Source organism: Alexandromys fortis, unplaced genomic scaffold (assembly GCF_014885135.2).
Source record: "Alexandromys fortis isolate MF-2015 unplaced genomic scaffold, M_Fortis_MF-2015_v1.1 scaffold_2_26212498_36691700, whole genome shotgun sequence".
NCBI classification, from domain to species: Eukaryota; Metazoa; Chordata; class Mammalia; order Rodentia; family Cricetidae; genus Alexandromys; species Alexandromys fortis.
This window is the reverse complement of record NW_026067931.1, coordinates 4,997,841-5,068,963: the sequence shown is the minus strand read 5'-3', so window position 1 is coordinate 5,068,963 and position 71,123 is coordinate 4,997,841. Positions and strand designations below refer to the sequence as shown.

The following is a 71,123-nucleotide window of genomic DNA, read 5'->3' as shown; positions in this document are numbered from 1 at the left end:
TCAAAAGCCAAAGATTCAATTAGTAAGTATTTATCTAGCTTCTGGATTTGGTATCATTCTATGATTCTATGGTATCATTCTATATTCTATTGACTATGAAGTCAATCTTTGTAAAAATCAGTGAAGGTTTCTTTTGGTCCCTTTATAACTTTAGTAAGTGACTCAATTCTCTTTCTGACTTGTTCAACTCTGTCCCAAGCATTCAAAGCTGGTGCATGGCATAGAGCCAAGATGTGGTTATCATATATAAACTGTCTTTGTACAGCAGCATAATCACCCTCTCCAAGAAGTTGGTCTTGGGAAATTCCAATGCCTTTAGCCCTACTTTGGTTTTTTTTTTTTAATATTTATTTATTATGTATACGATGTTCTGTCTGTGTGATGCCTGCAGGCCAGAAGAGGGCACCAGACCTCATTACAGATGGTTGTGAGCCATCATGTGGTTGCTGGGAATTGAACTCAGGACCTTCAGAAGAGCAGGCAATGCTCTTAACCGCTGAGCCATCTCTCCAGCCCCAGCCCTACTTTGTTGTTCAAAGGTCCATGCCTTATCTTTCCACCAGGTCCTTTATTGTAATTGCAGACCAGGTTCCAATAATGCTGGAACCAAACCTTTCTAGTCTTGTGGGATAATTCTGTTACTAGTTGACCATGAATTTAACATTTGCTTCACAAAAGGCAAATGCATATCATATGAGACTATCAATTCCTTAAGTCTTCTCAAATCTAACATTTTTCACAGGAATCCAGTCTATTCTTACATAGCCTTGGTGATACCTGTCATTTGGTGGTTGTTCCTGTATGGTGACTGGATAAATTAGGGTTGGACTTTTTGGTAACTTTGGGCTGTTCCTTTATAATTTTATAGTGTAATAGTGTGGTTGGTTCTCCCTTAAATTCCTCTGTCTTTGTCTGAATATCTTTATTATCTATTTTAATAAGTTTTTCTAAGACTTGTAACTTATCAGTCAAAATTGCATTATTTTCTTTAGTAAATAGTTGTAGGGCTTGCATATTATCAGTCAATTTCTAATATTTGGCATTGATATCAACCAACTTTTTTAGGACCAAAACAAGAATTACCAAACTGATAATGATTATAATTGACATTATGTAAATCACAGCTAAGTTAATTATCCCCTCATTTAACTGTTCCGATTTTAAACCATCCATTGTGGAATCATACAGAGACCTAACTCCCTCCATTGTAATATTGTTTTCTATTTTTTTTAATATTTATTTGTTTGTTTGTTTGTTTATTTACTATGTATACAATATTCTGTCAGTGTGTATGCCTGCAGGCCAGAAGAGGGCACCAGACCCCATTACAGATGGTTGTGAGCCACCATGTGGTTGCCGGGAATTGAACTCAGGACCTTTGGAAGAGCAGGCAATGCTCTTAACCTCTGAGCCATCTCTCCAGCCCCCTGTTTTCTATTTTTAATGTGGGGAAAAAAACTCTTGCCTCCCCCTTTTAAAAAGTCCTAGCTGTCTCAGCCTATCTGTTGACAATGACGGTGAAGTGTGAGGCTAGCTGTCGTGTAGCACTTTTGGGTGGAGAACACAGGTGGTGCCTAGCCTGGCTGAGGACAGCTGTCACTGCTCACGTGTTAGAAACCGAGGTGGGGGTCCGGGAGAAGCCCACAACCCATGGAGGAAAGGAATCAAAGAGCCAGACATCTGCTGAATGGTGGACCTGGGGAACCTGTGAAAGCCGCAGGAAGTGAAAGCACTGAGCTGCCTGAAGGCAGAGCTGGCCAGGAGGAGGGGCTAACTCTGGCAGTGTCTGGAGTCCAGATGCCTGTGGAGTTTGGGGCTTGTGGCGATTGCTGTAGAGAGGCTGCAATAGGGCAATCCCAGACTCAGAGGGCTTGGGGAAGAAAAGGAAACGCCAGCTGGCAGCAGTGGGTGCAGCTCAGGTGGATGCCAGTGGCTGCAAAGCCAAGGGCAAGTGGCTAGCTCGCGAATTCATGCCTCAAAAAGTTGGACGCCAGATGAAGCCTAAATCTAATTAATCTTTATCAATAAAAAAAATCGGGAGTCAGATATCAGGGTAAAATCCGGAAAGATCAGAGAAGCAGGGGAGCAGCCACAGTCGCTTTCCACCTCTCTGGTTCCTCCATCCTGAAGAGGCTGGAACCCTCTCCCAGCCCCACCTTACTACTTCCTGTCTCCTCTCTGTCCATAGTCATCCAAACCTCTATGGTCAGCTAGTGGCTAGCTCGGCCTTCTGACTCCAAGCAAGCTTTATTTTGTCAGAACACAATCAAATCATCACACAGCTAACTGTCTTGCAAGGCAGTCTGGTATTGACAATGTCCTGTGGCTATTAGTGATCACACTTATGCAGATTTACAATGAGCAGAGTAAACGGGGCAAAAAGATACAGAATGTACAGTTTTAAATAAAAAAAAAAAATAACACCAGGAAATGTAACACTGGAGTCAAATCCTGTGCTGAAGTAGATGAGAAATGTAAAGAAAAGCCCAGAGCTTCAGGGAGTGCAGGTGCCCTCAGGGCGATCCATCACTTTGGGAATCAACTTCTGTCCTAGGTAGGGTTACTACTGTGTGCTGGAGCGCCGTCTTTTAAAAGACAGCTTTCAAAAGAAATCATTTATTAGGGCAGGTATCGTGGTGGCAAGCAGATAGACATGATGCTGGAGAAGTAGCTGGAAGCTTCCATCTGACCCATCTGGTATGTTGAACAGATGGAGGCAGGAAGACTATGGAACCAGTCCAAGAGAGAAGTGTGTTGTAGCCAGAAAAGCTGGAAGAAATGGAAATACAAAGAGCCATCTAATAATCCCTTTGACGTTGGCATGGACAAGTGGGATTTGAGTTTGCCCTGCTGGTTTTCAGTCTTGCTTTGGCTCAGCATTTCCTCATATGCCACCTTTTAGAATGATAATTTATATTCTATGTTGGGAGTATATAATCTGCCTTTTGATTTTATAGGGGCTTCTATAAAATATAAGAGATTGCTTTGAGTCTCAGAAGAGATTTTGGACTTATAAACACTGTTGAGACTAGGAAGGACTATGGGGACTTTTGAAATTGAACTAAATACATTTTTGCGTTATGATATGGCAAGAGCCTATAGGGGCTAGGGAGTGGTTTGAATGAGAATGGCCCCCAAAGGCTCATATGTTTGAATGTTTGGTTCCCACCTGGTGGACTATTTCAGAAGGATTAGGAGGTGTGACTGTACTGGTCAGTTTACCCAAGCTAGAGTCATCAGAGAGGGAGGAGCCTCAGTTGAGGAAATGCCTGAATGAGATCCAGCTGTAAGGCATTTTCTCAATCAGTGATCAATGGGGAGGACATAACCCACTATGAGTGGTGCCCTCCCTGGGCTGGTGGTTCTGGGTACTGTAAGAAAGAAGACGGAACAAGTCACGTAAGCAAGCCAGTAAGCAGCACTCCTTCATGTCCCCCGTATCAGGCTCTGCCTGCAGGATCAGCCCTGTTTTTGAGTTCCTGTCCCTACTTCCTTTGGTGATGACAGCAATGTGGAAGTGTAAGCTGAATAAACCCTTTCCACCCCAACTTTCTGGAGTTGTGTCACTATAGGTGAGCTTTAAGGTTTCAAAAGTCCAAGCCAAAGCCAGGCGATGGTGGCACACACCTTTAATCCCAGCACTTGGGAGACAGAGGCAGGAGGATCTCTGTGAGTCTGAGTCTGCAAAAGTTAGTTCCAGGACAGGCTCCAAAGCTACAGAGAAATCCTGTCTCAAAAAACAAAACAAGAAAAACAAACAAAAAAGTCCAAGTCAGGCCCAGTCTCCCCCTAGCCCCACAGACACATACACTCTGCCTACAACTTTTAGATCAGATGTGAGCTCACAGCAGCTACTACTGCAGCGCCCTGCCTGCCACCACACACTCTGCCATAAGCAAGCCCCCAATTAAATCTTTTTTTTTTTTTTAACAAATTGCCTTGGCCAGGTGTGGTGGCACACATCTTTAATCCCAACACTTGGGATGCAGAGGCCGGTGGATCTCTGTTAAATTTGAGGCCAGCCTGGTCTATAAAGTGAGTTCCAGGACAGTTAAGACTGTTACACAGAGAGAAACCCTGTCTTAAAAATGAAAAAAAAAAAAGGTTGCCTTAACTGGACAGTGTTATCAAACGCCTTTAATCCCAGCACTTGGGAGACAGAGGCAGTTGGTTTTCCAAATTCAAGGCCAGCCTGGTCTACAGAATAAGTCCCAGGACAGCCAGGGTTACAGAAAGTAGCCCTTTTTCATAAAAACCACCCCTGCCCCCCATGCCAGAAATAAAAAGCTGCCTTGGTCATGGTGGTTTGTCACAACAGTAGTAGCCCTCACTAAGACCAAGACCAACAGGAAAGGTGGGTGGGGCCATCCCCTGGGCTTGGCTTTCAGGCTCTATAGAAAGGAAACTGAGCACACGCATTTTTCCATTGCTTTCTGCATCTGCCGACACGATTTTCCCACCATCATGGATTGTGTCTTGAACTGTGAGCCAAAACAAATCCTAGCTCTTAAAAAAAAAAATCCAATTTAAGAGGCTAGAGAGATGGTTATCAGCACTGAAATGCTCTTCTTGGGAGCTTAGGTTCAATTCCCAGCACACACGTGGTGACCCACAACCATATATAACTCCAGTTCCAAGGATTTGATGCCCTATTCTGGCCTCCCTGGGGCACCTGGCACACATGCAAATGCACAGACATACATGCAGGCAAAGCACCCATACATATAATAAAAATTTTAAATAAAAAAAATTTAAGCCACATTTCATTCAAACTGAACACTGTCCTCATCAGCATTAGGGACTGATGAACCAGCCTGCCTCCATCTTGGGCTTAAAAGCCATTTTATAGTAAAGACAAACTAAGTTTATTCCTGTTTATGATTAATCCTCTGTTTCTCAAGGATTGGATTCTGCCCCTCCTGTAACCTTAGCTACAAATGGTTCTGCACTGCCTGTTGCAGGAAATGACAACCATGCTTTTGTTTCGAGAGGTTATATGACCACCTATGACAAACCTGTGGTTACGACACCCTTGTTACGACTACCTTGCAACCATTTGTTTTTTTTCAGGAGGTCATTATGACTAACTCGTTATGCTTATGTTCTGTAACCCCACCTATTACCTGTCAAATCACCCATTTGGAAGCCCCTACCTCCGAGCTATAAAATCCTTCTCTGCTTCATATCCAATGCTCGTCTCTTGAACCTCGACTTTGGCGGGAGACAGCCTGTGTACATGAATAAAAAAAGCTTGCTTTAATTAATTTGGCCATGAGGATTCGGGTCAATGAGCTTTCTCCTTGGATCTTTGGGATTAACAGTATTTTACTGAAAAACCAAGTCAAATATAAGTGGAAAATTTAAGCATGTTCAGGATTGTATTAACTTTTTCCTAAGTGTTACAGAATGCTGTTGTCTGGGCATGACATGGCCATTGCCAGGTGGAAATCAGAGCAGGCATGGTAACTTCAGAGGACCCTCATAAGACTGGGCTCACTAACACTCCCTGGAGAAAGGGGAGGAAGCTCATGAGACAGCCCATAGGACACAGAAACAGTTGCTAGGGGCAGCTTTTCTTCCCCAGCCTGTAAGCTGCTTCTGTAAGCCTACTTCTCCTCATCAGCTCGCCAACCTAGACTGGGATGGACTGTTGTTAGCAACCTTTCTGGGGTGACTACAAGTTTGCTCAAGTTTCCCCAAGAAAAGTCGTGCACCCTTGAGGTAATGGTCCCTTGACAAAAGGATCTGTGAGGGTAAAGACAACACAGAAGTACAGGGAGTTTCTCGGCTCCCTGCTCCCACCCCTGCGGTGCTGGGATTGAGGAAGCCAAGGCTTTACATGTGCCACTATTGAAGAGGACAGCGTATACACACGCACGGGCCAGGATAACTTCAAACTCCTCAAGCTTCCAACAGTCTCCCAGGCTTTTATAATCGCTTTATTACAGAGGAACATCAGAGTGAAGTTTGGAAATAAATAAATGTTGCTATGGTTAAATAGACAAAATATATCCAGAGAGTATAATATACATTAATTTGCGTTACTTCTCCAAGTATCACCAATGTACAAATTATTTTGTGAAGTTTTTCTCACATAAAGGATTTAAAATGCAAAGACTATAGAACTCTATACTGGAAATTAATAGAAGCAACATAGCTCCAAATACTGAAAATGTAAGACAGGTTTCTTAGGTATTCCAGGCATACATATTAGCTGTAAGGGCTGACAGTGTGTTTCAGCAATGTGGTTCAACAAAGCTAATCTGTAAACATATCTCCTATGACAATCAGATGCAAACCATTCTATTACAAATCTGCCAAACCCTCTGAAATGTAAACCTCAATGACATGGTAAAAGAAATTCTAAGTAATAACAACTACAAAAGCAGTAACTGTCAACAAAGTTATTTGGTTTTTAAGATGTAGAGTAGCATAATGGAAAAGTCAAATGCCTCACCTAGAAGCTGTTTTTATGAAGACCTTTTTCTTTGTATGTGTATGTGTGTGTATATGTGTGTGTGATGGATCTCAGTGTTTCCCAGGCTGGTCTCAAGTTCCTGCCTCGGCCCTGCCTCGGCTTCCCAAGTCCTAGGATGGCAGGCATGTACGTGTACTACATGTCTGGTTTGAAGGTATAGTTTTGAACTTAAAGTTTTTGCATACATTTATGTGTGTGTGTGTGTGTGTGTGTGTGCGTGCACACACAGGCCATTGCACAGTGTGGAAGTCAGAGATACTTTGCAGGAGCCAGTTCTCTTCCACTTCTGAGTGGGTTCAGGAACTGAACTCAAGTTGCCCAGCTTGCACTCGGGTGGCCAGGTGTGGATGGTGAGTGGATTTACTCACCGAGCCATCTCATTGGCTAGCATTTCTTAATATAATGTACTATGTGTTTAATTCTTTTCTTTTAAAAAGACTTTGTATATAATTAGGATATTGAACTAGAGCTCTAAAAAGAAAAATGCAGATGAAAATAGCTATATAGAAATAATGGTATAAATGTGAATTTATACAAAATGTACTGTACTTCAACTACGTAAGGCTTAATATGAGTATTTGTGGATTCTGAGTGTTCCACACCATAGTTTTTAGAGTATTCGCAAACCATTCAAAATCTAGTACTTCTAAAATGGTTTCCCCTTTTTAAAAAGCATCTGTTTATTTATTTCTAGACAGGGTCTCGTGTAGCCCAGTCCATGGTGGATTGACCCTCCGACCTCATCTCCCAAGCGTGGGATTGCAGGCATGTGCCACCATACCCAGCTTTGTTTTCGTATTTTCAGCAAACATGGATATCATTTCATGCCAACTGGTCTATGCTGCTGCATTCAAAAACAATGAACGGTTCTTTATCTTTTAAACATCTTTTAACTATCTTTTGAACCGCTGCAGAATCTATATAGATTTTTTTTCTTTTGAGATTTCAGAATGCTGTAATTTGAACTATGCCTACCAAGAATTGGCCCAAGTTTAAACAGAAGTCACAAGAAAGACACAGGTGTCAAACGGTTTAAGTCTGGCCTATGCAATTACATATAATCACAATTACTTTTTATGTGAAAAGTGTTTTAGAGTAAAAAATACTTTTGTAAAGAATATTATTGATAGTATTTCATATCTAAGTAGAATTTTTATACTGGTTCCATCTAGCCTCTTTCCTTTGGGAAGTACCCCCTTGCTACAACATGAACCAAGTACAGCCTACGCAGTGGTGGCCATGGTGACTTGTGGGTGAGCCCTTAAATTGAGATCAAATACTTATTAGTCAAAGCTAGGGCAATTGTATTCCTTCCACATGGCCAAGGTAACTAACACCAGTTCCCATTTCTATAAGCCTTGAGGAATTTTAGCCACAACGAGGTCTAATAACTCATAGCAGAGTGCGGTGGCTCTTCGGGAAGCGGCTGTTCACCAACTGTTTTTATGGTGGTAACCCCGCGATCTGGAGTGCGACGGAAAGTGAGAATGCTTTGCTGTCTGTGTCTTGGTTCCAGAGCTGGTGTACCCTCTGGGAGACTTGCATGGGGATCTCGCGATGGAATCACAGTGCCGTCCATGTGGTCTGGCTTTTGCTCCTGAGCCAGTCTGCTTTGGGGGTGAGCGTGACTCTGATTTTTCTATTGACTTGGACCTTTTCGGTAAGGACTTGGATCTTGACCGGCCTCTAGATCCAGAATTCCTCCTCGGTGTTCTCGACTGCCTTGCTGAGGTAGACTGCCTTGGTAGTGATTTGGAGCGGGATTTAGACTGACTGTAGGAAGATCGCCTGTGTCGAGACCTGAAAGCACGTGTAATATTAGAGCGTGTACTTTACACAAGGCAACAGTCTGAGAGACAGCACTTTCTGACGGGCTTCATAGTGCTATGGTTCGAATAGGAAATACACCCCACGGGGCTGTCAGGATGACTCAGGGGTTAAACGCATTTGCTGTTCTTCCAGAGGATCTGGATTTGAGTCCTAGCACTCATGTGGTCAGTCACACACAACTGCTGTAAACTGCAGTTCCGGGGGATCTGGCACCTTCTGAACTCTCAAAGCGTTGCATAAACGTGAGGCACAGACATACATGCAAGTAAAAGACCCATATGGATAAAAAGAAAAAGAAATAATAAATCCTCCCCAGACTCAAGTATTAGGGGCCTGATTGCCAGGCAGTAGACTTTGGGTGTGTGACTAGATTCTGAGGGATCTGACCTAATCAGTGGGTTGGTCCCTGATGGACTCACAGTGTATGGAGTTATCAGGAGGTGTGAGGTAGGAGGGGAGACGCCTTTCCACTAAATCACTGTGGACAGCCAATTGAAAAGCCTGCTTACTTTCTTTTCTCCTCTCTCTCTCTCTCTCTCTCTCTCTCTCTCTCTCTCTCTCTCTCTCTCTCTCTCTCTCTCTCTCTCTCTCCCTTTTGAAACAGGGTTTCTCTGTGTAGCCCTGGCTGTCCAAGAACTTGCTTTGTAGACCAGACTGGTTGTAAACTCAGGGATCCATTTGCCTTGGCCTCCCAAGTGCTGGTATTAAAGGCGTGTTGTGCTACTGCCTGGCAACAGCTGTTTCTTATCACCTGTTCTATTCCCGGCTTACTGTTTGCCACGAATTGAGCAACCTGCACAATAAGGTCACTGGGTACAATAGTGTGCCTCACATCAGGCCCACGGCAATGGATCTAGCCTCCCATGGGCTGGACCCTCTGAAACTCTGAGCAAGATAAATCTTTCCTTCTTAAGTACTTCTTTGGAGTGTTTGTCGTCATGATGGGAAGTCTGATTTATACATTATGTTCATTATGTTTTAATAGATTAATGACAAGACACTTTTTTTTGGCAGCACTTGGCCTACAACCTGGGGCCTTGTGTTTGCTAGGCAAATACTCTACCACCAAACTACACCTCTAGCCTAAAAGAAATAATTCTAATTTTATCATTCATGCTTTTGACTCAAACATACATAACAAGTCTGTAATATCTGTTATACTAGAATAGATGCTCAAAACATTTTTACCTTGTGACACTATATCATATGCCTTAGTTCTAAAAAAAAAAAAAAAAAAAAGTCCTATATTATCCTGTTCAACCTCCCAAGTGCTGGAATTACAGACATGCACCCAACACCCTGCTGGGTTAAACAACTGTTAACAGGCATAAAAATTGGAAGAAAAAAACCTTATAAATAAGGAAAGAAAGAAAACAATTATTAAAAGTTTACAAATAATGCTTGTAAAAGCAAAAACTGCTGTACGAGTTAGCATGATAGGAAATGCCTATTGTGACAGCATTCCAAGAGACTGAGGCAGAAGGATCTCAAGTTCCAGACCAGCCTTGGCTGCACAGCAATGCTCTCTATCAAAAGCAAAGCAAAACCATCCTCTGAAAGCATTAGAGAATAATCAACATAAGCAAAAGTTGAGTCACAAGCCTCAGAGTTCAAAGCTACTGAACTGGCTGGGACTTAAGGGACAAAAAACTTGGATTATATAGCATCTTTAAACAGTTAGGAGGCACTGGTGCACATCTGTGAACCCAGCAATGGGGGATGTAATGGGGTAGAGAGAGGTGGACTTCAGTTCACTGGACAGTCAGTCTAGCCTGAAGCATGAGCTTCAGGTTAAGTGATAGACCCTGTTACCAAAAACCAAGGTAGAGAGTGATCAAGAAAGACACCTGAGCCAGGTAGTGGTGGCGTATCACTTTAATCCCAGCACGTGGGAGGCAGAGGTAGGGGGATCTCTGTGAGTTCAAGGCCAGCCTGGTCTATAGAGCAAGTTCCAGAACAGGTTCCAAAGCAACACAGAGAAACCCTGTCTCAAAAGCTAAAAAGATAAATAAATAAATAAATAAATAAATAAATAAATAAATAAATAAATAGACACTTGGGAATAAGCCTCTAACATGCATGCATACGCACATGCACACAGTGCACACACATCCATAAACATGTACCTGTAATACAAACAACCAAAACAACAATAACAAGACCCTGCCTAAAGCTAAAAGTCTACAAATCAGGGGGTGCTGGGAATACAGCCCCAGAGCCAGTGTAGAGGTCCAGCAGAGCACCTGCGAGCATCTGCCAGGTCCTGAGTTCAAGCCCACAGCCCAGGAAAACAAACAGAACCCAGATGTGATCGGGAAGAGCATGTCTTTCTACAGAAATTTGTTTGTCCATATTAAACAAAATCATCATCTAAGTACCTCCCTCCCCCACCCGCCCTAGTAATTCTTTAAAATATTTCCTAGAAAAAGGGAAAAATGAAGCTGTGTGCTGTTGCTCTCAGTGCTCACTCTTTCAGGCTGTCTGAGCGCCTCCGGTCTCTGCCCCACGATGAACTTCGACTTCGAGACCTCCTCTGGCTGGGGCTTCTGGATCTCCTGTGGTCACTCGGGGAGCACAGGTGGCGTTCCTTCGACTTCATTTGCCCGGGTGCTAGAACATGAAGAACAAGGTTCCTAACAGTTTACCCCTGAAAACCACAGTCCCTGCCGCTCGTTTTCTGAAGACCTTTAAGTGACACGCTACTGTTGCTGACACTCGGAAACAGTAACAGCTTGGCTCTGTCATGGAGAGCTAAGGGTCCTTTACACTTACTTTTGCGATCACCTTGGGCAAACTGTATCTCGATTTGCCGGCCACAGACCCACTTCCTATTGAGGTTATAGAGTGCATCTTCAGCATCTCGAACATCTTCAAACATGAGCAGCTGTTAAGGACACTTTGGACATCAGACGGTAAACGAAACTGTTTCTGGGTATTATTTACATGTGAAATTCAATCGACAAGAAAACCAAGTTCTGGCTCCAATATGAATAACCAGAAAAGCTGTTCTGTTTTATTATGAAAACAGATGCGCTCTTGTGATTTAGAAGCATGAATACAAGAACAGAATAGCAGATACAATTAGCAGCATAATTTGAAATGTGAGGAAAGAAATTAATCTCAAATTAGCTGACATTATAAAATCAAGAAATAAAATAAACTGTTTAGGGCTTAACCCCCTTTTCGGAGAAAGGATTTATCAGGTTTTCACTGAAAATATCAGCACGCAGAAGCTTTTATTCTGCAAGTAAAAGTCCTCTATCGCTAAAAGTCTAGTTATGAAATGTAAGAGAAATGACTCATTATAAACAGAACTGCAATAACAAAAGCAAGCTAAGACAAAAGATGACCTTGGCCCTTTGAGGGTGGTGCCCACCTCTGAACCTACAACTTTCAACAGTCCCCTATGTGCTACTAGTTAGGTGTAAGTATAAAGTAACAGGAAACCGTTGAGGTCTCAAAGAAACCTGGCACAAATGGCTACATGAAGCGCCCATTACCATACCAAAGGGGACGCTGGCCACCAGTCTCTCCCATCGCTTATGGTTGGAGTCTGGCTAACAAGCTGGTCCAGACTGGGGGAAGGGGCGTGGAGAGGGGGGTAAGGCGATGGGGGACTGGGGGTGGAGGCACTGTCCAGCTACTGCGGACTGTTGTAGAGTTTCTGAGATAAAGAAAAAAACACATTTAATAAGACAATGTTGATCTCCTAACGTCCATCCCTAAACACTATGCGGATAAGCACATTATGAAGCGCGTCTGCATGCGCACGTACAGTAGAGGATATTGAACGTAGGCGAACCCGCGGGGGCGGCGAGTGTAGAAGTCGAGTGGGATGTAAACGTCCACTATGGGGCCGTACCGACCAAACTCCCGGCGTAGGTCCTCGGGCCTGGAGCGGTACAGAAACAAGGCAAGTAAATATAAATAGGCTGAATAACACTTGGCCTACAGAAATCCAACTGAAACTTTCGAAACAAAGTGTATCGTCCGGCCCAGCTCACTGGGTAAAGGCTGAGTAGCTCAGCCTAAAGATCGGAGTTCAAAACCTTAAGCCCACATGGTGGAAAAAGAATCATTATCTGCAAGTTGCCTTTTACTCTTTAAGCACGGAGAGAGAAGAGGAGGAATAGAACACAGAGAGAGGCCCACACACCAATAAAAGTAAAAAAAAAAAAAAAACAAAAACAAAAAGGAAAATGAAAGTATATTGTCTAAACTTCAATATTTACAGCTGTCTCTTATAACAGTTACCCACATTTCTTTCTCTTTGTGGGTGAGGGAACCAAGCCTTGCTATATGGACCAGGCTGGCCTTGAACTAACAGTCCTTCTGCCTTAGTTCCCCAAGTGCTAGGACTGCAGGTTGCACCATCAAGCCTAGTTTCACCCAAGGCTTTAAAAGGAAAAAAAAAAAAAACTCCTCTGAGTCCTTTCTTTCTTGGAGACCCTAATCCAGGAAGTCTGGATGAGGGACCTGGGAGTCTGTATTTTTACAAACATTTCGTGTGGTTGTTAAACTTAATTTCAAAAGGCCTGGCCCAGCACATCCACTCTTGAAAGTTACTCCCATCACAAGACTTGATGTTCATTTAAGAATGCATTCTTGTCTCACTATAACTTCATGTTTATTTGAATTTTGTTTTCAGAAAGCAAGAAATTAGAATCTAAAGCAGTCTCAGAATTATTTCTTGGACTTTAACAACAACAACAAAAAAATGTGTGTTCTTCCCATATACAATAAAGCAAAGTTAACTACTTTATTCTTATAGCTAATGATATTTTGAACCTTCTTATGTCTTCTACCATTATAGGCACAGGGCTTACTTAAGAAAAAGCAGAGAGAGACAGAGAGACACTGAGACAGTGAGAGAGAGAGAGAGAGAGAGAGAGAGAGAGAGAGAGAGAGAGAGAAGTAGAGTGGACATGACCTGTAGTGAAGAGGCAAGCAGGCCTGCTTTTTGTCCTGCCCAGCTCCCGCATGGCTAGCTTTACACCCAAAATAACAACACACAAACTGTATTCTTTTAAACACTGCCTGGCCCATTATATCTAGCCTCTTCTTGGCTCTCATATCTTGATTAACCCATTTCTATTAATGTATGTAGCACCACAAGGTGGTGGCTTACCGGGAAGATTCTAACCTATGTCCATCTTGGGCCGGAGCTTCCTCACGACTGCCTCACTGCCTTCTACCCAGCATCCTGTTCTGTCTACTCCACCTATCTAAGCTGCTGTCCTACCAAAGGGCCAAGGCAGTTTCTTTATTAACCAATGAAAGTAATACAAAGACAGAAGACCCTCCCACATCAGTGACCAGCAGGATGGACATGACCAGGACTATCTGTGAGAGAGGGGAATAGCAGGGGATAGGGGGTAGAGAAAAGGGCGAGAGGAGCAGAGTCTAGAGGGAACATAATAAGAATAGCAGGGTTATAAGGAAAGTGAGCAGCTTTGGAGGAGGGAAACCTGTGAGCTGGAGGGGATCTGTGGATGGGGAACTCCTCCTATCATCCATGCTGAGCTCATTTCTGGATATTTGGACTGCTTTTTGGAGTTTGGAGAATTGGCATTTCCTTTGAACCTTGACAACAGCATTATTTCTCTTTGTGGAGCCACAGTTTAACTGGAGGCACATGTCTAGTTGTGCTAGCTGACAGTTACACACACAAGAAGCTGTTTGTCTGAATATGACTTAATTCCCACAACTCTGGCTGTTTACAGACAGATTAGTCTGTCTGTAATGTCATTGAGCTAGTAAGTGATGGAGATGGAATCACACGCCTGTCTGTCATCAATCACTGTCACACACAGCCTGAGAGAGCTCACAGAGGCTCAGCCTTAAGTTCTAAGCATGCATGGTCCTGAAGAAAGAAGAGAGCTTTAAAAAAAAAAAAAAAAAAAAAAAAACAATGCAGAGAGGGAGACTCCAAGGTGACTGCACAGCTTCTGGTCCCAGTGAATGGAAGGAGTTGTTATCAGTAACAGTGATGGAATATCAGTAACAGCGGTGGAATCTGGGGATCAAACTCAGGTTGTCAGGATTGCACATGGAGTGCCTTTTCCTGAAAACGAGAACCCAGAAATTAAGTCCATCCACCTATAAACACCTGAGTTTTGACAAAGAGGCCAAAAATACACACTGAAGAAAAGACAACACCTTCAACAAACGGTGCCGGTTAAGCTAGATTGAATGAAAATGAATGGAAGTTACTGAGTGGAAGAATGAAACTAGACCCATATCTCTTACCCTGTGCAAAACTCAACTCAAAATGGACCAAGGGTCTCAACAGAAGACCTGATACCCTGAATTGATGGAGGAGAGAATTGTAATATAATAGCTCTTATAGGAACAAGAAGGAATTTTCTGAAAAGGGATCCACATAGCAGGCATTAGTACCAATAACTGACAAATGGGACCTCATTACACAAAGCAACTTCTGTACAGCAAAGGACACCATCATTCCAGTGAAGAGGCAGCCTACAGAATGGGAAAAAGATTTGTCAACTATATATAATATACAAAGGAATAAAAAAAAGACCTTAAACACCAAGGAAACAAATAACACAATTAAAAAATGGGGTACAGAACTAAACAGGGATTAGTCAAAAGATGAAACACAAATGGCTGAGAAACATCTTAAGGAATGTTCAACATCCCTAGCCATCAGGAAACTGCAAATTAAAATAGCTTTGAGATTTCATATTACACCAGTCAAAATGGCCAAGCTTAAAAAAAAAATGACCCCAGATGCTGGAGAAGAGTCACCAGAAAGGGAGCTCTTAGTCACTGCAGATTGGAATGCAAACTAGTGCAGCCGCTATGGAGATCAGCCTGTGATTCCCCTGGAAGCTGAGAATCGACCTATGTCAAGATCTAGCTGTAGCACTCTGGGCATACACCCAAAGGACTCCATCTTACCGTGGAGACACTTGCGAATTCACAGAGAATGAAGACACAGCACGCACAGAGCCTGGCACTGGTCTGCATGAGTCTGGGGTCCAAGAACCGAGGAGACGTGGACACAGGTCCCCATTCCTAACCCAAAGCAATCTCCAATTTGATGATCACTTGCAAATGAAAATTCCATTTCCTCCAAAGGAGTCTCACTGGGGAAACAAACTACTCTCATTGGTCGGCTGCATGCCCAGGAGTAGATGCCAGCAGAAAATGAACTCGGCAGCATCTCTGGATGTCCCTTGTCTCATAATGTCATGTCACATCTCTTCATTTAAAACAATTTATTATTTACATTTTCTTTGTATATTTTCCTCTCTTTTACCCTACACGTCCTTTGCATATCTATTATGACTTCCGTTTTAGTACTTTCTGGGATTACTGAGTATGCAGATGTGTGGGCCTCTGCTCCTCGTGCCTTCTCTTGGCCTCATAGAGAAACTCTGTCTCTAAAATCTGAAATAAAATGTAAACATACACACAGTGTACCGGCTTGCAGTATGTCAGCCTGAACAAGCTAGAGAGGCGGAAGCCTCAACCGAGAAAATGCCTCCATAAGATCAAGCTGTGGGAAGACTGTAGGGCATTTTCTTAATTAGTGATTGATGTGGGAGGGCCCAGTCCATTGTGGGTGGTGCCACTCCTGGGCTTGTAGTCCTGGGTTCTATAAGAAGGTTGAGGGAGCCCTGTGGAGCAGGTCAGTAAGCAGCAACCTCCTCATGATCAGTTTCTATCCTAGGTTCCTGCCCTGTTTGGGCTCCTGCCTTGGCGTCCTTTGATGATGCATTGTGTGACGTGGACGCATAAACTAAATAAGCCCTTTTCTTCCTCAGTTGCTTTGGTCATGGTGTTTCATCCCAGCAGTGTTAACCCCAATTAAGGCATTCGGGATGGCAAAAGCTAAATAAGATGACATATGTGAAGCTTTTAAAAGTGACATTTACTCTCTGCATGTGTGTATGTGTTGGGCACAGATGCCACAGTGTTCATGTGGAGGTCGAACAATAGCACGAAGCAGTCAGCTCTCCTGCCTTGTTTGCCCTGGGGACTGAACGCGGGCGGGCTGTCAGGCTTGGCCACAGGTATTTGATCCTACTGGGCCATCTCTGACTTATTCTAAGTTTTTCACCTGGCACTTGTCACACAGTGGGTATTTAACAAAAACGAGAAACTATTATTCTCTTGATACAAAACAATCTCAGTTTTGATTACCTCCCCAGTGTCGGGCTAAAAAGTGATGAAAGAACAGAAAATAGAATTAGTAACTCTCAATTATCAGTTTCAGCACTCGGGGGAGGGTTACCTGGATCCAAGGTTCGTAGTCACATGAAGACATGGGTTTTTTTTTTTTTTTTTTTTTTTTTTTTTACTTTGTGGTGCTGGGGACAGAACCCAAGGCCTCACGAATGTAAGGCAAGCAATCTGCTGAACTGCACCTCCAGGCCAGATGTGTTTTATTCAGAATGCACAATGTTGAAGCATTATAGAAATATGAAATGTCCACTATTTTAGAGCTTCTAAATCTACAGAGATGAGACTCCACATTATTCAACTGAATGCATCTTTAGCGTGGTGTGTGTGCATGTGGCTTATGTGAGGTCGGAGGACAACTCGAGGGGGTTGTTCTCTTCTTCCACTATGTAGCCCCCAGGGCTAGAACTCAGATCCTCAGGCTTGGAGGCAGGCATCTCTACTCATGGAGGCATCTTGCTAGCCCCTTATACAACTTAATAATAGTGATGTTTTAAAAGCTAGTTCAATATACACAAAAATCCAGGTTCCTAACTTCTCTTTTTTTTAAGATTTATTTATTATGTATACAGTATTCTCAGTATTCTGTCTGCATGTATGCCTGGAGAGATGGCTCAGTTGTTAAGAGCACTGCCTGCTCTTCCAAAGGTCCTGAGTTCAATTCCCAGTAACCACATGGTGGCTCACAACCATCTGTAATGGGATCTGGTGCCCTCTTCTAACTTCTCTTGATAGTAAGATGAGGCAGGGCAAATTGGGGGTGGTAGCGGCATATGCTTGTAATCACAGCTAGGGCAGAGGTTGACGCAGGAAGAGGGAAAGCCCAAATCCTGGTTGCTGAAGCGATGTCCCAGTAACTATAGCTCAGTAGGGAGCCCAGCATGCACACAGCCCTGGGTTAGAGTCTCTAGAATTGGGGGGGGGGGAGGTAGCAACATGACCTCCCCGTTAGATGGTGCATACTCATTTGCTGCGGTCCAACCATTCTACTATGCCTTGTAAACTGGCAGCCTCAGTCACCTGCATAGCTCTTGGGGCTGTCTGAATTGGAAATATCTGGGGTTTCTTTTTTAAACATGCCACGAAGACCTGGCGCTAATTGTCCAAGTTGTCTAAGTATGAGATTTTTTTAAGCCTACCCAAATATTAAATTCTGCTTCTCTATGTAACAATGTATTGATAAACAGGGTAAGAAAAGAACCATAAAACACAGGCATCTTAAAATTCTATTAATGAACAGTCTATAGTTGTGGCACATATATTTATAGTGATCAAATTTGAAGCACTTAATATCCCTAAATATTATCAGCTTAGTGGTGGTGCACACCGGTGATCCTAGTACTTGGGAGGGAGGTGGAGGCAGAAGGATGAGAAGTTCAAGGTCATTTTAGCCTATGTAGGGAATTTGAGGCCACCCTGGACTAGATGGAGACCCTCTCTTAACAAATCAAAACTTATGTCATGATTACTCCAGAAACCAACATGTGAAGAAATGCATAGTTTTGTGCCTGTTTGGGTCCAGGCACAAAGGTTAAAACCTTTGAACTTCAACTTTTCCTTAAGTGGACAAGATGGTAGAACTAGAAAGAGGGATTAAGTGATTCCAGTGAAATTAAGGTGTCTTTTAATGTCACCTCTCCCATTTCCTCCTACTCCTATTAAAGGAAAAAGTGCTCTATGAAAAAGGGCATTTCTTAAGCTCTATGTTTGACAATCCTCTAGACAGAATTTTCAATGAGGGCTGCAGGAGACAGACTCCCAGGATTGAAACTGACAACTTAACCAAGATGAAGGGCTAAGACTGTCTCCAGCACTCAAAGAAAAACAAGAAAAATATACATCAGATAATCGACTAGTCATACGTGTGTCTGTGTGTGTGTCTGTGTGTGTGTCTGTGTGCGCGTGTGTGTTGGCTTTTCGAGACAGGGTTTCTCTGTGTAAAAGCTTTGGCTGTCCTGGAGCTCGCTTTGTAGACCAGGCTGGCCTCGTATATTAAATTTGGGCCGTCAGCACTGCCTGAACAGCGCAGAGAAAATTGCAAGGCCTAAGGTGCGCATCCTGAGATGAGACAGCCCCAGTTACTCCGGAAGGTTAGTGGGCGGCGTCTGCAGGACGCAGTGACAACAGGGCCTGAGCAAGCACTGCCACCACAGCCTGCACCTCGGCCAGCATCCTGTCATCATGACAGCACCCCAACACCTGGTCAGCACCCCAACACCCGTACACCCCGTAGTTCGGTACACCGACACCTGTCCATGACTCCAACACCCGGCCAGCACGCCAACACCCAACTGGTACCCCGACACCCGGATGGCACCCCGACAGCCTGCAGCCGGGCACCGAGGCACCCGGCCGGCATGCGACAGCCCACCACCCAGCCCGCACCCAGACACTCCTCCGCCCCGACCCGTACTCCCGCGGGGTCCCGTCTTGGCTCACCTAGTGGCGTCGGCGACGTTCCTGACGAACAGGGAGGTGTTGGGGGGCCTGGTGTAGCGAGACATGCCGCTCGCGGCCCCGCTCCCAGCCGCCCGCCGCGCCCCCTCCCGGGCCGGCCGCGCAGCCGCAGACGCGGGCTGGGGGCGCGGGGCCTGAGCGGCCGCGCCAGCATCAACCTGGACACTGTCTCGGCCGCTCGGGAACAGACCCGATATCCACCGATCCAGACCGGGAGACATGCCTCACCCAAGCAGTCCCAGAAAAGATCCCAGATAGGACTTCGAAAGAGTCATGAGTAAGGGACAGGGCCCCTATTACGAGCATGCAAGCGTAGCCTCAGCGTTTCCCTGAAGAGATCAACTCCATCCTCAACGGAGAAGGAATGTACACACACGAGTAGGGAAGAACAGCTACAGTACTACGGCTTTAAGTGTGAAGGCCCGCAGCAATCAACTGGGGTAGCATCAAAGAAACCCAGACAGCAGATTTTTTGTTTGCTTGGCATATTTTTGTAACAACGTTTCAGGCCTAGGATCCCTTATGTATTGTGGCTACACACCAGGCTCCAGCTGGACTTACTAAGGAGAAAGTTGAGAGTACTTGGTATTGCTTAGCTGGGCCGCTGTAACAAATGCAACAAATTTGGTGACTTAATGAAATTTATCCTCTTAGGACTGGGGCGGGGGGGGGGGGCGGGAGAGGTGCGGGTCACTCAGTTGGAGTCTTTGCCTAGCACGCAGGAGGCACGCTGTTCCAGTACCTCATAAAACCCGAATGATGGTGGCACCTGTAATCCCAGGGCTGCTGGGGAGGGGATGGTAGAGGGATCCTCTGCGACAGAAGGAGTTTGAGGCCAGCCTGGTCTAAGTGAGATGTGTCCTCACTGATATTGCTTAGATCTACTCTTTCCATTTCCAAACATGTTTGAAGCCTCTAAGCATCTTTTTCAGAACAACAGCATTCCCTTTGAGTGCCTGAGGCAGGAACAGTTTCAAGAGTAGACGACTCAATAATATTACACCAAGGTGGGGTAGGGGTAGGGGCTGGAGAGAAGTTCAGCAGTTAAGAGTGCTTGCTGCTTTTGCTGTGGTCCTGGGTTCGGTTCCCAGCATCCACATGGTCACTTAAAATTCCCTTAACTCCAGTATTAGGGTACTCAACACCATCTTCTAGCCCCTGTGGGGGCACAAAACACACATGCAATGCACATACATACATAAATACATAGATGTAGGCAAAACACTTATGCACATAAAAAAAAAGTAATTTGAAAAACGGAATGCTGTACTAAGATTGCCCAGTGTCCTAACCAGTTGTGTTGAGTAACTGATAAAACTGAGCTCTATTGTTCTTTTGATGTTTCCCAAGGGCCCAGACTAAAAACCCTCCCAGCCCTAGATTTAAAAATAAAACAAAACAACAAACAAACAAAGCCCCCACATTTACCCAGAGAAAAGTGTCCCTTTGCTGACCCGTGTCTTCAAGCATCAGATGACACGTCACAGAGTAGCAGAGGCTCATCCAGGAGTGGACTCGGTCCAGTGACTGGGAGAACAGCTCAGGAGAGAGGCAGGCTTGCTGTGCAACCATGACGTCCTGGGTTAGAATTCCCAGCACCCATGTGATAAAATCCTGAGCATAGCCACGCACCTGTGACCCCAGCCTTGTGAGGTCAGAAGCTCACTGGGCAGCAAGCCCTGCAGAACTGAAGAAGTCCAAATCTTCATGTTTAGTAAGAGACTCCATCTTCAGAGAAGAGAGAGAGAGGCAGAGTAGAAGACACCTTGTAACCTCCTCTGGCCTCTGCACAGGCACACGGCACACACATCCGTGACTCCTCCCACTAAAATAGAAACGTTTTAAATTAGGAGAATAAAGAGTTAGTCTAGAGTGACAATGTGACTACAGACATGTGCCCTGTGAAGGACATAAGAGTCCGTGGACCTCTTTGCCATCCTCACCTTCAAGCCTCATGAAGACAGGACTTATATTTTTAAATATTTTAAGAATCATGTAGATTCTATAATTGTTTTTCCTTTTCCCACTTGGAGACAGGGTCTCATTATGTAACATTGGCTGGTTTGGTACTCACTGATGTAGCTCCAGCTAGGCTTGAATTTACAGCAATCCTCCTGTATCAGTCTCTATAGTACTGGAACTACATGCATGCACCCCCATACCTTTCTATTTCACTTAGAAAAAAAAAGTTAAATAGTTGTGATTGAGCCAGGAGTGGTGGCACACACCTTTAATGCCAGCACTTGGGAGGCAGAGGCAGGTGGATCTCTGTCAGTTTGAGGTCAGCTTGGTCTACAGAGTGAATTCCAGGACAGCCAGGGCTGTTACATAGAGAAACTCTGTCTCGAGAAAAACAAATAAAACAAAACAAAAACAAACAAACTCAAAACTTGTCATTGAAATCAACACAGAGCTGGGGGCAGAGCTCAGGGTGGCAGGGCACTTATCTAGCGTGCATGAGGCCTTGGGTTTGGGTACCAGCACTGTAAAAAACATGAGGAAGAGGAAGGAGGAGGAGGAGAAGGAGAATATTATAGCTCTACAAAGAGTATTGTAAAAAGAAAAAGTCAGAACCCTTTTTCAACTGTTAAAGCTTGCTTTAACGAACAAATTCTTAATTTTTTCTTTTGAGACAGGGTTTCTCTGTGTAGTCCTGACTGTCTTTGAGCTAACTCTGTAGACCAGGCTGGCCTTGAATTCAGAGATCTGCCTGCCTCTGCCTCCAGAGTACTAGGATTAAAGACATGTGCCACCACTGCCAGGCTGGACAAACTCTTAAATCTTTGTGTATGTTACCTGTATGAAAGCAGATGGTGTCTGGTGAGAAGGCTCAGTAGACAAAGGCACTTGCTACCAAGCCTGACAACTTGAGTTAGAGTCCAAGGAGCTACATAGTGGAAGGAGAGAGCAGACTCCAACTGCTGTTCTCTTACCTTCACATCCACACACACGAATCAATAAACTGTAATTACAGTATTAAAAACAGAAAACAGAGGCACATAGGAAACTATAGCTGATGTTTGGGAATTGTATGACTTGTCTCTGATAAAATAGCTAAAACCAGTGGTCACCATTTAGAATCTAGGATGTAGCTAAGGCCTTTCCGCTCATTCTCAGTTTGCCCCCCTCTGCTGTCTCTCCAGGGAACCTTCTCCTAAATAGTGCACGAGAACACAACTTTCTGGCTTCTTTCTGTTGCTGTCATTGTTGAGACAAGGTCTCAATCTACAGCCCATGCTGTCCTGGAACTCACTATATAATACAGCCTGACTTTACCATGGTAATCCCCTACCTCCGCCTCCAAGTACTAGGATTGATTATAGTCCATAAGTCATCGTGTGTTGTGTGACATTTCTGCGGTATGTGAACAAATGCGTACTCATAACAGACAGCACGGAAGTTCAGTTTGAACAGATGAGTTTTATTAGGGGTGGCCTGCAGGAATATGGGTAAGGGGTTACTTACGGGAATGACTCAAAGACAGTTGCAGCACCAAGGTCTGTTCTGGAATCTATAGCAGCTCAGAAAAGCTGGTAACCAGCTCACTGAGCAACCGACAAGCAACTAAACAAATTGAAAAGTATCTTCTAGGCAGCTCAGCTGGTCTGAATCTCTTCCAGGAGCTTAGCTTGTCCGAAAGTGTCTCTAAGCAGTCTTTGCATGCTATAGACGCTTGAGGAGGGAGGGTCTTTTTGTATCAGATCAGTTTCAGGGACTTTCTGAATGAAGCCTTTGAGTTGTCCACTTCCTGAAATTAAGGAACTTGTCCAGTCCAGGCCCCGTACTCTGAGACTGTCCCGTCTCAGCCCGTGTCACCGCACACAGCAGACTGGTGTAGCTTAAGCAGATTAATTATTTAGCGTTGGTTTTGAGTGTTATAGTGGGGAACTATAACTAACTGAGAAATAAGTTCTGCTTAGGCCTGTGTGTGCGCCTCCAAGCGTGTGTGGTAATTTGAAGGATTAATGCCGCAGTTCCCCAGCAGGTGGCGGTAACTCTCCTCCAGTGAGAGCTGCCACAGGCTCCCTCAACAGTGAAGGGGGAGGTGATGGGAGGCTTGGTTTTTTTGCTTGCTGATTTTGTCTTGTGTGCTATAGTTGTTTGGTGCATACTGGGGATCAAGCCTGGGCTTTATGACTGCCAGTCAAATGCTCTACCACAGACCACGCCCCCCAGCTGATAGGAAATTTATATAGGATGGATTATAAATACCCCCCCCCCGCATTATCTCACACTGTTTAGAAAACACCATTCATATAGCCCAGATGGAGAACATGATTGCCTCCTATTATGAAGTTTATATTTATGCTGCGTGTAGGAAATATGTAAAATCTCATTCTATGACAACCTAAGTAGAAGGGGTAAGTTAATCTCTTTCAGAAGTCAGCGAGCATGTTCCCTAACGTGTATGAATCTAGATCTTGAATGTGTTGGATATACGGGTGTTTCTTCATTTGCTAATTTTTTATGGTTGATTTACTGTATTCAAAGTGACTATATTACTATATATATATAATTAATATACTTATATTACTATATTCTTACCTTTCCTTCCAGTTTTCTGCTTTGTTCATCTTCAGTTGCCCGCCTGCTTATCAAGGCCTGCTCTAGAAGCCACATCACTCAGCCAGAGACTATGTCACTCAGCCTCCCTTGCTGAGGTGTCAGCGTGACTGTGTTCTGATCAAATACATGTAAACAGAGATGTTCTACAGAGACACCTGGAATAGCACCTGAAAGGGAGTTTGTTCAGCTTTTGCCCGATTGCCTGGAATTTGCACGGATAGCTAGAACACTGTGACTATCTCCCACTTGATTGCCTGGAGTTTGCAGGGGCAGCTGAAACACTGTGAGTATCTCAGACTCAATTGTCTGGAGTTTGCATGGACAGTTGAAACACTGTGACTGTCTCAGACTCGATTGCCTGATGTTTGCATGGACAGCTGAAACACAGTTACTATCTCAGACTCAATTGTCTGGAGTTTGCAGGGATAGCTGGTACGTTGTATCTCACACTCGATTGCCTGGAGTTTGCAGGGATAACCGAAACACTGTGACTATCTCAGACTCAATTGTCTGGAGTTTGCAGGGATAGCTGGAACACCATGAGTATCTCAGACTCAAAAGGATTTCTTGAGGAAGAACTCACATACTGATGGCAGCAGAATAGAAGTATATTGCTTAGTCCCTGAAGACAGTGAACTTGTAGCTAAGACTAGACATCTTTTATGTGAAATACTCTTGCTAAATTATCTTTTATTTTGAGGGCTTTTTTTTTTTTTGTAAATGATGCTTTTTTATTTTTGAGACAAGGTCCCACTATGTAGAGACTACCCTAGATTTCACTGTGTAGAGAAGGCTGGCCTTAAAAGAACAGAGATTTTCCTGTTTCTGCCTTCTAGGATCTGAAGTTAGAGATGCATGCCGCTATACCTCGCCATAGATAGGTGCTAGGTGTATGCAGAGAAGAGAGGCTCATTTGATTTTGTGGACTCCTGTGTTTCCTATGATTTGTGTTTGAATCTGTATTGGCCAAGTGTCCAAAGTCTGCCAGAGCTTTCTTCTTTGCATACAGGGCTTCTGACGACCACCCTGAGCTTTGTAATGGTGGGCAAGGCAGATTCTCCCACATCCCCAGGACTCCTCAGTTTATATCTCCTGAGGTAGCTAATGAATGGTATATCTTGAGGGCTCCTCCCAAGTGTGTTGGGAATGTGGGGAAAAGCCACGGTCCTGAGATCTGAATAGGTCAACTTGGCTTCATAATTTCAAAACCCACCAAGTATCAATCACCCTGCTGGAGGAATACAGCTGTGGATGCCAAGCACTCTGTTGGAACCTCAGTATTTGTCAATTGTGTATCAGTGAGTTTCATGGAAGAAAGGTGATAATGGAAGTTGATCTATCCACATCTCAGGCTCAGAGTTATCAAACTCCACATTTGTAGTGATATTTTGTTTGTGAACTAACAAATAAAGCTTGCCTGAAGTCATAGAGCCAGGCAGTGGTGGCACACACCTTTAATTTCGGCACTCAGGAGACAGACTGATCTTTGTGAGTTCAAGGCCAGCCTGGGCTACACGAGATAGAATCTGTCTAAAAAAGAAACAGAGCTCACACAAAGGTGACCCCAGCACTGTGGATCCCATGCCTGTAATCCCAGCATTAGGGAGGTGGAGACAGGAGTGATATGGCTGGGTGGAGAGAGGAATCTAAGGCAAGAGGAGACAGGAGCTCAGATGCAGTACGAGGTTTTATAGAGACAGATGCAGTCTGAACATCCGTAGAGATAGGATCACCCCTTTGGTCTGAGCATTGGTAGAGGTAAGAACTCTGTAGTGAGATTTCATTTGTATTTTAATAAATAAAACTTGCCTGGAGATCAGAATACAAAACAGCCATACTAGTTAGCCATATAGGCCAGGCGGTGGTGGCACACACCTTTAATCCCAGCAGCCATACTAGTCAGTCACAGAGGCAAGGAGGTGGTGGTGCACGCCTTTAGTCCCAGCACTAGAGAGGAATATAAGGCGGGATGAGACGGGAGCTTGCTCCTTTTCAGTCTAACTTCATAGAGGAAAGAGCTCTCTAGTGGCTGGCTGCTTTGCTTTTCAGATCATCAGGTTGAACCCCAAGATCTCTCTCTGGGTTTTTATTATTGTGCTACAGAACTCTCTAGTGATTGGCTGCTCCATTTCTCTGATCTTTCAGCATGAACCCCTATATCTGACTCCAGGTTTTTACTGTTAATACCAATTACAATTCAAGCTACACACATTAATTTCATTTGATGCGTTCTGCTCATAGGCCCTGAGGTTAGGGTTACCTTTCCCTGTATCATCGCTGCCTGAGCCATAACCATTCCTTGCTTGTACTTTTTCGCCTGTGAGCATTCAGCCCTTGTGCCCTCCACAGCCTCCTTCCGGGCTGTCTGTCACCGTGGACCTGAGGCAGGTTGAATCTAGGCTGTCAGGCTGGTGACCATTCCTTGTGCCCCAACCCTTCGGGAGAGTTCAGTTTTAAATAATAGATTTCATGTCAGAGGGGCACCAGCCACGGCCCTCTGAGGTCTGGGAACTCCTTCCAGGGATGATCCATCCCACCCGGAGAAGTCACGGTCTCAGCAAGCCCAACAGCTGGATTTGAGGCTAGTGAGAGCCGCAGGCTTGTCCTACAGCTGGGACTGACAGTCTCTTTCCACCACGGCCACTCGGAGAAGGCCTCTGCTCCCCTCCTGTCCTGGAGAGCCACATTGGGGTTGCACTCAGCTCAGCTTTGTCATGGCGGGTACATTGCTTCTGCACTTGTCACTCCTTGTGTGGGTTTCTTGAATCTTTTCATCTCCCCTCTTTTTGGAAGAGCGCCTTTCTGGTTCTAATACTGGCACTTCTCTGCTGGATCACGTGGAGGAAGCCTGCCATCTCACCTGGAAGTCTTGAAATAGTATCTTTTAAAAATAGAAATAAAACAAAGACATTGAGAGAGAAAACAAAGCTGAGTATGCCGCTTAGGAGTGCTTGCCAAGTATGCACGAGGCCCCGGGGTTCGGTTCCTTGTAATACAAAAAAAAGTGGAGCGGGGTGGGGCTAGGGTTGGGAAAGCAAAAGAGTTAAAATGTGGATGGGAAGGAACTTCCCAAATCTAGAGTATACTTACTTTTTCTTGCCCCTATACACTTTTTCATATCCCTATACATAACCCCCCTAAGTTCAAATTAAAGAAATAAAGGAACCTAAATCATTTGAGGAGATACTGGCTGTGTCCGGTCAGGATAGCATCCCAAACTCCTGTTGCTACATTAATAGAGAACATACAAGTTAAAAGCATGTTTTGAAAATGCAGGCTTAGGAGGATTGGGAAGCATTTCGGCAATGTAGTCTGTCTACTGTGTATGTGTGCCTCCCCTACTCCTTGCAACATGTTTTGTTGTCTGTCTGTCTGTCTGTCTGTCTGTCTGTCAGTCATCTATCTACCTATATTTATATCTATCATCTACCTATATCTATTTATCATCTATCTATGTCTATTTATCTATCTCTTTATCATTTATCTAATCTCTTTTTATTCTTTTACTTTGCCACTCTAAATACTTGAACTCCCTCATTCAACACCAAATCTATGCCTCTCCCAGAGCACTCTCTAGACTGTATATTGCGTGCCAGTTTCCTAGGAGATTGGAATATTCCATCTCCCAGAGAAGCGCTGTAAGATAAAAAGTGAAAAACTCAAAATAGCTCCAGGAAGTCCCTGAAACAGACTAGATTCACTAGGCCCTTCCCTCCCAAGAATAAATGATAAAGACTGCTGAGAGTTACTCTCAAAGGAGCTGCTTAGATAAGCCCAGCAGTATTGCTGATGTTACTTTAACTATGTGAACCTGTGTTACACTTGTTTCCTCTGCCTTTGTTAACAATGTAAAAATGTGTCGTGTTTGTTTGTTCTGCATTTGTTTAATTATGTCAAGTTGTGTTGCATTTGTTTCGCCTTGCCTGCCTAAGGTATTTGATGGATCTAATAAAAAGCTGAGTGGCCAATAGCCAGGCAGGAGAGGGATAGACAGGGCAGGCTGGCAGGCAGCGAGAGTAAGTAGGAAGAGAGAAATCTAGGCTCGAGAGAAGAGAAGAAGGAAAAGAATGAGGGAGAAATAGAGGGCCAGAAGCCAAGCTGCTGCCAGCCAGCAAACAGAGTAGGATGTACAGAAAGGTAAAAAGCCCTGAGGCAAAAGATGGATGAAGAGAAACAGGTTAAGGTATAAGAGCTAGTGGGACAAGCATAAGTTAAGACGGAGCATTCGTAACTAATAAGACGTCTCTGTGTCATGATTTGGGAACTGCTTGGTGGTCCAAAGGGCCTGGTAAACAGTGGCCTGCAAGAAGCGAGAATCCCGAGCTACTTGGAAAGGACACTTCCCAGCCCACTGAGCTGCCTGCAGGCTGCGCAGTGAGCTCTCGGTTTCCTGCTTTTGTGAGCTGTCACCCATGCTGGAGTGGGCTTTGGTGATGCTGATGTCTTCAAGTCATTCTTGTTCCTGAAAGTAACCCCTCGCTCATATCTCTGGAAGTACCCCCAGTAGAACTCATCGGCTCACCTGTGCTTTGGTTGTATCCATACTTTGGTCTGTCGTGGGCTCGTATCCGGGGTACGGTGCATGTCCCCAGGAAAAGTCTGCCACACAACTCTGTACAACACAGAGACATAAAGCGAAAGGCACCATGTAAGACCTTTGGAAACACTGCAACTGTATTTTCCTAATAGGTTTTGCTAGAAATTTCAGATTTGCACTCAGCTTCATCTTCTGTAATGCCTGTAATAGCTGGATGTTTCTAGACCACAGACAGCTTAATTTATTAATAACTCTTCTTTTTGGAAGAAATGTTTTTTATAAACATTTAAATATAAACATTAAACATTTACATTTAAATGTTAAAATGTGCACCACCCAAATGAGTGGGAAGCGTGAGAGCGAACGTTAGTGCCAGAAATGATTAACCAGGGTACGCCCACATCCAGCTACACGCATTGGGGATGGGGAGACTGGTACAGGGAGTAAAGTACTTGCCGTGGACATGCAAACACCTGTGTTCGCATCCCTGGAAACTATATGAAGACATACATGGTAGCATGTGTCTGTGTCCCAGGCCTGCTACCACAAGCTGCTAGTCGAGGCAGGACTGTCCTCCGTAGTCCATGGGTCAGCTAGCCTGGCAGAGGCTTCAATGAACAGTGAGTGACCCCGTCTTAAGTAAAGTGCAAAGCAAGGTCAGTTAATTGCCGGAGGGTTTCTTCTACTTTGCACATATGTACTGTAACATAAACACACCGTAAACCATTGTAAGAATTTTTTTTAAAGCCCTGTATGTTGCTTGAGAGATCAAAGCAGAGAGCTGTCACAGGTCTTTCAGGGGCTGCTCCCAGCTGGGTTTTATATTGTGTCAATGGAATGAGGAGCAGTGTAGTGATATTTGCATTTGTGTTTTAATAAATAAGCTTGCCTGAAGATCGGAGAGCTAGTCTTACATACCAAGCAGTGGTGACACACACCTTCAATCCCAGTAGTCATGCTAGTTTGCCATAGAAACCGTGTGGTAGTGGTACATGCCTAAAGAGAGGACTATAAGATGGGAGGAGACAGCTCTCACACACAGTCTCATTCTGATATTCCTGGAGGCAGGATCACCATTTCAGACTGAGGTAGAGGTAAGAGCCAGTGACTGGTTGTTTTGCTTTTCTGACCTTCAGGTTGAACCCCAAAATCTGTCTCTGGGATTTTATTAATTGAGCTGCAGAGCAGTTGGCATTTTCCACTCATGACCCTTAGCAGAGAAATATCCTAAGTGCTTGTGTATTGGTCAGGGGGTTCAGCACAAAAGAGAGGCCTGTCTCTAAATGGCCCTTTACTGTCTTCGTTTCCAAGAATGGCTGTGGCAAGCAGAGCAGCTAATCTCACTTGGCAGGAGAGAAGGAAGCCCACGGGAGCTTGAGGTCACTGAGCACTGGGACAGCCAGGACTTTGAAATAGCTGCCTTCCTTTTGTGGGTCATTTGAGAAAACCTGGACAGAATTGAAAACAAGGAGTAACAGACTCTGCTGGCTAGGTTTACATCAACCTGACGCACACTAGAGTTATCTGAAAGGAGGGAACCTCAGGTGAGAAAATGCCTACATATGCTCCAGTTATAACACGTTTTCTTAATTAGTGATTGATGGGGGAGGGCTCAGCCCATTGTGTGTGATGCCATCCTTGGGCTAGCAGTCCTGCGTTCTATAAGAGCAGGCTGAGCAAGCCACGGTGAGCAAGCCAGTAAGCAACAGCAAACTCTCTGATCCTTTGGCTCTTAAAATCTTTCTGCCCACTCTTCTGCTGTGATCCCTGGACCTTGGATGCTGGAACTGTGTTGTGAATGTATCATTTGGGACTGGACTCCACAACTCTGCGTTTTGATTGGGTTTTCTGTAATGGTCTCCATCTATTGCAAAGAGACGTTTCCTTGATGAGGGGTAGTGACTACACTTCCCAGACTGCATCCCAAAGAAGGATCCCCCTTGTTTACTTAGTAACTTTATAACATATCCAGCTGTTAACACCAGAAACCTGGTACCATTTCTCTGCTGTGCTCCTCTTCCAAGAATCAGATGTTCAGCCAGGCATCAGCTGAACTGTGGAATGTTCCTGGAATTGTTGGGTTAGCAGGAACCTAGTAGTTTCGTACATACTTAAATGTTTCCTGTTTCTAATTCTTTTTTCATTTAGTTTCCAATTAGTCCTGTAAACAAAATTCTGATCAAATTTAACACACCCAGTGGTTGGATTGTGGGGTTAGTTTGGTAATCCTAAGTAGCATGTATAATTCCTCACTGTCCCTGTGGTTTGAAAGAGAATGGCCAACATTGACTCATATATGTGAGTGCTTGGTCACCAGAGAATAGAACTGTTTCATAGAACTAGAAATTAGGGGGTAAGGTTTTGTGGGAGGAAGTATGTCACGGGGGTTTCCAAAGTCTATGCCAATGCCAGCCTCCCCTCCCGACTTCTCTTCCTCCCCTTCCCCGACTTCTCTCTCAGCCTGCAGATCAGGATTTAGCTCTCAGCTATTGCTCCAGCCATAGAGAGAATGATGCCATGTTCTCCACCATGATAATAATGTACTAAACCTCTAAAACTGTAAGCAAGCTCCCAATTAAATGCTTTATTTTATGTGATTTGCCTTGGTCAAGGTGTCTCTTTATAGCAACAGTGTAAGCGTTACAGCTAAGAAAGGATTTTGTGGCCCGATGTTGGTGAGCTGTTTTTTGTTTTTGTTTTCCTGTAGGATGGGCCTGGACCATTCTCTTGCCTCAAGGGAGTAGAAATGACTGTGAATGCCTTTAGAGTAGTGGGGAGGGGGAGCATAGGGCCTAGCCACTTGTATGCCTCAAGAGGCTGGGAATGGCCATTAGAGAAGTCGGGGTGGGGGTGTTATGCCCAAATCTGTGAAGTTCCCTAAAAGCCAACAAGGAGACTGAGTCCCATACGTAAAAGCAAAGAGCCTTTATTTTATGCAAGTTCGCAAACTCAGTGTCTCTGCATGTTCAACGTATACTAGTAAAGATGGGGGTGAGGGGTTTCTGAGGTTCAGGACCCCTGATTGACTGACATTTGTCTAGGGGTGTCCCAGTGAGTGTGCGCTGGCAGGTGATCCTATCTACAGCAGTTGGAATGTTAGGCATTTTCTTTGGATGGTCTATTCTTGGGTGGTGCTCAGGTAATCTTAGTTTATGGTCCTTTCTGCAACCAGGCATTGCTTCAGGGTAAACTATTGAGACTCAGGTGATAATGGTTGGAAGTAAAGAACTTCCTTTGGGTGATCTGTTCATATTTAGCTTCTCATGGCTGGCTCCCACAGGGGCTAGCTGTTCAAGCCTGCAGGGGCTTATTAATAGAACAATGGCTAGGACAGAAGTTGGTTCCAAGGACTGAGGTACTGCTGTGAGGGGCCTGACCATGCTGTTTCTTGTAGGAATATGGGAGACTTTGGGACTTTGGAATAGAAAAGCTGTTGGACACTTTAAGTGAGGCTTAATGGGCCATTCTAGTAGAAGAATGAAAGGTAGTACTGAGGACGATTTGAACTGTGGAGGCCCAGTTCAAGAAGTTTCAAGATGGGAGAATATTAGTAAGTGGCTAGAGACCATTCTCCTAATATGTTAGCAAAGAATGTGGCTATATTTTGCCCTTGTCTAAAAAATCTGCCTGAGTGCCCATCAAAATCCCAGCAAAATTCTTCAAAGACCTCAAAAGAATGGTACTCAACTTCATTTGGAAAAGCAAAAAACCCAGTATAGCCAAAATAATCCTGTATAATAAAAGAACTTCTGGAGGTATCACAATCCCTGACTTCAAACTCTACTACAGAGCTACAGTACTGAAAACAGCCTGGTATTGGCATAAGAACAGACAGGAAGATCAATGGAACTGAATAGAAGACCTGGATATAAATCCACACATCTTCGAACACCTGATCTTTGACAAAGAAGCAAAAAAATATCAAATGGAAAAAAGAAAGTTTATTTAACAAGTGGTGCTGGCATAACTGGATATCAACATGTAGAAGAATGAAAATAGATCCATATCTATCACCATGCACAAAATTCAAGTCCAAATGGATCAAAGACCTCAGCATAAAGCCAACCACACTGAACCTTATAGAAGAGAAAATGGGAAGTACACTTGAACGCATTGGCACAGGAGACCACTTCCTAAATATAACCCCAGTAGCACAGACACTGAGAGAAACAATAAATGGGACCTCCTAAAACTAAAAAGCTTCTGTAAAGCAAAGGACACAGTCAACAAGACAAAACGACAGCCTACAGAATTGGAAAAGATCTTCACTAACCCCACATCAGACAGAGGTCTGATCTCCAAAATATACAAAGAACTCAAGAAATTGGACACCAAAAAAAATCACATAATCCATAAAAAAAATGGAGTACAGACCTAAACAGAGAACTCTCAACAGAGGAAGCTAAAATGGTTGAAAGACACTTAAGGAAATGTTCAACATCCTTAGTCATCAGAGAAATGCAAATCAAAACAACTCTGAGATTCCATCTTACACCTGTAAGAATGGCCAAAATCAAAAACACTGATGAAAACTTATGCTGGAGAGGTTGTGGGGAAAGGGGAACACTCTGCATTGCTGGTGGGAGTGCAAGCTGGTACAGCCCCTTTGGATGTCAGTGTGGCAATTTCTCAGGAAATTAGGAAACAACCTTCCTCGAGACCCAATAATACCACTATTGGGGGCTGGAGAGATGGCTCAGTGGTTAAGAGCATTGCCTGCTCTTCCAAAGGTCCTGAGTTCAATTCCCAGCAACCACATGGTGGCTCACAACCATCTGGAATGAGGTCTGGTGCCCTCTTCTGGCCTGCAGACATACACACATTGTATACATAATAAATAAATATTTAAAAAAAAAATAATACCACTATTGGGTATCTATCCAAAGGATGCTCAATCGTGCCACAAGGACATGTGCTCAACTGTGTTCATAGCAGCTTTATTTGTCATATCCAGAACCTGGAAACAACCTAAATGCCCCTCGATTGAAGAATGTATAAGGAAAATGTGGTACATTTACACAATGGAGCACTACTCAGCAGAAAAAAATAATGACAGCTTGAATTTTCAGGAAAATGGATGGAGCTAGAAAACATTAGTTTGAATGAGGTAACCCAGACACAGAAAGACAATTATCACATGCACTCACTCATAAGTGGTTTTTAAACATAAAGCAAAGAAAGCCAGCCTAAGCTTGGATGCTCACCTTATTAGACCTGGATGGAGGTGGGTGGTCCTTGAACTTCCCACAGGGCAGGGAACCCTGATTGCTCTTTGGGCTGACGAGGGAGGGGGACTTGGCTGGGGGAGGGGAAGGGAAAGGTAAGGCGGCGGTGGGGTAGAGACAGAAATCTTTAATAAACAAATAAAAAAAAATAAAGCCAGCCTACAAACCACAATCCCAGAGAACTTAGACAACAATGCAGACACTAAGAGAACCTCACTAGATCTAATCTACATGGGAAGTAGAAAGTAGAAAAAGACAAGATCTCCTGAGTAAATTGGGAGTATGGGGACCTTCGGAGAGGATTGAAGGGGAGAGGCAGGGAGGGAAGCAGAGAAAAATTTAGAGCTCAATAAATATCAAAAAAAAAAAATCTTCCTGAGGCTAAACTGAGTTTTGTGTGATAGGATATTTGTACACTGTGAAAATGTATTGCTGTGATTGTTGTAATAAAAAACTGAATGACCACTAGTCAGGAGGTATAGGCTGGTCTTAAGGGCAGAGAGAGAATTCTGGAAAGAAGAAGGGGGAGTCTCCAGCCAGACATGGAGGAAGCAGCATGAGCAGACAGAGAGATGAGGTAATGAGCCACATGACCGAACATGGATTATAAGTGGGTTCATTTAAGTTAAAGGAGCTAGTGGGACAAGCCTAAGCCAAGGTTGAGCTTTCATAATTAATAAGAAGTCTCTGTGTCATTATTTAGGAGCTGGCTGTTGGGACAGAGGAAGACTTGTCACAGTTTTGGATCAATGACATTGGCAGAGGGAATTTCAAGACAAGCTTGTATTAACTTTGTCATGTGGATTTTAGTGGTCATTTTCATGCAGATCTATAATGAGAAGAAAGAAACTGGAAAAATAGAAACGCAAAATATAAAGGGTGTGAGATGAAAAGATTGGAGCCAAGCCAGGGCTCAAAGAAATAAAAAGTTTAAAGAAAGTCTGATGCTAAATTCCTTAAGGGGAGTGGTGACCTCAAGGCAAGACCTCGTGCAGCTAAGCTTCTAACTTGGGAAAAAGGAATTAAAGTAAAGCTCAAGCAGTGAAGGAATTGTGAAAGATGATACAAATGTTACTGAAAGAGGGGCCAAGTTCAGCCCCGTCAAGCAGTGGCACTTGGCAGCTTCTAACACATGGTTCTGGATTTTGAATGAAGGAGGGTGCAGAATACCTCTCTACATCTAAGGAAAGCCACCAAGGCCAGGTGTGCTTCACGGGTGATCCTGAATGAAGGCCCAGAGAGGCCATTGTGTGAAGCTGTGAAGGTGAAGCCTGGGTTGCACTGGAGACCCCAAGATGTTGGAGAGGACAGAGTCACAGGAAACCTGTCAGGGACAGCTACAGACCCAGGATGGAACCAGCTCAAGAGAAGTGTGTTGCAGTCTACAAAGCTGAAAGGAATTGGAGATAGGAAGACAGGTCAAGACAGGGCAAAGTTTCCTCCATCTTGTATTCTTGCTGAGGCCATTTCAAGTTTTACTAAAATTTGATCTCCTTGATGGAGCATCCCATGGGAAATTATCCAACTCTGTACCAAAAACCCAAGGTCAGGGTGTCCTAGCTAACTTAGATTCTGTTAAACTGTTTGTCCCCAGTCCCCCAAGCTGTCAAATGAGATGTCAGGTTGTGTCTTCTGCCTTTAAAAGCTCATGTTCTGGACACTCAGAACCATATCTAGGTCCCTGAATTCTTGGATGTGCTCCTACCCAGTTGGAATGAAGACTTTCGACTGGTTAAACCATTAACACTCAGACACAGAGATGCAGAATTTGGAGTTTTCCCAGGTGGTTTTCAGTCTTGCTTTGGTCCAGCATTATGCTTCTATTCCTCCTTTTAGAATGGTAATGTGTATTCTGTGCCAATGTATGTTGGAAGCATATGTTCTGCTTTTTGATTTTTGTTTTACATGGGATTGCAATTAAGAGATTGCCAAGAGTCTCAGAAAAGTTTTGACTTTTAAACAGTGTTGCTACTGTGGTAGACTATGGGGGACTTTTGAAGTTGGACTGGATGCATTTTTGTGTTATAATATGGCTACAAGCCTGCGGGGATCTTGGAGTGGAACGTGGTGGTTTGAATATGGATGGCCCTCTTGGGCTCACATATTTGAATGCTTGGTCCACGGGGGAGTGGAACTGTTTGACAGGATTAGAAGAATTAGGAAGTGTGGCCCAGTTGGAGGAACTATGCCACGGGGGGGGGGGGGGGGGGGGGGGGGGGGGGGGGGGGGGGGGGGGGGGGGGGGGGGGGGGGGGGGGGGGGGGGGGGCAGTCTCTCTCTCTCAGCCTGTGGATCCAGGATGTAGCTTGCAGCTACTGCTCCAGAATCACACTTGCCTCTGTGCTTTCCATAGTGATGATGACGGATTAAACCAGCAAAACTGTAAGCAAGCCCCCAATGAAATACTTTCTAAGAATTGCCTTGGTCACGGTGTCTCTTCACAGCAATAGAATAATGACTAAGACACTCCTCCAACCCCAACCAAAATCCACCTTTCTGGTGACCTACTCTCTTAGCTCTCTGCTTTCTGCTATGTGGCTGCTATGAGTTCTCCCGACACCTCAGCCCACGGGTTTTTAAATTGTATGGTACGTGTTTATTTCACCTAGCCATTCTAGAGACGGTGAAGTGCACTGGGGACTGGTTAGGAGGATTTTATCAACAATATTCTCTAGTCACACAGTATTTCTCTGCATTCGGGTAGAGGCAGACCCAAATCATGCCATGGTTCTGCTTCATTCTCGACAGAATCGTTCAGGATCAAAACACCATAGCTGGAAACATTTTCTTTATTTCCTATTTTGTTTGGGGAGAGGACACAACTGCATTTTATCCACGAATCAGATCTTTTTCTCTCCTTCCGTATGCTGCTCCCACCAGCGTTTCTAGCTGACTTTGCTTTCACCTTAATTTTCTTCACCCCACCCCCACCCCTGCTCACCCCCCATGCCACCCCCACCCCACCCCCGCTCACCCCCCAGGCCACCCCCACCCCCCCGGCATTCCGTTCCACTTTCTGTGATCTCTTTTAGGTCACGTTTTGTCAGTCTGATGGGGATTTTATTTAGAGATTATTTTCATCCTACCCAAAGCATATAAACCATGCTGAAACCTGTCATTTGTCAAAAGGAGGTCTGAATCTGAAGCTAAAATGACATGTAATACAACAATGTATAATTTGAGAGGTATTTCAGTTCTGTTTTTCACAGTAACTGAACTTTCTCCCCCTCAATTTTTTTTCTCATAAAACACCTATTTGTTGGGAATTTTCTATGTCAAAGTTTTCATTTCCTATGATTGGGGGCTTGTTTTGTGAGTATCTTGGGAGAAAAGACACATCTTCATACTTTAACACTAGACAACCCATAAGGACTACTGAAATATTTCTGTTTGCCCCAGGCCCTTGCCTCCAAAAAGGAAATAAACAAACAAACAAACTTAGTAGTAAATTTTGTGTTATTTCTTTATCTCCAGCCCCAGGTAAAGAATGGGAATTTTTCTACATGCTTTTGTTCCTAGCAACAACAACAACAATTCAGTTTCCTTGGTGGCATCATAGACAGGGCAGACAGTTGTTTCGATAGCAGATGTAGAAATGAAAATAATAGTAAAAAATACTGAGCTGGCCGGATTCAAGAATGCCACATGTCCATCCCCAGCTGTCGGAAGATGCTCTTGATCTGGGAAGATGGCTCAAAAGGTAAAATCTCTTGCTCTGCAGGCATAAGTTCAAATCCCCAATGACCATGTAAAAAGTTGGATGTGGTTGTGTGTGTCAGTTCTAGTTCTGGGCGGGGGACAGGTGGATCCTGGGAGGTTGGCCAGCCAGCTTAGCCAAAAGAGGGGGCTTTGATTGATTTAGTGAGAGACCCTGTCTCAAGGCAATAAGATGAAGAAGACACCTGGAGTCCTGCTGTGGGTGCTGCATGCAAACACACAGGTGCTCACACCCACCTGCCCACTCACACACACAACAACAACAACAAATACATGACATTCTTTCTTCGCACCCAACTCTAAGCTCAGGTAAAAGTCTGAGAATCTGTAAAGCCACATGGAATCAAGGTCTCTGTTTCTTAGACTGGTGTAACGGGTAATACAACCATTAGAGTCAAGAAAAATAGGCACCCAAGAAATGTCACAGAAGAAGGATGTCTTAGTCAGTGTTCCGTTGCTGTAAGCAGATACCATGACTATGGCAACTCTTATAAAAAGGAAGCATTTATTGGGGCTGGCTGACAGTTTCATAGGTTTAGTCCATTCTCACCATTGCAGTGAGCATCTTGGCACACAGGCAGACGTGGTGCTAGAGAAGAAGCTGAGAGTTCTACTTCCAAATCCACAGACAGCAAGAATAGAAAGACAGTGGGCCTGGCTTGGGCTTTCGAGCCCCTAAAGTTACCTCCAGTGACAACACGTACTGCAACAAGGCAATGAGTAATCGCTCTCAGGTACTGCCACTCCCTGATGACCAAGCATTCAAACAGAGAAGCCTCTGGGGACCATCTTTATTCTAACCGTGACTAGGGATATATGATCTCTGCCGTCAGGAGCCAGAAAACGAAAGAGTATGAAGACTGGAGAGAAGGCATGCATTCAACAAAGTATCATACTTCAGTAAAGAGACTCAAGAATGCAAATGACCACGAACAAGAAATCCATGCTGCCCAAAGTAGAAACTGAACGCGCGTGCATGTGTGTGTGCGCGCGTGTGTGCACTTGCACATACATACTCAGGAGGAACAGAGCTCAGAACTAGCTCTCCTTCCACCACCTCAGATGACAGCACTGTTAATGTGTAGCAGGCGGCCTAACTAACAGCTTGTATTTAGAGTGTGTATACAACTCTGTCACCAGCTACTTAGTGTTGCCCAAAGAGAACAAAAGGGATTTCCACTGCTCTTGGCAGAGCTGCTGCCATAAAAGTCATTCAAGATGATTCTGTTCATTAGGATGTGAATAGATACGTTTATGCATTCAGATGTCTGTTTACAAAAGCGATCAAGCGCAGTGACTAAACATTGTCCGCTGTATAATACTGGGCCCAGTATTTAGTAGGCTGTGTAATCAAATGGTCACGTTAATAGCCTTATAGGTTGGGATAAGGACTAAGTAATAATGTCTAAAACACCTGGAAGAGCAATTGGTACAGAGTAAGTGCCTTTTTCATTAAAATTTATTTGTTTTTATGTGCATTGGTATTTCGCCTGAACATATGTTTGTGTGAGAGTGTCAGATCTTGGAGTTACAGTTTTAGCTGCCATGTGGATGCTGGGAATTGAACCTAGACCCTCTAGGAAGAGCAGTCAAGTGCCCTTAACCCCTGAGCCATCTCTCCAGCCCAGAGTAAGTGCTCTTAACATTATTCTGACTTTTTGCCAGTTCACTGAGCAAATTAATCTCGAGTCTTAGAGACGCTGGAGGATTTCTACAAGATGTGTATCAGAGTAAAGTTTATTAAGAAAAATGAGGGGGGGATGGAGAGAGGGTCCAAGCAATTAAAGTCTTATGTTGTTCATGCCAGAGGACCAGGGTTCAGTTCTCAGCACCCACATGGTGGCTCACACCATGTGTATCTACAGTTCCCGGAGATCTGATGCCTTCTTCTGACCTCCTCAGGCACCAGACACACACGGCTATCACTTTTATTATTGTTTAGGGCTGAGTATGAGTTAGGGTGTTAACTGAGGACAGTGTTTACATGTTAGAGTGTGGATAGAAACTAGTAAAACCTCATCACTTTCTTCTAGAGACAGAGTTTACTCTGTGAAGCCTTGGCTGTCCTGGAATTCACTCCGTAGACCAAGCTGGTCTCGAACTCAAAAATCTGTCTGCCTCTGCCTTCCTAGTGCTAGAATTAAAGACATGAACTACCTCAACGCACTCCTTCAGACTCGTTTTCAAAGGCACAGTTGTATTTTTACGTTATCTTTTTTTTTTACATTATATATCGTATCTTATTTAATCTAGTTGTGGCAAATTAAGAGCTGGTAGGATGGGAAGGACCTGCTGAAACTTTTAATAATAGAAAACCTCAGATCACCAATTAGGCGTATCATCAATAACTATTTTGAAATTTGTATCACTTTGGAAGAAAACGAGTGCATGACTTCTTGAATTTCTTCATCAGATAACTCAGACCTGCTATGATATGAACAAAAGCTGTTATTGTCAATCAAATTTTTAGATTAAAAACTTGTCAGATACAGTTCTTTTTCTTAGGAGGAGTTTAAACCCCAGCTCCACGCCCAGCCTGGAGGTGGAGCTGCATGGCAACTCCTAGCCTGGAAGGTTCCAGTTAGGGTTAGTGGGACGCAGGTGCCAAAACCACTGCTTGCCACCGAAGCCACCACTCGCTGCCGAGGCGCCGAGCGTTGCCGAGGACTGACGAGGACCGCCGAGTGTTTCCGAGGGCCTCCGAGCGCTGACGAACCTGGCTGAGAGCTGACCTGGGTAGAGCGCCATGGGTCCCGTGATTGAGCGGCCGGCCGAGGCGGGCGCGAGCGGCGTCGCCGAGCTGGAGCGGCTGAAGCAGCGCGCGGCGGAGCGCATCGACGAGGCGGCCGAGCGCCTGGGCGCGCTGAGCCGCGCCATCTGGAGCGCGCCCGAGCTGGCCTACGAGGAGCAGCGCGCGCACGGCGAGCTCACGCGCTTCTTCGAGCGCGAGCCTCCGGCGGGGTCGTGGGCTGTGCAGCCGCACTTCCGGCTCCCCACCGCCTTCCGTGCCGAGTGGGCGCCGCCGGAGGCCGCCACGGGGCCCGGCGCGCTGCAGCTGGCCTTCCTGTGCGAGTACGACGCGCTGCCCGCCCTGGGCCACGCCTGCGGTCACAACCTCATCGCCGAGGTCGGGGTGGCTGCTGCTCTGGGCCTGCGGGCTGCCCTCGAGGGCGTCGCCGCGCCACCGCCTGTCAAGGTGAGCCACGCGGGGCTGCAGCGGTGTCAGTGCGGACCCAGCCCGGAGCACCGCGCCAGTTGTTTTTGGTGGCACACAGCTGCAGTTTGCTGACTAGGCTGTGCGAGCTCTGGACAAAGTAAAATTTTGTAGACTCAAGAAAGAAAAGAAAAAAAGAAGAAAAAAAGGATTTTGATTTGAGTAATTGGTATTTGCATAGTAAATCTTAGTCTTTGGAACTACCAGACTACCAAACTTCTGCAAGAGTAGAAATAACGAAGAAGCGAATATTTATTACGTAGATGGGGTCATATTTAAGTGTTGATCTTTATCTCACAATTACAAGAGGCGTCTCGGTTCTTGAAGCAGAATGTCATGCCGGTCTGTCCTCTTACTCCTCAGATGGTATAGTTAGTTATTCATTCTGTGAGCCAAGAACCGGCTGTCACTCAGCCGGGTCCCCCACACCACCTCCATGGCCAGTAATCCTCTATTGGCTTAATCTCTTGTGGCTCTTTTCTTTAGCTACCTTCTCTTTTATGCCTCTGGGTTTTTGTCTTGTTGGGGAGGGTTTGGGACCCTGGGCCGACTTAGAAAAAAGTTCGCAGCAGTCATAAGGCCCGTTAGGTTCGGAATAGGAGCAGCTCAGTGGCCAGGCGTGGTGGTGCGTGCTATGCGGACCTCTGAGTTCCAGAGTTCAGCCTGGTCTACAGATGAGCTCCAGGACATGAGGAGACTGTCTCAACCCTCCGCTCCAAAGCAGCGTGATTTAAGAATTTTGTTACTTTATAAATTTAAAAATAAACACAGCCAGATTTTGAGAAATATGTCAACTTCAAATGGTTGTTCTCAGCAAGGTTCCTCTCCTATTAGAAAATTTTAAGTGGATTCCCTTTGCTCGTAAAGCCTTTTTTCCCTAAACCCCAATTTGTTTCATTGCATTTTTATACATAATCTTGAGAATACATCCATTTTATGCAGATAATTTGTCTTTGCTTTAAAAATTGCTTGAAGACGTTAAGCTTACATATCAAAGTAAAATGTTTATTCTGTAAAGTTCTCTTTTGTTTGATTAGGTGTTTGGTGACCATTAAATCTTCCTGGTTGAACTGGTGGAATCGAATTAGTAAGTTTGTGTAATAGTTGGCGGTTTCTAACCATGGTACTGAGATTGTTTAACGCTCGACAATGAAGGGTTAATGAGCTAGGCCTTTCTAAGTTTCTCAGTAAGGAGTGAGAGTTAGCTGAAGGCCAGGGCAGCTGTCTAAGATAATTGCAGTTAGGAAGACTTGCTCTGTAACCCGGGAAGCCTAAACCTCCCGGAACCGGTCCAGACTGCTCACCTACCTCACAGGGATGTTGTGAGGGTCACAGGTCACATGCAAGCTCCTTACCAGTCAAGCTATGACTAACTATCTACCTATCACATAGTATGCTAATGGGCTTAGCTTGAAGAGACTGTAACAGATGAGTCCTAGCTAATGTTGAAGAACCTACGCACATAGAATTCTTTTTTTTTTTTTTGTCTTTGCTATAACTTAGTTAAAATTGAGTTATAAAATTGGGGAAATTTTCCTGTAGCATTTCTAGCATGCATTTATACCAGATTACTATAATGATACACATTAAACTTTGTGATATTTACTGTGTGTAAGAAAATAACTTCTCTTAAGGGTTTAAGGACTTAAGTATATATATTCTGAATGAGTATGCACTATATGTTTTTTTCCGTTACGAGTCTCTTTGTGCTAACATATATATTTCCTTATAGGTCATTGTCTTGGGAACCCCTGCAGAAGAAGAAGGTGGTGGCAAAATCGATTTAATTGAAGCAGGTGCTTTTAAAGATCTCGATGTTGTTTTTATGGCTCATCCATCTCAAGAGGATGCCGCCTATCTACTGGACGTGGCCGAGCATGAGTGAGTAGTCACATTGAAGATACATTCTTGGTGGACAGCAGACTGAAGAGTACTCAAAACTAGGGCAGCGAGATGGATTAGTGGGTAAAAGCACTCGTCACGTGAGCGTGGCGACCCAAGTTCTATTGTCAGAGCCCACCTCGGGTTAAGAGCTGTCCTTTGGTCTCCGCGGGTACCCCATTGCATGCTTACCCCACTCCCCCATCAACACAGACAGAATTTAAAAAAGAAAAGGAAAGGGAGCCAGACTCTTAACACTCTGAGTTTATACATTTAAAAAAACAAAACAAAAAAAAGCCGGGCGATGGTGGCGCACGCCTTTAATCTCAGCACTCGGGAGGCAGAGGCAGGCGGATCTCTGTGAGTTCGAGACCAGCCTGGTCTACAAGAGCTAGTGCCAGGACAGGCTCCAAAGCCACAGAGAAACCCTGTCTCGAAAAACCAAAAAAAAAAAAAAAAAAAATACAAAGTGAATGACCCGAGCGTGGTGCGACTCACCTGTGATCTCACTGCTCAGGAGGCCAGTGTGGACCGCACAGGGGGACCCTGTGGACTGAGCGATAATGATGTGACGTTCGTCGTACATTGGCAGTCGTGATTGTTATCGTGGTCATAGTTGAACTATTAAAGGGGTATTAAACAGGGGTGCCAAACATAGTGTTCTCTTTTAAGTTCAGTCTGGTTTCTGGAATACAGTTGTCCCTTCATAAGGAGTTGTCTGTACAAGGGATGGTTTACTGGACCTGGGAAGAAAGCCCTTCCCCATACAGTTTCTAGCTTGGCTTTATGGAGCTGGAGGAGGTTAGTCTTTTGTATGGAGAAGGACGTGTCACTGAACCACAGACGGCAGTGAGAGTAGTTGTGGTGTGGTCAGTGGTCCGGGCCCTAGGAGCCCCTGCTAGACTGTGTCAGCTGCTTCCTGTGTGGCCGAGGAGGCTCTGGGGAGTGGTAGTAGGACTTCCCTGCAGTCGTTGAGCCCACCAGACCTTGTTTTCAGAGGGCAGTAATCTTATCCTTGTGCTATCTCTTCATTATCAATTTAGAATCAGTGCTGTGAGAGTAGAAACAATTCACTTTGTATGGAGGGGGTGGAGATAGTCTTATCTGTATTTCTGGAAAATAATAGAGATTACAAACCTTTGCCTGCACTTCAGGCTGGAAGGGGCCTCTTCAAGCTGTAGGCAGGTTTCCCAGACTGTTAGGATTAGATGTAGGTTTTATTGTCTTGATATTAAAGTCAATCCACTTGGCTCCACAACCCCCACCCCTTCAGTTATGGTCTGATGTATAGCCCAGGCTTGCCTGGAATCCACTGTGTAACCGAGGCTTTCCTTGAATTTCCTATTCTTCTGCCTCTGTTACCCCATGCTGGTACTGCAGAGTGAACCTGCATATCCTGTTTGTATGGTGCTGGGGAATGAATGAGCCTCAGACATTATATCTGCTAGAATAAACACTGCCATCTGAGCTATGCTCCCAGACCAGCTTTGCTTTGTTTTTTCATTTAAGCAGTCTTACGTAGCCTAGGCTAACCTCATATTTGCTGTATAGCTGGGGATGACCTTGAACTTCTGATCCTCTTGCCTCCCAGTGCTGGGATAACAGGTTTACACCACTGTGCCAGAGATTGAGCCCTGGGCTGCATAAATGGTAGGCAAGTGTTCTACCAGCTGAGTTACATCTTTGTTAATACCCACACTACACTACACTACACTACACTACACACACACACACACACACACACACGCGCACACACACACACACGCGCACACACACACACACGCGCGCACACACACACACGCACACACACATACGCGCGCGCGCACACACACGCGCGCGCGCACACACACACACACACACACACACACACACACACCACATCCTGGGGTTTCTTATGTTAGTGATGATGGGGGAAGTAATTTCCAGTGATTTCTCCTTCTCTTTCCTAGCGTTACTGTGAAATACTATGGGAAGGCGTCTCATGCTGCTGCTTACCCCTGGGAGGGAGTGAATGCCTTAGATGCTGCAGTCCTTGCCTATAACAACCTCTCTGCATTAAGACAACAGATGAAACCGACCTGGAGACTTCATGGTATACATGCCAAATATTTGTGTAGTAAATTATATCTCAGTGCAGTGAAATTGTCTAATACTAGATTTTTTTTATTTTAAATCGGGGGTTGGAAGCCAGGCAGTGGTGGTGAAAACCTTTAATATCAGCAGGCCGAGGCAGGTGGATCTCTGAGTTCAGAGTCAACCTGGTCTACAGAGTGAGTTCCAGGACAGCCCGGGCTACACAGAGAAACCCTTTCTTGGAAAACAACAAAAATTGGGAGCTGGTGATGTAGTTCAGTTGTTAGAATGCTCGCCTAGGATGCAGTGTGCATTGGGTCTGACGCCCAGCACTGCATAAAACCTGGCTTGAGTCATACCTGCAATTCCAGTACTTGGAACCACATCATCCTCAGCTACAGGTGGATATGAGGGCAGCTTAGGATAACTGAGATCCTTTCTCAAAAGAGAAAAAATAGCAGTTGCAAGTTGTATTTACTCAGGGACTAGTATAGTACACTCTTCGAATTCTGTGTGTATAAATATAGTAGCATGGTCCTCTCTTAGGGGTACACGTTTCCTCCTTCCCAGTCTGAGCTACCACACTGATTTATAATTTTCTTTTCCTCCCTTTCTCAGTTTATTTCTTTATAATCTAGTAAATCTCTATTCTTTACGCATTTTTGCTATATGTAAAATCATTTTGTAATTGTGCTTTTGCTAGTTTCTTGTCTTAATTCTTTACTGGTATGGGTAGCAGTTGGTCTGATAGGCTCTCACTGTGTAGTCTAGGGCACCCTTATATTCAGGCAGTCCTGCGTTAGCAGCCTGTACTTGTACTGCATACTGGCCTAGCCCATCTCACTGCTTACCTTAATCCCCTTCAAAGGGATTAGAGTGGAAAATTGTGAATTAGCTAATGGGGGATTCAGTTTCTCTGTATTTCTCTCTCTCTCTCTCTCTCTCTCTCTCTCTCTCTCTCTCTCTCTCTCTCTCTTTCTCTCACACACACACACACACACACACACACACACACACGTTTGAGAAGAGGTCTCCTGTAGCCCAGGCTATAACCAAGGATTACCTTGAACTCATGATATTCTTGCCTCCTCAAGTGCTAGAATTATAGAGTTTCACAATTATCTGGAATTAGTTTGTATATATCTGTTTTAGTTACTGATAGAAACAAATAAATCTTGATTTTGTGTTGTCCCAAATGTGTGTTTTGATAGTTTGTAGTATTTAGGGGTCTTTGTTCAATTTTTGTTTTTATACACGATTACAGCCAAAAGGCTGAGAAGTGATTGTAGTGGTGATTGTAGAAGTGTAGTAGATTGGTGTGAAAATTATTTCTCCACTGCTAAGTGTCATTTAAAATATTGGTAAGATTTTTCAAATAGGATGGCGGTTACAGAGCCTCATGCGACTGTAAAAGATTATGTCAAAAGTTTATCAAATCACAACTATAATAAAGCCTACTGAGATAAATTTCCTTCAGAAAGTTTAAGGTACTACTGCCAGGCTGGACAGTGGTGGCACACGCCTTTAATCCCAGCACTCAGGGAGACAGAGGCAGGCGGAGGAGCTCTTTTGAGTTTGAGGCCAGCCTGGTCTACAGAGTGAATTCCAGGACAGCTGGAGAGACATAGAAAAACCCTGTCTCGAACAACAACAATAACAACAACAAAGATACTACTGTCTGTTTTGTGGCTATAAAACTCTGTGTTTCTTTATAGTTAGATTATCATCTTTCCCTCTTCACCTCTTTTTTTCTTTCTTTCCAGTTCTTGGAAGTAAACCCAGACTCTCACACATGATAGGGAAGTGCTCTGTCTTTGAACTTTATCCTCAGCCCAAATTGTGATTCCTTAGCATTAAATGGATTCCTTAGAATAAAGTACAGATAGACAATTTTCCCTTATTATCTGGGAAATAACTCCTCTCTGTGGAAGTGTTGTACAGTGTATCAAAATATTTGGTTTATCAGTGAAGCTAATATGTATAAATTATTTTCCTTTTTGTAAGGGCTACAAAACTTTCTTTAAACAGATCATCAAATTTAACCTCAGTAATTTGGTTCTTTTATAGGTATAATAAAAAATGGTGGCGTAAAGCCCAACATCATCCCCTCTTACTCTGAATTAATCTATTACTTCCGTGCACCCTCAATGAAAGAGCTTCAGGGTCTGACCAAAAGGGCAGAAGATTCCTTCAGAGCTGCTGCTTTGGCTACAGGCTGCACAGTAAGAGCTTTTCAGAGTTAATTATGGTCAGTTACAGTGGACCGTGCTGTTTGCGCTGCTGCATTAAAGCCTGCTTTGGTTCTGTTCCATGCAGTGGTTTTTGTTTGTGCCGGTGGTGGTGCTGGGAATCTGTCTCAGGGCCTTGCCCTCACTGGTGATGTCTTAAACCTGTAAAATGAGTTGGCTAGATTTTTAGTGTGAATTTTGTTAATAAACATTTAATATTTAATTAATTTTTAATTTAATATTTAATTCTTGTGCATTTTCTTAAGTGTCTGCAATAGAGAAAACTACAAGTCACCTTACTTAGACAATAGCTAGAGAGCTTAGCAATCACTGTGCTAGAATCCCTGCCTCTTACATCACTTTGTGTAGTTCCCACAGAGGGCACTTTATGACAGTATCTGTATCTCTTTGGCAAAGATGTGGGATAAGTGTGTGTTTGGCTTGCTGGGATGGAGTTAAGACAGACTCAGAACAAAGGAGATTTTGTTGACTAGAACCGTAACTCAGAAACATTTCAGTATCAGCTGTGTGTAATGCAACAGGGGATGAAGTTCAAATACTGCAGTCGGGTTGGAGAGATAAGATCTTAGATGTTGTTTTTAGAGAGAAACAAGTTCCAGTGTCTCAGCCATGAGAAACAGTATCTCTGGGGCTGTTTCTCTCTCTCAAAAATAGGGGTAATATTGAAATCTCCCCAGGTTTCTGGAGGGAGACAAATGAAATAGCATCTGTGAAGAGGCCCAGCCAAGCCTTCCTTTGGGTCTGTGCTTGGCCTGGCAGTGCGTGGTTTGTTCGCATGGTAGTAGTGTCTCTGCAGTTATCGTTGTAGTCTGTAGTACTACAGGAAGTATCACTGTAGTACTTCCTGTCTCAGGAGCAGACACTGTTGGGAGGAACAGAGCAGGTAAAGTTTCAGGGTGGGACTATAGCTTAGCCTGACAAGCACAAGCCCCTGGGTTCAGTTCCCACTTGGTGGGATGGGAGGAGAAGGTTTCCTGGAAGACTGCAGACTAATTGAGCTTGAAGGATAATCATACTCCAGATATATGAACAACAGAGAGATCTAGATAAATACATGGATAAGTGTGGGAGTAAGGACGTATCCTCTTAGTCTGTTGGCAAAGAGATTTAGTGTACAACTGTAAAGCTTCCACAACCCAGGAAAGCTAAACACTTATTCCCTTATAACTGTAAATAATTTAAATATTTTTAAAGTTAGATATGTGAACTATCTTTAGTTAATAACTCAGGATATTCCCTAAGCTAAGAGCTAAAGACTGGAGAGATGACTCTGCAAAACACACTGCAAGCTGAGGACCTGGTTTGATCTCTAGAACCAGCAGCAGCTGTGGTGTAGTGCACTTGTAATCCGAGCTCTGAGAGGCAGAGATAGGCAGATTTCTGTGCTCACTAGCTAGCCAGCCTTCCTTGCTTGGTGAGCTCCAGACAAAAGGAGAGGGAGACCCTATCTCAAAACCCAAAGAGGATGGGCTCCCGATGAATGTCAGCTGAGCTTGTCCTTTTGTCTTTCACATGCACACAAAAAATAATAGGATTTACGGTTGGATTTAAATCTATGTTTAAGTAGCCTTTTACTAGTTTATATTTTGGCTAATGTGTAAGATTTAATTGGGTTGCCATTATTTATTCCTATCTTAGATGTTGCCAAGAATAGAAGAAATTTGATCTCTGCTGTTTGATAATTAGTTTTTGCTTATTGAAAACAAACTGTATTAAATGCACTTATGCACTCGTGTAAACCTGCTTCTGTGTCTTCATGTACTCCATCTATAAGCAAGGCCTGTTGTGAGCCTGCCTCCCTAAGTGTCTGTAATCTCTGAGGGTCCCTTTGAAACGAGGCTGTGACATCAGGGACAGTTCCGTGTTAAGTGTGTTGAGTTGTTTAGATGCTCCGCCTTCTCCTTTTTGGAGACTGAAGTATAAGCAGTGTCCATCAGAGTGGTTTGGATTACCTGCGTCAGAATTGCCTGGAGGTTCAGGTTTTAAAATGGAAGTTTCTGGGTGCTCACGATGACCTTTTTAGGTGACTGAAGTCGATTCTCGCTGGCCAGGATGGAGTTTAGTGACGGTCTGTGGTGTGGTGCTTGTGTAACAGAGGAAATGGGGCATTAGGAGCTCTAACTTTATAACGCACTGTTTGTTGGGTTTTATAGCTGGGATGAAGAGTGCCCGTTCTGAAACTTTTTCTGTTGGAAACCATCACTGTTTTGGACTTCGTGAATTTGAGTTTTTAATCCCAAACTTTGTTTTGTCATTTTTTATTAGGTGGAAATTAAAAGTGAAGCGCACGATTATTACAATGTCCTTCCCAATAAGACACTGTGCAGTGCATATGTGGAGAATGGGAAGAAGCTGGGCATAGACTTCATCTCAGAAGATGCGGTACTGAATGGCCCTTCAGGTACCTAAGCCGCCGTAGAGTGAGCTGTTTGAACAGGAGAAATGCCAGCTTAGGTTGGGCAGTCTTCAGGGGTAAGGAAGAGCTGCTGGTGTGTCTGCTTCAGGCAGGGCCTTGGTGTAGCCCAGGCTGGCCTCAAACTCCGCACATAGCTGACACTGACTTGATCTTGACCCTCCTGCCTCTGCTCCCCAAATTCAGGGATTATAAATCCATGCTACCGCACCTGGGGTTTATTGGATGCTGGGGGTTGAACCCAGGCAGGCACACTGCCAACTATGATAATTTTTTTAATGTGTATGAGTATTTTACCATCGGCTTACCTGGTGCCCCTGAAGGCCAGCAGAAGGCATTGTATTCTCTGGAACTGGAGTTACAGGCAATTAGGAGCTACTGTGTGGGTGTTGAAACCCAAACCTGGGTATTCTGCAAAAGCAGAAAATGCTCTTAACTGCTGGGCCATCTTTCCATCTCCATGATGATACTTTTTTTTATTTGTTTTGATTGAGCAATTATTTTTCTCTGCTCCCCTCCCTACAGTCCCCTCTTCTACCCTTTTTCATAATCCTCACGCTCCCAATTTACTCAGGAGATCTTGTCTTTTTCTACTTCCCATATAGATTAGATTCGTGTATGTCTCTCTTAAGGTCCTCATCATTGTCTAAGTTCTCTGGGATTTTGATGTGTAGGCTGGTTTTTCTTTGCTTTATGTCTAAAAGCCACTTATGAGTGAGTACATATGATATTTGTCTTTCTAGGCCTGAGTTACCTTACTCAATATGATGTTTTCTAGATCCATCCATCCATTTGCCTGCAAATTTCAAGATGTCATTATTTTTTTCTGCTGTGTCATACTCCATTGTGTAAATGGACCACATTTTTCTTATCCATTCTTTGGTTAAGGGACATTTAGGTTGTTTTTCCAGGTTCTGGCTATGATAAATAATGCTGCTATGAACATAGTTGAGCATCTTTTGGGTATACCCAAAGTGATATTGCTGGGTCTTGAGGAAAGTTGTTTCCTAATTTTCTGAGAAATTGCCATACTGATATCCAAAGGGACTATACCAGTATGCACTCTCACCAGCAATGGAGTGTGTTGCCTTTACCCTACAACCTCTCCAGCATAAGCTGACATCAGTGATTTTGATCTTAGCCATTTTCTGATGATCTTTTTAATATTCCTTTACACTTAGGTTGAAAAGAAACTAATAAATGGTTCAGTGAGTATAGAGTGTCAAAATAGTAACATTGTTTTTAAAAAATGTTCAGTCTGCTAGGCATATTCTTGTAGTTGGCATTTACTTTTGGACTGCCAACCAGCTCCCATATAAAGATATGGAGACTTATTATTAATTACAAATGCTTGGCCCTAGCTTAGGCTTGTCCCACTAACACTCCTCGTTGGAGGAGGCTGCTCAGAATTTCATCCTTTTCTTCCTTGTTTTGTTCCAAGGCTCTACTGATTTTGGAAATGTCAGCTTTGTGGTTCCTGGGATTCACCCTTATTTTTACATTGGGACCGATGCCTTGAATCATACGGAACAGTACACGGAAGCTGCAGGTGAGCACGAGGCGTGAACACAGGGCTCTCCTCTAACATCGCTCAGAAGTAGGAGAGGCAGTTTCAGGAGGTAATATGGGGAGTTAATGAATGCATCGTAGTATAGGAAAAGGTATTTTATTTGTTTTCTTTACCTTCTAGGATCACAAGAAGCTCAGCTGTACACCTTGCGTACAGCCAAAGCTCTGGCCATGACTGCACTGGACGTCATCTTTAAACCTGAGTTGCTGGAGGGAATCAGAGAGGAGTTTAAATCGAAGCTTCAAGAAGAACAGCTTTTAAACACACCAGCATAGAAGGAGTGCTTAGGGACTCAGGAAGCATTAAGTTTTGGTTGTTTTACCGCTAATACTTTTTCAGTGCAAGAGAGAATACTTGTTTCTCAGTTGTGGTAAGTGACTATAGTGAAGGCCCTAATGGAGTTTGTGGTCCTTCAGACATTGGTCTGTGATGACATGTGAGTCTATAACATGGTAGTGTCTTTTGTATAGCTTTACAAACCCCACAGGTTTCAACACGTAACATTGTGAACGGTGTTCAGAGAAGTGATATCTTCTCAGCAGTTCAAAGTTGGGGGAGTTTGAGTCTAACTGTATCTGGTTTGGTCTAGAGAAAAACTTAAACAGGTGCCTGTAGGACACACCTAGAATCTACAGCACAAAGAATTATCTTTACTTTAACATTGTTTTGAAAAAGAAAATATTCTTTATTTGCATGTAATTACTCCAAGGAGTGGCATAGGAGCAGTGTAACAGCCAGCAACAGGAGAAGTGACAGAAAAGCAGGTGGGCCCTTCTATGGGGAGGCTGCCGTGTGAGAGAGGAGGTCAGACTGGGTGTGTGCTGGTCTCCAGGGTCCTGCACTGTGCACACCACCCAGCAGCCTCCCGCCCCACAGCAGCCCCCTAAGCCCCTGCTGGCCCGGTGGCAGTAAACGTGAAAAGGTGGTGACTTAACTAAGTTTGTGGCCTTCTCTCTGGACTGCTCGCTTTCTGCCTTTGTGTCACTAGAGCATTCTGGGAAAGCCAGGATTTTACCTAGAAATTTGAGACATTCAGTGGTTGTCAGTAAAATCACTGGCAATAATAATCCTGGAAAAGAGGGAGAAAGTCACATAAAGCCACCAGTATCTCATGATTCTTACTTGGCATACATTTCTCTGTTTCAGACAGGTGTTTCCTTCTGCTCCTCCCTCCTCCCTTTCTAGCTGCAGTCCTGCTGCCCTGCCCTGTAGAGTGAGCTCCTGCACATGATTAGAGATGTAAACCGCTGGTGAGACAAACCCTTAGGCACAAGAGAGAGAGCTTGGGTGTGGGACCCAAATAGAGCTGAGCTCCTTTATGCATCACGTGCACTGCCACGTACACATAGCTGGAAGTGCCCAGTGCTTTTAGTGTGCCTGAGATTTAACAGACCTCTTTATCCAGGGCAGTTGTGCAGTTATCTGCCTGCTCATACCACTAAAAAGGTTTGAATTTTGAAGCATTTTGGATTTGAGGTCAGGTGTGTTCAACTTGTACTATTACTAGTAAGTTGCTATGTATTCTATGACTGTAGCTAATATTTAGCTTGCCTCAAAATTTTTAAACAGATTTTTAGACTTAATAAATTTTCTTTATTGAATGAACTACACAGGAAAATTTTTTAACTTTTTCTGTCTGTAGCATAAATGCTAAGAGTATTTAAGGTAGACATTGCATGTTTTTATGAGGATATGTATACATGAAGGGGTCCCCACACTCTCCCAGGGTGTTCAATGGTATAGTTCCATTGGTTTTAAAAAAAAAAAAAACTGTTACAGTATCCTTTAAAAAGAATAGTTGTCTCACTTTGTAACATTTTTTGAAAGAAAAAACCTCTCTGATGGTTTTTATGTCTTGTGATTTCTGACTTTTTACCTGAAGCAATCTTCTGAAACATGTCCCAAATCATCAGAGTAAGTTTTGATGGGAATTATAATCTTTGTGCCAGTTAGCAACTGTGGTCATTTGTGAGATAGGATAAACTCACTACTTTAGACCCTGTAATCTACTGACACAGCTTAGGCCGCTGCTCCAGTCCCAAAGAGAAAGGGGCAGGCCACCATGGATGAGACTGGACCAAGGTAAACCTTTCTCTTACTAAGTATCAGATATTTTACCAAGGTGACAGCAAGCTAATAGCTTGGGTTTTTTTTGTTTGTTTGTTTGTTTTGTTGTTTTATTTATTTATTACATATACAGTGTTCTGCCTGTATGCCAGAAAAGGGCACCAGATCAAATTATTTAATTGTGAGACCATGTGGTTGCAGGGAATTGAACTCGGGTCCTCTGGAAGAGCAGACAGTACTCTTAACCTCTGAGCCATCTCTCTAGCCCCCAACAGCTTGTTTTTAGTGTGGTAAATATTCTTAAAAAATGGAGTGATACTCAGCCATAAAGAATGAAATGTCTGTATACGTGTGGGGGGGGGACAGCTGAAAAACAAACAAGCAGCCTCTGTCTACAATTCTAGAAATGAAAATTTTAGGAATTCAAACAAGAACTATGGAGGCAAGCTTCAGCAACAAAATTCAAGCAATGGAAAAGAGAATCTCAGGCATTGAAGATATGATAGAAGAAATGGATATATTGGCCAAAGAAAATGTTAAATCTAAAAAACTGACACAAAACATCCAGGAAATCTGGGACACTATAAAAAGACCAAATCTAAGAATAATAGGAATAGAGAAAGGAGAAGAATCTCAGTTCAAAGACCCCCAAAAAATATTTTCAGCAAAATCATAGAAGAAAGTTTTCCTAACCTAAGAAGGAGATTCCTATAAAGGTGTAAGAAGCATACAGAACACCAAATAGATTGGACAAGAAAAGAAAGCTCCCTTGGCACATAATTATCAAAACACTAAATGTACAGAACAAAGAGAATACTAAAAGCTGCAAAGAAAAAGGCCAAGTAACATATGACAGACCTATTAGAATTACACCTGACTTCTCAGTGGAGACACTAAAAGCCGGAAGGTCTGGACAGACATGCTGCAAACTCTGAGAGACCACAGATTCCATCTCGGACTACTATACCCAGAAACTAGGTGGAGAAAATAAGACGTTCCATGATAAACAAATACAGAGACCCATAGCCGGACACTATGCAGAAGAAAGAGACCTTGGAACACACATCTCTAAATGGGATGTCTTCATCAACTTCCTCCCCTCAGAGCTCAGTATCCCATGGAAGAGGTGACAGAAAGATTTAAGAGGGGATGGAGCACACCAGGAGAACAAGGCTGTCTAAATCAACTAAACAGGGTTCCTATGAACCCACAGAGCCTGAAGCAGCATGCACAAGGCTAACCCAGTCTGTACCAGATCTTCTGAGTATATATTATAGTTTAGTATTTTTACAGGACTCCTGAGTGTGTGAATCAAGTGGGTCTCTGAATCTTGTGTCTGCTTTTGGGGCTCTTTTCCTTCTGTTGGGATTCCTTTTCCAGCCTCAATGTGATGGTTTTTGTTGTATGTTTTATTTTGTCATGTTTGGTTGTTAAGAAGCCTGTTCTAAGGGAGATGGAGGAGAGTAGAGGGAGGGAAACCACAGTCAGGATTTATTATGTAAGAAAATCTATTTTCATTTGCTTGTTTGTTTTGATTTTTTCGAGACAGGGTTTCTCTGTGTAACAGCCCTAGCTGTCCTAAAACTCACTTTGTTGACTAGACTGACCTCAAACTCACAGAAAGAACCTATTTTCAAAATAAGGAAAAAGAGTTTGGAGGGTTGGAGAGATAGGTCAGCAGGCAACTGATTGCTGCAAGCATGAGGTCCTGATTCAGATTCTCGGAACCCATAGGAAAGCTGAGTGTGGCAGTGCTGCATGGAACCCAGTGCTGCACCCAGAGACAGGGAGATCGAGGGCCTCACTATGCAGCCAGGTTAGCCAAAAAGCAAGCTTGAAGATCAGTGAGAGACTCTGAATTGATTGGGAAAGACATCCCTGTGTTAACTTCTAGCCTCTACAGACAAGCACAAATGCACACACACACACACACACACACACACAGAATTATCAAATATAGTTGGCTTTTCTTATCTACAGGTTCTGCATCCAGCTATTTAACTAACTTTCAATAAAAACTTATTGGTAATAACACATCATTATTGAACACATGCAGACATATTTTCATGTGTGTATGTGTGTATAGCATATGCATATGTGTATGGTGACTTCACATGCTGAATGTGCACTCAAAAAGACCAGAGAAGACTATCGGGTGTCTAGTTTCATTACCATACACTTATTTCTTTGAGACACTGTCTCCTTCTGAATCTAGAGCTAGGCTAGTGGTCAGCAAGCTCCAAAAGTCCTCCTGTCTCCACTGTGCCCCCTATACACACACACACACACACCACAGCACTAGGGTTGCAGGCATACACACACATGGCCACACACAGTTTCTGGGTGGGTGTTGGTGATTTCAACCAGTTTCTCAAACTTGGTAGTGGTGCTCTTACCCATTGAATCATCTCTCCAGTCCCCAGATTTTTTCTTGTCATTCCCTAAATGCTATAGTATAACTATGTATAAAATATTAGGTGTACTGTGATGCAAATAGATTTCCATGGGCATATGTTATCAAATGTACGTGATGGTGTTGTATGACACTGTTCCTGTGCATACGTGAGCAAACGTACCACTCCAAACCAATGACAGACCAAATTAAAGATACCACCAAAGTCCAACTTGGTGAACCAATGAGCTTTATTGGGGTTACTTAGAGGTGCAGAAATTATTCAAAGACAGCTGCATCACCGAAGCCCACCCCATCATGGGTGAAAACCCACAATAGCTGGAAATCTGGAGTTCATTGCCATGACTTGCAGACAACTGGATGTGTTGGAATGTGTCCCCTCCAAATAGCTTAGCTGGTCTTTGCCTTTTCCAGACAGCTTGGATCACCTGAAAGTTACTCTCAGTGGCTCTTATTGCTTATGTTTATTTGGTGGAGGGAGATAGTTTATCTATTTAGTTTCAGGGGCTTCCTGAAACTTTTGAGTTGTTTGCTTCCTGAACTTAACTTGAATGGTCTTCTTTCGTGTGGGATGGAGGGCATCACCTTTTGTTAAGCACATCCTAAGGAGCTTCCCTCCAAGATAAAGTATTCTAACTGGGAGGAGATTGCTATAGAAAAATGGCCTATAGACAAGGCTTCTGAAGAAGTACCTCAGGTTAAATGAGGCCATGGATGTGGGTTCTGACAAAATATAACTAGGGAGAAAGGGATCTGGACATTGGCGGGAACAAAGGAAAGAAGGCAAGGGTACCTACAGCAAGATGGTGGCCATTGGAAAGTCAGGAAGAGAGGCCTCTGGGGAAACTACATCTGTCAGCATCTGTCATCTGTGACCTTGAACATTAGTCTCTAGAATTGTGAGAAAAGAAATCTCTGTTGACCAAGCCATTTGGCCTACAGTCTTTGATATAGCAGGTTAGCAGACTAGTAGAACATTCTACACTCTACCTCAAATGCTAGAGTATCCCAAACAGTAGGTAAGGATTAGTTTAGACAACTCAGTGGCCCTAGTGGTGAGGGAGAAGACAGTGGCAAAGATGTTGACTTTAATGATAATTGTTTCATAAAATAAAAATGGAAACTAATCTTTTTAAACCTCACATAGCCCAGGCTGCCTTCCAATATGCTATAAAGCTAAGACTAGCTTTGAACTACAGGTCCTCCCACTTCTACTTCCCAAGTGTTGAGATTTCAGGCATGTGTAAACCATGCTTGGTAAAACAAACAGTCATTTTGTATATCAATGATAATTAATAGTTTAATTTGTGCCCTTCTAAGTTTACTACTTGTGTATTGCAAAAAGCTTTTGGTGGCCTTACATTGGGGGAAATGAAAGACTATCTAAGTAGGACTCTCATTGGGGGAAATGAAAGACTGTCTAAGTAGGACTTTGCAAATAGTTCTTTAAAAATCAGAATAAAGAACAGGCATGCATATATTATTTAGCATTGATCCAACAAGTTAACTTTGAAATCATGGGAGATAGAAGGACATATATGAAGGGTGTTTTCCTAGCACTCCTGGATGGGTTTCTTAGACCACCTCCTTTTTATTAATATATTCCACAATGTTACATTATCATTCATGTCTCACTAAACTCTGAACACAACCACAGTTCTTTTTTTTTTTCTGGTTTTTGAGACAGAGTTTCTCTGTAGCTTTTGGGTCCTGTTGTGGAACTAGTTCTTGTAGACCAGGCTGGCCTTGAACTCACAGAGATCCGCCTGCCTCTGCCTTCTGAGTACTGGGATTAAAGGCGTGCACCACCACTGCCCGGCAAACACAACCACAATTAAAGGGCAATGTCTTAACTTGTTTTAGAGGCTGCTGGGATGTGAACAGATGCTAAATAGACGTCTCTGTCTCTGTGAGTGAAAGATGTAGCCCGGAGAAAACACCATACTGTTAAGTTACTTTTGGGCAAGTTTGGTTGGACTTGTTCTATGTCTTCTAGATAAATAACATGAAGGCTTATTTTTTTAAACATTATTTTAAAATAACACATCAAATTACAAGTGATGACTGACATCATCATCTGGTCTATTGAACGCTCAATCTAGTTGATAACTGCTGTCTAGTTCCTAGACAGTGTTGGCTCTCAGACTGGAAATGCAGACGTCTATCTGTTTCTTTTGCTTTTTGATGTTATTTTCTCTTAAGAAATTGTGTGCTTCTCATTCTCATGAGCTGTATCACCTCAAGTCTCCTTGAAATGCTGATTATTCAGAAGAAATTAATACCTCTTCGAGCTCCTCCGTGATAATATCATGCTACTGAGAAAACAGTTCATTTTGAAAGAGCACGTGCTCTGTGGTAGAGAGGCACGAAACAGTGACTAGGAAACAGAGAAAGGAACACGGTTCTCTAGCACACTCAGCTCCACGGGACAGACAGAATGCATACACGTATCTCCATCTTCAGAGTTTCTCTGCCAGAGAAAAGTCAACCATCTAAAGAGCATTTCTCATAAGGGGAGATTATCTATAGCTTGTTAAAGAGAGCCTGTGAACATCACTACCATACGTTAACTATGCGAGTGGACAGAGGGACAGACCGAAGCATGAACAACACTACCTTACATTAACTGTGGGGGGTGCCGCACAGGTGCAGGGACAGACCAAAGCACAGCTTGTCACCAGAAGGGGCTTATGTGCACGTGGGCTCCGTGCAAATGAGTTTTATTCAGGTGCTCTCCAGTTCTGCATGGTCTAAAGAACACAGTGCCACCCATGAAGGAAGGCCTCCATGAGGAGAGAACCCAGGGCCCGGCACTGAAATGCAGCATGACCATGTGTCCTCTGTGCTCTTCCCAGGATCTGGGAACAGCTAATACCAGTTGCTATCATGACAAATTCCTACAACGCCTCGCATAATACTGTGTGTACAACTGATGCTTAATACATAGAAAAACGCTGTCTTGTCAGTGCAGCTTTGCACGGCTGAAGAAGGGAGAGTGAAAGCCCAGCGGGGCACTGGGGTGGTTTTCATACTTTGTCGTTCACAGCAATTTCTGTAGTGCATACAAACCATGAAGAAGGCGAGGTTTACAGAATTACAGACCTCTAAGAGAAAATCGACCAGTATATCAGATTGAACAAGATGTAAGCGGCTGGGAAGACGATCCTGGAGTATTTATCGATGGCATGGGTGTTGATCTTCATGCTCACGTAGCTGCCTCTCTGGCTTTTCCTCTGGGGAGAGCCCCTCTCAGGGGCCAGGGTCAGCTGCACCATCATCCTGTCGGGTTTCTCGCCATTCTCAGGCATGTAGCCGCTCAGGTCATTCACCTCCCCGTCACTGTAGCTGCCGTCCAGCATCACTGCCCGGGGCTGGGCCAGTCCGCAGCTGCAGGAGACCTGCAAGCACACAGGGGCACGTGAGCTGAGCGCTGTCCCTCAGGTGCCCGCAAAGCACTGTGTATGAAGGGTGTTACCCTCTAGCCTCTTTTATTCTCAGCTTTAGGGAAAAGGTAAGAAAAATGATGATGGTGTCACTGTGAGCATCCTAAGACAGCTGTGAGCACAGCCCTGCATCCGAGGTCAGGGAGGTCAGGGTGTGAGCACTAGCGCGGTGCTCATGGGAACTGGTGTTGAACTAGTATCTTCATGCTAACTTGTAGGAAAGAGCACACTGCTGTACTAGAGACCGATAAGACTAGCACCAGCTAGCCCCGTCCTCCATGAAGTCATAATCCCTGAGCTCATACCATGCCCCCTTTGGGGAAAGTGGCAACAGACCCAGGGTCTCTATGTTAGACAAGAGTGATATCCTGAGCTACACCGTTTTCATTTTTCATTTTGAGACAGCCTTGGTAAGTTACCCAGGCTGGCCTCCAAATTGTGACTCTCCTCCTGAGAAACTGCATTACAGGCTGTCGACATTACACCTGGCACCAAACCAACCCTTCATAAAAATGGTGACAAATGACGCTATTTGGTGTGTGCCACGAGGGTCGGGACTGAAAGACAGCAGTTTGGGAATAGTGTTACGGTAAGGGATTGCTGGAGGAGAGAGGCTCTACATTGTAGGCTGGGAAGGGAAAGGAAGGGCGGGAGCAAAGATAACTTAAGAAATGGTGGGAGAGGGCTGGAGAGATGGCTCAGTGGTTAAGAGCATTGTCTTCTCTTCCAAAGGTCCTGAGTTCAATTCCCAGCAACCATATATGGTGGCTCACAACCATCTGTAATGGGGTGTGGTGCCCTCTTCTGGCCTGCAGGCATACAGACAGAATATTGTATAAATAAATAAATAAATAAATAAATAAATAAATAAATAAATAAATAAATAAGAAAAAGAAAAAAAGAAATGGTGGGAGATAGGAGGCCTTATATGAAGGGAAGTTTCTTAGGATAGAATATGGTGCCCCTGGAGGGATCTTTTAAATCACCTCCATATTTGTTAATAATATGTTCCACGGTGTTAAATTATCATTTATTTCCCTCACTAAACTCTGAACACAACCACAGTTGAATGGGCCATGCCTTAATTTAGTGGCACTGGGATGAAGATGCTGAGTGAATGCTTTCATTGAACGAAAGATGTAAACGTCAAATATTCATGGCCATGGCTGGAGGTAGGCTGAGGAGAGGGTATCACAGCCTCATTTTACAGGGAGGGTAGGACCTGCCCACCATGCCAAGGCTTGCCCAGTCTATGTCATGGCAAAGTCACCTTCTCCCGTAGCTTCCGTTCCTTCCGCTCCTGCACTGTGGTCAGGTAATTGACAGCCGCGTACTCCAGCACCGAGAGGAACACGAACACGAAGCTGACCCAGAGGTAGATGTCCACGGCTTTGATGTAGGACACTCGGGGCATGGAGGCATTCACGCCCGTGATGATGGTGGACATGGTCAGCACCGTGGTGATGCCTGCCACAGACGGTGAGACATAAGCACGCGCTCGCATTTGCCAAACATTGTGTGCCTTGTCCCTCTGTGACTCCGCCTTTCGTTCTGCCTGCTCCCTCCTGGTGACCATCCTCCTGTCTTCACGAGCTAGCTGTCACAGATCTCTCCCTGCTCCTCTGCTCCTCGTTTCCACTTTCTCCTCTGCACACCTGGCACATTCGTTACAGCCCCGGACACTTCAGCATGAAGGGATTGCCTTCCGTTGTCCCAAGAAAGGAGATACGGATATAAGCAACCACGAGGTAAAGGAAGTCATTTCAACACTGTGTCCTTGGTGCCATAAAAGTTCTATAATCCTGGGCTCGTCTCTTTAGCTGACAGCTACCCCATGCTGGGCCTGTGTGCCTATCCAGCAGGACTACCTCGAGCACCTTGACATCAGGTTTATCAGGATCGCTTTATTTATAGGAGGCAGATCTTAATGAGCTTGCACATGCGCTCTGCACAGTAGCTGTTGGAGTGCCAGCTGACTGCTGAAGAACAGGGCATCATGGGTGGGAATTTGCCCAGGATTGCAAATTAAGCTTGGGGTCACCCGAAGGGCCAGCTCCAAACCCTTTCACTGAAGCCTGGTGGGACACCCTGTCACTTGCAAACCTGGGCCATCTGAGCTGTAGTGGTGGCTGTGACCTACGGGCTCAGGGTTTAAGATGAGGGCATTTGATGGGGTGCTGAGGAAGGAATGGAAGGAGAGCAGGAAAACTCGGGGATTCTGACTGCAGATATGGTGAAGCACAAGACTCCTCGTTTTTTAATAATCCCCTCAAGGTTTCTACTGCAAAGGTTCCCTGGGCCACCCTTTGAGAAACCTTGTTGCAGAATACCGTATACAGTATACAGACCAACAGGAAGAGCACACCAAGACTGGGAGCCCTGGGGCCTGGATAGATTTCCACGTGGTGCTTAGATTGTGTGGTGCTACTTAAACATTTCCAGGTTATTCTGTAGAGAGGAGTACAGGACCCTCTTGAGAAGGGCGGAAGGAATGCCTTGGATTTCCAGACACGTGTAGTGTACTCTTGAGATAGTCCTTACCTAAGGGAACTCTGGCAGGCACAGCTCTGCGGTCGATCCAGAAGGACACCCAGGACAGCATGACCATGAGGGTGGCGGGGAAATAGGTTTGGAGCAGGAAGAAGAAGATGTGGCGGCGTAAAGTGAAGTTAATGTACAGACGGTTGTACCAGCCTGGGGACAAAGGAATAAGAGAGAGAACACAGTGTAGCTGCTTGGCTTCTTTAAAAGACAAGGCTTATTTATAGAATCTTAAATTTCTTAGAGCTCACTCTGGAACCCTACCTTAAACAGTGACTGGGCCATGTGGCAACCCTCACCACTCGTGTGAAGCCACTGTGAGGAATCTTTGTCCCTTTTGTAAACATGAAGGGAACCCTTGAGAAAGTCACTTAAAGTTTTGTTTCTCAAAATATGTCCTTGGGCCTGTCTGCCTCACAATCACATGGGAGCTTCTTAGAAGTTCAGATGTAGCTCATGGATAGAGTTCTTGACCAGTATACACAAGGCCATACGCTCAGTCCCCTCCCCTTTCTCTCTCTTCCTCTTCTCTCCCTCCCCCCTCCCCATCTCCCACCAGATTCCTACACTGTAGCCCAGACCACTGGAGCTTTCTTGAGCAGCAGCCTCATGGGGTTTGTGTGCAGAGCAAAGCTCGAGACAGTACTTAAACAGCCCCCTTTATTTCTTTCCTTTTCCTTTGGCAGGGTTTTAGGTCGCCCAGACTGGCCTCAGACTCACAATGTAGCTGAGAATAGCCTTGAATTCCTGATCCCGCCCTGTTTCCACCTTGGTAAGTGCTGGGATGTTGGTGACTATCCCCAGGCCTGGCTCCCTTCCTGGATTTCTTTATGGGAAGAAATGGGTTTTGAGGTGGAACACGGTCTTTGATCTGGGCATAGAGTAACAATCTCTGGTCCATTGGGCTTTGCTCTGCCTTTGCAATTTCCAGGGAAAGGAACACGTGTGAGGATGTGGGAGGAGGGTGTCCAGGGCTGGGAGTAAGTGGGGTCCTGGCAGCAATAAGAGCGGATTTGGTGTCCTCAGTGAGTACGTTGCATAGAGCTGGCCTCTTGGTACCAGCAAGTGTAGAGGACTTTCAGAAGACTGAGACCCAAACCACTGAGCATCCAGGGTGAACAGTGCAGCATGGGAGTTGGATTGGCATGCTAAAACTTGACTGTCAGTGCTCTCTAACGGATTAGGATGCGCTTACATGGGGGAGCTCCCTCAAGAAGTTCTGCAGAATCTTCCGAAAGGTGAGATCAAAACAGAAGCAAGGGATGGAGAATGTCAGCTGTCTACCAGCGCAGGCCAGCTGCTGGGGAAGGCCATGGAGCACAGCCTCAGGCAATGGGTGGTGATGAGGCCTGTATAGACCTCTGACTCATAAGGCCACAGCCAGGTCCACGTGATGACCAGGGGTCATTCTGAGGAACGTGGGTAGTAGTGGTACACCCGGGGAAATGGAGAATGGCGGTCTGAACTGAAACTTGTTTGTGGCTAGAGAGAGAGGCTCTGCTGAGCATGTCAGGGATGCAGCATCAACAGGACACGGCATCATCTCAAATAAACCTACTCACACAGCTTCCCTCGGAGCCTTAGCTCGCATTTCCTAGGTAGCTATCTCTGATACATTGATGGGTCAAAAATTACCTATAATCTGGGTGGTGGTGGCACACGCCTTTAATCCCAGCACTCAGGAGGAGGCAGAGACAGGCAGATGTCTATGAGTTCGAGACCAGGCTGGTCTACAAAGTGAGTCCCAGGACAGGCTCCAAAGCTATAGAGAAACCCTGTCTTGAAAAACCAATAAATAAATAAATAAATAAATAAATAAATAAATAAATAAATAAATATTACCTGCAAAGCTAGTTTCCTTGGAGCATACCTATAGCCCAGCCCTGGAGATACTGAGCCAGAGGCCCAGCCTAGATGCATAGTGTATAGTGTGTTCACCAGCCTGGATACATAGTGTATAGTGAACTCACCAGCCTGGATACATAGTGTATAGTGTGTTCACCAGCCTGGATACATAGTGTATAGTGTGTTCACCAGCCTGGATACATAGTGTATAGTGAACTCACCAGCCTGGATACATAGTGTATAGTGTGTTCACCAGCCTGGATACATAGTGTATAGTGTGTTCACCAGCCTGGATACATAGTGTATAGTGTGTTCACCAGCCTGGATACATAGTGTATAGTGTGTTCACCAGCCTGGATACATAGTGTATAGTGTGTTCACCAGCCTGGATACATAGTGTATAGTGTGTTCACCAGCCTGGATACATAGTGTATAGTGTGTTCACCAGCCTGGATACATAGTGTATAGTGTGTTCACCAGCCTGGATACATAGTGTATAGTGTGTTCACCAGCCTGGATACATAGTGTATAGTGTGTTCACCAGCCTGGATACATAGTGTATAGTGTGTTCACCAGCCTGGATACATAGTGTATAGTGTGTTCACCAGCCTGGATACATAGTGTATAGTGTGTTCACCAGCCTGGATACATAGTGTATAGTGTGTTCACCAGCCTGGATACATAGTGTATAGTGTGTTCACCAGCCTGGATACATAGTGTATAGTGTGTTCACCAGCCTGGATACATAGTGTATAGTGTGTTCACCAGCCTGGATACATAGTGTATAGTGTGTTCACCAGCCTGGATACATAGTGTATAGTGAACTCACCAGCCTGGATACATAGTGTATAGTGAACTCACCAGCCTGGATACATAGTGTATCATGAATTCAGGGTAGCATGAGCAAGGGAGTGAGCTCCTGTCTTAAAGGAAAATAAGTCACCTCTCCTTGACACATACCACCCACTGGATTTTATTTAGGACTCTAGTCTTCTGTTTCAAAATTCTGCTCACTTGATGTGACAACCAGATCATACACGTCCTAAACAGAGCCTGAAGCACCTGGCCACCATGGGGCCTCCCTGCACTCCACGCATGCTCCGAGCTCACCTGTACTGCTGTAGAAGGCCAGCTTTGTGGTGGTGTGGAACTCTTGGATGAGGAACTGGGAGAGGGAGATCCTCTCGTCTGTCTTTAAGGAGTCGTTGCCCTTTTTCCAGTATAGCATGAGGTCATCTTCTGTGTAGGCGTCTGGGAGATGAGAGCCAGTGTCAGGAACGGGGTGACAGGCAAGCCAGGCAGCCTGTGGGGCTGTGTGACACTAAGTGTCCTAAGCCACACAGACTGCCTGGCTTGGGGAAAGATAACAAACTGCAAACTAGACAATACAGGCGGACAACTCTAGTTCATCCCAGTTTCTCAAAAGTTATCAGAGCAAGGCTTCTAGGCTCAAGGGCTCACAGTTCCTACAAAAAAAAAAAAAAAAAAAAAACCCTCACCCGCAATCCAGCTGTGATAGGTTAAACCAAATGCTAGTGCTGCTTGCATGGCAGAGTTCAATACTGGCAAGATTTCCTGCGGTCAGCTTTATAGACTAGGACCCAGCCAGCTTGCTCCTCTCTTGCACAGGTGCAATACATCACCTGGGGGCCAGATCATGACTCACTCTCAGGCAGCATGAGTCTAGAAGGGGCTTCTCCTTGGGCCAGTTGTGCCCATTTCCTCAAAAGGAGGAGATGACTGTGGTCAGCATCCTCCCGGCGGCTGCCATGTGCCCAGCACGCCCCCTTCAGGTGAGGCACTGGGTTGCACAGGCACATGTGCCCCTGGTCGTAACTGAGGGGGAACATCTTGGAGCTGCAGACAGCGTCCGCCTCCCTGTAGTCTGTTCTTCTAAGGGCTCGCTAAGCCTTGACTATGTGATAGGAGCCCTCACGTGTCAACCGGTTTGGCTCTGGTACACAGGTGTCAAACCAGACGCTAATGCGTGAAGGTGTTTTCTAGAGGCGACTAGCATTTCAACCAGGAGGCTTTGGGTGAAGGAGATTATCTCAGGTCACCCGGCAGAGCCTGACCCTAGGAGGGGAAAGGCAGGGAGAGCGGAGTTCCTGGGAGAACCGTCCCCTGCCACAGAGAGGGGTTTAGGCGTGCTGGGGTCGGACTCACAGCTCTCGATTTCCAGGGAGCAGGTCTGCGTGTCCAGCGGAAACCTGCTGAAGTCCATGTTGCACATCGCCGTCACTGTCACTCTAGAAACAAAAGGACGCACGGCTTCAGCACCTGCTGGAGACAGCTGTGAAGTGGTGAACAGGTAGAAAAGGCTGCGTCCTGCCCCCGGGTCCTAAGCGGTGTGCTGGCATCAGGAAAGACCCTTAGGCATGACCTGCTCTTTCTGTTTGACCTTAGGAGCTGTACAAGCGAATGAGGATCTCTGCTAACACCAGCACATTCCAGTGTGGTCAGGCAGTATAGCGGTGTAAAAGACACACACACACACACACTTTTCATTTAAATGATTGCTGAAAGAAATGAGTGTTCCCCAAATACAAGAATCCAAATATTTGCCTCACCAATAACTACTCAAAACTCGCTGCCTCTCCAGATATGAATATGCTTTCCCGTTTGCTGTGCTCTCGCTGCTGATGGCATCTACTTATCTGCAGGAGAACATTGTGGGGCAGGGGAACCCATACCTGACACTGATAAGTTATGACCTGAGACTAGAAAGGCCTAGGGGAAAAAAATGTAACTATTATTATGCTAAAGGGACATAGCAATAAAATGACTCCTGATGACATTCTGCTGCACCCGTAGACCGGTACCTCCCTCAGTCCTTACCAGAGAAAGTTGCAGCAGATAGGAATTACCAGGGTCCCACAAACAACATACAGAGAGTGAGAGACTTTGGCGCACTTGTGGGACAATATTATACAGCCCACATATATCTGTATTGTATCAGCAGCCAGCCTCTCAAGCCATAATAGCAACTGAGGTGCTGAAAGCATCTTCAGACTGTCTCCTGAGCTCAGGGGATGCTGATGTCCTGTTGCTCCTTTTTCCTAATCATGAGGACCACCTGGGAAGAAGTGTTAATTCCAAGCTAGTGACAGAGCTGCTGTCATGACTTTAGTCCTCCTACCTTGGAAACAGAATGCTAATGAACTTGCCCCTCAGTTTACCTTGGGTAATCAAAGATGTTTGGAGAATAAACGCTGGTAACCTTCAGGATTTGAATGAACCCTGAGATTCCCTTCCGATATTGCTGTGTGAACTTGTGTCTCAATTATTCCCACACCCTCACACTGGTCCAGAGAGATAGTTTATATTGGGGTTTGGACCCTGGCAAGCACTTATCCCTAAAATGAATGTCTTCATCACCTCACCCCTACAAACACACCAAGGCTCAGGTAGCTCTGTAGAAGCAATTATGAGAGAAAAAGTGGCTATTGTGAAGGGTGTTGTTTCTCTGATTTCTTTCCCAGCATGAGTCTGTGACCTCTGAGGGAGTAGGCCTGAGCCAGGTCCTCTGTAGGTTCCAGTGCACCTGAGTCTGGGACCTCATAGGGAGAAGCTCAGAGCCAGAGACCTTTGCAGGACCAACCCCTAGCCAGGGACTTCCACAGGAGCAAATCCAGACCAGGGACATTTACAGAAATAGGTCTGAGCCAGTAACCTAGACCAGAGCAGGCCTGAGACAGCAAACTCCAAGGGAGTAGAGCAAATCCTGGGAGTGCTGAGTGACCTCCAGGAACACAGAGTGACCAATGGGGTAACTAGAACCATGGCACTAACTGTACTATGAGGAACAACCATCTGAGCCTTGGATCCACTGGCACCTAGAATATTAATCACCAGAGTCACAGACAGCCCCAACCACACCAATTAGAGGAAAAGATGAGTAGAAAAGGTAAGAACAATGCAACACCACAAAGAGCAACATGGCACCAGTAAAATCTAGAGACCCTACAACAGCAAGACCTGAACAACCAAATATAAATGAAGCAGAAGAAAATGACTTAAAAAAATAACTTCAGGAGAATGTTTGAGACTCTTAAAGAGGAAATGAAAAATTTCCTCAAAGAAATGGAGAAAAGAAAAAACAAAAAAATTGGAAGACATCAGCAAATCCCTTAAAGAAAACCAAGAAAAAGCAATCAAACATATGAAAGAGACTATTCAAGATTTGAAAACTGAAACAGAGACAATAAAGAAAACTCAAGCTGCGGGAATTATAGAAATAGAAATCATGAGAAAATGAACAGGAACCACAAATGCAAACACAAACAGCAGAATACAAGAGATTTTGGAAGAGAGAAGAATCTCAAGCGTTGAAGATACAATAGAGGAAATAGACTCATCAGTAAAAGAAAACATTAAATCTAACAAAAACTTAACACAAAATATCCAGTAAAAGGCTGGAGAGATGGCTCAAAGGTTAAGAGCATTGCCTGCTCTTCCAAAGGTCCTGAGTTCAATTCCCAGCAACCACATGGTGGTTCACAACCATCTGTAATGAGGTCTGGTGCCCTCTTCTGGCCGTCAGGCATAACGCAGAAAGAATATTTTATACATAATAAATATTTTTTTAAAAAATCCAGTAAATATTGGACACCATGAAAAGACGAAACCTAACAATAATAGGTATAGAAGAAAATGAAGAAGTCCAACTGAAAGGCACATAAAATATATTTAACAAAATCATAAAAGAAAACTTTTCCTGCAAAGGAAAAAGGCCAAGTAACATATAAAGGCAGACCTATCAGAATTACACCTGACTTCTCACTGGAAACAATGAAAGCCAGAAGGTCATGGTCAAGCATTATGCAGATGTTAAGAAACCACGGGTGCTAGCCCAAACTACTATACCCAGCAAAACTTTCAGTAGAAGGACAAAACAAGATATTCCATGACAAAACCAGATTTAACCAATATCTAGCCGTAAACCCATCCCTACACAAAGTACTAGAAGGGAAAGTCCAACCCAAGGAAGTTGGTACCTCAACAAAAACACAGACAATTGATGAGCTCACAACAACAAATCCCAAAGAAGGGAAAACCCCACAAACTAACATCAACAATGAAAACTAAATTAACAGGAGATAGCAATCACTAGTCATTAATATGCCCTAATATACATAGACTCAATTCACCTGTAAAAAGACACAGGCTAACAGATTGGATACAAAAACAGATTCCATCCTTCCGCTGCATACAAGAAACACACCTCAATCTCATAGCAGACATTGCCTCAGAGAAAAGGGTTGGGGAAAAAAATCTCCAATCTAATAGACCTAAGAAAAAGCTGGTGTAGCTATCCTAATATCTAGCAAAATAGACTTTAAACTAAAATCAATCAAAAGAGACAAAGAAGGACATTTCATATTAGTCACAGGAAAAAGCCATCAAGAGGAAATCTCAATACCGAACATCTATGCTCTAAATACAAGGACACCCTCATATGTAAAAGAACCACTTCTAAAGCTCAAATCATACATTAAACCCCACACAATATTAGAGGGAGACTTCAACACTTCACTCTCAACACTGGACAGGTCAGTCAGACAAAAAATTAACAGAGAAATAAGGGAACTAACAAATGTTATAACTCAAATGGACTTAACAGACATCTATAGGATATTCCATCCAAACACAAAAGAATAAACCTTTTCAAAAATTGACCACATACTCGGCAACAAAACAAACCTCAACAGATACAAAAAGATTGGGATAACCCAATGTATTATCAGATCACCACGGCTGAATATTAGAAGTCAACAGCAACACTAATTCCAGAAAGCCTACAAACACAAATTAAACAATGCTCACTTGAATCATCAATGGGTCAAGGAAGAAATAAAGGGAGGGAGAAATTAAAAACTTCCTATAATTCAATAAAAATGACCACATAACATAGCCAGATTTATGGGACACAATGAAAGCAGTGTTAACAGGAACGTTCATCGTACTAAATGCCTACATAAAGAAGCTGGAAAAATTCCAACTAGTGAATTAGCAGAACATTTGAAAACTTTAGAACAAGAAGAAGCAAACTCACCCAAGAGAACTAGATGGCAGGAAATAGTCAAATTGAGAGCTGAAATCAACAAAATAGAAACAAAGAAAACAATACAAAGAATCAATGAGACAAAGAGTTGGTTCTTTGAGAAAATCAAGAAAATAGACAAATCTTTATCCAAACTAACCAAAACGTGGAGAGAGAATATCCAAATTAATAAATCAGAAATGAAAAGGAGGACATAACAACAGACATGGAGGAAATACAGAGACTCATCAGGTCATATTTTGAAAACCTGTACTCCACAAAATTTGAAAACTTAAAGGCGGTGGACAACTTTCTGGATAAATATCACCTATCAAAATTAAATCAAGACCAGATAAGCAAATTAAACAGATCTATAACTGCTGAAGAAATAGAAACAGTCATCAAAAGTCTCCCAACCAAAGAAAGCCCAGGACCAAATGGTTTCAGTTCGGAATTCTACAAGATTTTCAAAGAAAAACTAATACCAATATTCCTCAATTTGTTCTACACAATAGAAACAGAAGGAACATTGCCAAACTCTTTTTATGAGGCGACAATTACCCTGATATCCAAACCACATAAAGACATTACTAAGAAAGAGAATTACAGACCAATCTCACTCATGAACACTGATGCAAAAATACTAAATAAAATACTGGCAAATCGAATCCAAGAACACATCAGAACCATCATCCACCATGATCAAGTAGGGTTTATTCCAGAGATGCAGCGATGGTTCAACATATGAAAATCTGTCAACATAATCCACCATATAAGCAAACTGAAAAATAAAAACTACATGATCATCTCACTAGATGCTGAAAAAGCTTTTGACAAAATACAACATGTCCCAGACTCAGAGAGAGGAAGATGTGTATCAGAAAACACATCTATCTATCTATCTATCTATCTATCTATCTATCTATCTATCTATCTATCTATTTATTTATTTATCCCTGACTCTTACTAGAAAAACAAACTTTTAAAAGAAATATTTAAAATTTCAGGCTAGAAAGATGCAGTGGTTACAAACACTGGCTACTCTTGCAGAGGACCTGAGTTTGATTCCCAGCACCCACATAATGACTCACAACAGTCTGTAACTCCAGGCCTAGGGGATCTGGCACCCTCTTCTGGCCTTCACCGGCACACACGTGGTGTACAGGCACACGTGCAACCAAAACGCCCATATGCATAATGCAAAATTTAAAAAAAATAGTTAATTAAACTTTTAAAAGTTAAAATATTCAGGTAAGGCGGAAGCTCTCAGCACCAGCCCGCCTTCGTCCCCACCTGAGGCTATAGAGCACTTTCCCATCGGGCTGGACCCGCAGCATGACGTTGTCTGTGGTGGTGTCGTGGATGAAGGAGCGTTTGGAGTGCACGAAGAACATGTCAGGGACCCAGATCTTCTTTACGAGCCGGCCGTCAAATGTCATGCTCAGATTGTTCGTGCTTGGAAAAGACAGCCTCTCGTCCTTCCAATAGTGCCTCAGATAGAGGGTCATGGTGAAGTCCTGCAGGTGGGAGGCAGAGCAGACGCATACCCACCCACTGTGGGGCATGCCACAGAAGCCAGCGGACTGAGCATTGCCCCTGGAGAAGGCAGAGGGGATCCCAGGAAGAGGCCGAGCACAGACCGCCCCTAAACTCCACCCACCCGTGACACCCATCATCTCCGTAACAGCTGCCCTGCTGACACCAGCGACTCAGGCTGAAAGTGCCAGGGTTAGAGCAGTGGGCCTCTCAGCGGGAGGAGCCCAGTCGGTTCCCAGACCCTGAGCAGGGCTGACCTGCGTTGTGTTCTCCGCAGCCTCCTGGAGAGCGGTGGGAGGAGGGCTGTAGGCGTGGCTTGCCTGAGAACCCTGCTCTTCGCTGGCTTCCCTGTCTCCCTTTCTCGTGTTCTGGGAGGAGTCCCCAAGTACACTCTGTTAGGATACTTCTTTCTGGCCTGATTCGTGGAGGCTCCAAATCAAGGTAGACTTGTAAAAAGTCCCCAAACTTGTAGAATGCTTCCCGACCCCGAGCCGTGTTACCGTTAAAATTTTGAAGATACGGTTTCACTGTATAGCCCAGACTGGTCTAAAACCAGTTTCACTATAATAGAAGACCAGGCTGGTCTAAAACCCAAGATAAGCCTTCCTCTACCTTGGGTGTTGACTTGAAGACTTGCACCACCATGCCTAGCTGTCAACTTTTTTTTTTTTTTAATTGGAACCCACTGAAAAGCAAAAAGGAATAGTCCCACGGTTCCAGGTTTCTAGAGCAAGATACAGACTCTGCAGAAATACAGGGGGCCTGCATCTCAGAAGGCATCCCTGCTGGAGGGTAAAGACCAAGTTTTCCACCTGACT

At 44.2% G+C, this 71,123-nt stretch overlaps 3 protein-coding genes across 3 annotated transcripts; 1 reads left to right on the top strand and 2 right to left on the bottom strand.

The window, feature by feature from the left end:
* Positions 1-5,921: 5,921 nt before the first annotated feature.
* Srsf12 (serine and arginine rich splicing factor 12) lies at positions 5,922-19,060 on the bottom strand. The gene is made up of 5 exons (XM_050145476.1): positions 18,956-19,060; positions 12,096-12,200; positions 11,081-11,184; positions 10,777-10,918; positions 5,922-8,278 (listed from the first exon to the last, which is right to left on the bottom strand). Exons 1-5 carry the CDS (start codon positions 19,018-19,020, stop codon positions 7,909-7,911), a joined length of 786 nt encoding a protein of 261 aa, XP_050001433.1. The 5' UTR covers positions 19,021-19,060; the 3' UTR covers positions 5,922-7,908.
* Positions 19,061-39,384: 20,324 nt separating this feature from the next.
* Positions 39,385-52,022, top strand: Pm20d2 (peptidase M20 domain containing 2). Its single transcript, XM_050145500.1, has 7 exons — positions 39,385-40,213; positions 41,964-42,112; positions 44,062-44,204; positions 46,253-46,407; positions 48,700-48,835; positions 50,289-50,396; positions 50,538-52,022. Exons 1-7 carry the CDS (start codon positions 39,764-39,766, stop codon positions 50,690-50,692), a joined length of 1,296 nt encoding a protein of 431 aa, XP_050001457.1. The 5' UTR covers positions 39,385-39,763; the 3' UTR covers positions 50,693-52,022.
* Positions 52,023-52,987: 965 nt separating this feature from the next.
* Positions 52,988-70,324, bottom strand: LOC126503663 (gamma-aminobutyric acid receptor subunit rho-1). Its single transcript, XM_050145502.1, has 6 exons — positions 70,063-70,324; positions 64,893-64,975; positions 63,837-63,977; positions 60,882-61,034; positions 59,611-59,807; positions 52,988-58,295 (listed from the first exon to the last, which is right to left on the bottom strand). Exons 1-6 carry the CDS (start codon positions 70,275-70,277, stop codon positions 58,002-58,004), a joined length of 1,083 nt encoding a protein of 360 aa, XP_050001459.1. The 5' UTR covers positions 70,278-70,324; the 3' UTR covers positions 52,988-58,001.
* Positions 70,325-71,123: the final 799 nt, after the last annotated feature.

Bases quoted from the DNA above. Each gene is read 5' to 3' on its own strand.
- Pm20d2 (XM_050145500.1), top strand. From the start codon at position 39,764: ATGGGTCCCGTGATTGAGCGGCCGGCCGAGGCGGGCGCGAGCGGCGTC. The intron at 42,113-44,061 runs GTGAGTAGTCAC...TCTCTTTCCTAG, and splicing joins CTGGACGTGGCCGAGCATGA to CGTTACTGTGAAATACTATG. The intron at 44,205-46,252 runs GTATACATGCCA...GTTCTTTTATAG, and splicing joins ACCGACCTGGAGACTTCATG to GTATAATAAAAAATGGTGGC.
- Srsf12 (XM_050145476.1), bottom strand. From the start codon at position 19,020: ATGTCTCGCTACACCAGGCCCCCCAACACCTCCCTGTTCGTCAGGAAC. The intron at 12,201-18,955 runs GTGAGCCAAGAC...GTACCGCTCCAG, and splicing joins AACGTCGCCGACGCCACTAG to GCCCGAGGACCTACGCCGGG. The intron at 8,279-10,776 runs GTGAGCACTGAG...ACGTGCTTTCAG, and splicing joins CGCTCAGACAGCCTGAAAGA to GTCTCGACACAGGCGATCTT.
- LOC126503663 (XM_050145502.1), bottom strand. From the start codon at position 70,277: ATGACCCTCTATCTGAGGCACTATTGGAAGGACGAGAGGCTGTCTTTT. The intron at 59,808-60,881 runs GTAAGGACTATC...CGTCTGTGGCAG, and splicing joins GCCTGCCAGAGTTCCCTTAG to GCATCACCACGGTGCTGACC. The intron at 58,296-59,610 runs GTGACTTTGCCA...GTGTGCTTGCAG, and splicing joins AACGGAAGCTACGGGAGAAG to GTCTCCTGCAGCTGCGGACT.